We start from the raw sequence: 72089 nt of genomic DNA on the forward strand, positions 1-72089 counted from the left end.
ACCATATTATGGACTTGAGTAAATATCTACCAGAAAGAAACAGTGAAACTTGCTATAGTCACATTTTCTCTTTCAAAACAAGTTGTCCTCAGTTCATTTATGACAACATCCTTAGCTTACTTTATAACATTAGATAACTGGTTTGTAGCGCTTTAAATGTTTTATCATAATTTAGCTCATAATTTCATCATCTACCTTTTTTCATTTTCTCTATTTTTTTTTTAATGTACATGCACATAACACATCACAGAAAGGACATAATGCTAAGTGTTGATTGGCACTGTGAACTTGCTATTGATGTAAAGGTGGCTTGGCTCTTTCAAAAATCTAAGGCTTTTAAAAAATACAATGCAGTGTAATCAGTTCAGTTAAGATTTATTGTTATGTGTACAAAGTACAATTAATCTCTTATCTGCACACTTTACCATCACGCACCATCCTGCCACCTGGCATGAATTTCGCCCCATAGTCTATCTACAATAACATCACAGAATATCTTCTTCTTCTTCCTCTTTTTGCCAATTTTATGTGGGGTCGATGTTCCAAATTAGCCTTCTCCATGCAGCTCACTCCTACATTTCCTTGCCAGTTAAGCCCTTTTGCTTCAAATATTCCGTCCATCCATCCATTTTCCAACCCGTTGAATCCGAACACAGGGTCACAGGGGTCTGCTGGAGCCAATCCTAGCCAACACAGGGCGCAAGGCAGGAACCAATACCGGGCAGGGCGCCAGCCAACCCACCGCAGGACACACACACCCACTAGGGACAATTCAGAATCGCCAATCCACCTAACCTGCGTGTCTTTGGACTGTGGGAGGAAACCGGAGTACCCAGAGGAAACCCACACAGACAAGGGGAGAACATGCAAACTTCACACAGAGAGGACCCGGGAAGCAAACCTAACTGCGAGGCAGCAGTGCTACCACTGCGCCACTGTGCCGCCCGCTTCAAATATTCTTTTACTTAATCATTCTCCTTTGCTTTGGCCTCCTTCGCTTTCTCTTCTCCTGTACTTCTATTCCTATCAGTCTTTTGACAATATATTCATTGTCTCTCTTTACCAAATTTGCATACCACTTCAACCTACTTTCTTAGCTATGTCTCACACTTTTTTGTAGCTCTAATTGTCTCTTTTCTTATTCTCATCCTTTTTTGTAACCCCACATATCCATCTCAACATTCTCATTTTTACCACATCCAATTTCTCTCCCTTGACTGCCCATGTCTCAGCTCCATACATCTTTTCTGGTCTTACTACTTTCTTAAAAACCTCACCTTTAATCATCACATTAATTCTTTGATCACACAATACTCCTGATATCTTCTATTGTTCTATCAGCAATGCACTCTGTGGGTTATCTCTGCATCTAATTCTCCATCTTGGGCTACCACTGATCCTAGATATTTAAAAGAATCTACATCTTTCAGTGCCTCTCCCTGAAAGCTAAATTCTGAATGCTGATCATCATCAAACCTCATATAGTCTGTCTACTTCCTATTTATCTTCAGTCCTCTATGATTTAAAAGCCTTTGTCTATTCTTCCAACTTCCTCTCTGCTTCATCCTTTTCTGGAGATAAACAACACAATGCCATCAGCAAAAAACAGGCACCAAGTGGGGTTGTCTTTTATTCCCATGACTCAATGCATCCATATCCAGATCGAAGAGGTAAGGACTTAAAGAAGACCCGTGGTGCAGACCTGTTCAAACTGGGATCTTGTCTGTTATCCCAACACTGCTTCTAACCTAGGTCATCACTCCCTCATACATGTTTCACAATTTTCACATAGTTCTCCATTACTCATTCCTCTCTCATTCAACTCCAAACCTCTTGACATGGCACTCTATCATAAGCATTCTCCAAATCAATAAACATGATATGCAATTCTTTCTGTTTTTCAGTCCAAGGCATTAAAACAAACTGTTTCTCCCCTATGGTGGTCTCTTCCCTAAGACTTCTCTCTGTAACCTATTCCCAAATTTTTATTGTGTGTGACATCAACTTTATCCCTCTATAATTTTGACAATCCTGAATATCTCCCTTGTACTTATAAATGGGTACCAAACTAGTACCAAGATCCTATGGTAAAATGTATTACTCACAGTTTACTTTTGCTGTCACAAACTCTGTTGTGAGCCACTTGGGTCCCTTGTAGTTTGATGTTTATCACTCAGAACCGATCATTAATTCTTTGGGCCCATGAACTCATTTTCCTCATCAGATTCGTTACTCCAATGGATGTTATTCAAATAGAATTTGTAACAATGTAGCATTCATATGTGTGTTTTCTGAAACTAGTATTACCTTCAGGTGCCATTACATGAAAGTGAACTAAATGCAAAAAATAACCTGCTATAAAATTGCATGTAACTGAAATAATTTATTGTACCTAATAATTTAAACACTTGCTGAGTGTTTAAGGGGACAATTTATGAGTACGTTAGAGATGGGGTACAATAAATGGGTACTAGTTGGACTGCATAAGTATGGTGCCCAAGATTTACTTCTGTAAGTGACTTTGCAGAATTTCACTATATGTTTTTGAAACATTTCATATATTAATATTATTATTATTATTGTTTTTTGATTAAACATTTTTTATTATTTTTGGACAGGAGGATACAAATGACCTTTACCCACAAAGTATTGTTCTTTTCATCCAGTGTGTCTAGGGAGAGTACATCAAGTTTTTTTATATAATGGCACCCTAGATTGCAAGCTAATAGATCATATTTTTCATATTAGTAGATAGTCAGTTCTTGAACTTTGCCAGTATTATATGCCTCTGAAAGTTTGAAAAATATCTGACTGGTGCAAAAGATTCTTGTTGAAAGAAGTATCCCCACCTCTGCCTATCGGCATTGGGACAAAGTCCACAGCGGCCTGCGATTGCCATCAGGCATCAAGGACACCATAATACTGTGTTTGCACGCAGGTTGCAGAATCCAAGCCTAGTCAGTCAGTTTCAGGATTGCAACATTTGTCTTTTTTTTTTTTTTTACCAGTACTTAACCATGCCAAGGTTGTCCACATGAGGTGGTCTAAAATCTGGATTAATTTTCAACCCAGACCCTTCATACAGCAGACCCAGGTAAACCTGCTGTGTGGATTCTTGAAAAGACAAATAGGGCCACAATTTCCCGCGATTCAACTCAGTCACTCCATGTGTTACTTGTTGCCATATAGTTAAAGATTATACAGCTGTTGGCACATATCCTAGACATCTGAGGGTAGCATCAAAGGTGAAAAAAGAGTCAGGGTTGCCTGGCAGGAATCTAATGGCAGTGTAGGAGCTGAATGACATTTTATCAGATGGCTCTTATTTACCAAACTATTCATTCAGTCATTTTGTGAGAACAAATAGAGTAAAATAGTGGGGTATATTCCCCATTTATAAACCAACAAAAATGCTGTACCACAAATGTCATGGACTCTTCCACTCTATTTCCTATTCTCTATGTCCACTCTCTCTCTTAACTTACCTCCCTGTCAGGAGTACAAGTCTTCCTTGATTCCAGACTTGGTCATGTGCACTAGCAGAGAGGAGCCTTCAAATATGATTACACCCCTAAAGGGCCAGGAGCGCCCTCTGGGCCCACATCTGCAGGTCTTCTGCTAGAGACTGAAGGTATTCCTGCATTTCTTAGTGACAATTTCTGATAGAAAACTCAACCACCATTTGTGGCTCTGTGCCATCTGACCACCAAAATATAGCTGTCACAGTTTGACAAGGGCTCCTTCCTTGGCTTTAGTTTTCTTCTGTTTTGGTTTTGGATTATTTTTTTACTTTTTTTTGTTATTGAAAATGTTTTTGTTTTCTATCTTTTTACATTGTTTTGTATTCTAAGTAACATTGTCTTGTTTCTTCGTTATTTTATGTTGTCTTCTGCTTTTAAATTTGTTAGTTGTCCTTGACTTTTGCATGTTGACCCCCAAGGGGATGGGCCATTGAGGCAGTAGTTGTTGGGCCCACCCTATACCTATATAAAGGATTGAGATGCTCCTGCTCAAGCTGTTTGGCTCCCATTGTTGGAGTATTTTTGAGCATTTTATAAGTGATTTTTTGATATTATGCTTAATGGACTTTTTTTATTTTGGATTTGATTTAGGTTTACGGATTTGGATTTTGTTCATTTTTGAGTTTCCTCTTGGTGACATGATCTAATGATTCGATCTTATGATTTAAATTTTTCCCAACTATTCTTTGGACTCTAAAAACAATTTGACTATGTTTTTTAGGGTTTCCGAGGCCAAGGAATCTAGTGGTTATATGCATTATTTGTTTTCCTTGTGGTTAAACTATGTTAAATATGATTCACATTCTCTCACAGTGCTGTTTTGTTTTACTTATGGATGCCACCATGTTGGGGACTGGTTGCAAGGGGGCTACATTGCTGGGAAACAGATCTTAAAGGGTATGCAGCATGACATCATTAGCACCATGTTTTAGAAGCAACACATTCTTGGGGAGAAAAATTTTTTGCTTTGTATTGTGTTTTAGGCATTAGTTTTCACTTCCTATTTGATATTTTTTGTTCTTTCAAGCCTTGTCTCCTTCCTCCCAACTCCGGCTCAGCTTCTGGAGGGATGCGGTCCCTTTTATACTGTCCCAGATGGGCTCCAGGTATCTGACCAGGATTGAAAAGGTCCTGGCTTGTTGTTTTGGGACTTTTAGCACTTCCTGGCACCTGTTTGTGACTCCAACTTACGGAAATGTCAACAGAGCACCTGGAAGCAGTACCAATAGGTGTCCCTCTAAATTACTTCTGGCATCACTTCCTGGTGTGGCGGAAATGCTGCCCTCCAAGCTTCCAACCACATCCAGTCGTTTCTCTTTCCCTTCTTCACAATGCTCCCCTCTTGGCGGTGACTCCATCTTTGCAGAGGGTTATACTGCTTCTCAGCCACTTCCTGGCGTGGCGGAAGTGTCAACAGAGCACCTGGACCCCATGCATTCCAGGGAGGCTGCCCACCAGGCACCCCTTGGCGCTTCCAGGAAAATATTGTCCCATTTCCGTCCCCTGCTTCAGGAAAATATTGTCCCATTTCCGGTCCCCTGCTTCTTCTGGCGTCCCAGCGGGGCAACGTCCCTGGGCATCTATGACAATTGATATTAAAAGAAATGGTTTTGTTCTATGTGCCAGGGATGTGTGTAGTTCCCCTTTCTCTTTTCAGGGTCTATTTTTGTGTGCAGGCCAAAACCAAGAGTTTAAGTTTCAGAGGCAAGCTTACTTTCTACTTTGAGACATACTTGAAGTTTTAAAATTAATCTTTTTTTTTTTTTTAGTTTTGTGGGTCAGATATCTCAATATTGACAAAGGGTCTCCCCTCTCCCAGACATGACATTTCTGTGAATACCGTCTCCTCCAGGGGACAATTAACTCTTTTAACCCAAATAGTACTTTTTGCACATTATTAAAAGAATATGTGTGGTATTTTTCAAGTTGGAGTTATTTCTTCAGAAACATAGTATATATGCATTTGCCAGGCAAAATTGTGCTCTAAAGTTAAACATTCTCTAGAAATTAAAAAAAATATTTTGTCTTCACTGGGCACAATAGAGGCAAATGGGGCATGGGGCACCACCATAAAATAAAAGTCTAAAATCTTACCGGTGAAGTGGCGAAAGTTTCAATATAAGAAAACATGCTTTCCCTGTTTCTGACACATGCTTGTGAAAACAAAAGGGATCTAGAAATAATTATTTCATCACATATTCCTGGTACTCTTTTTGTCATGGCAAAGACACGCTTTCAATTTGCTTGTGTGAATTCTCATATATTAACTTTTTCTTTGAATACAGTATGATGGTATGCCACTCATGCTTAATATCAAGTTGGTACATTACTTGGCCTCAGAACAACTTGAATTGTCAAGGCAAGGTCTCCAAAAGCTGTTAATGCACAGTGTTGTTTAAGGTACCTTTTCTTTATTTATTGTACTGCTGGGGATTTCAGCTTACTGTCTATTGTTAAGTTCAGGAGCAAAATCAACATTTTAAATATTATTTCATCTTTTTTCAATTTCTTTTATGTCTAACATTGACCATTGTTATTACTGCATGTGACATGATATCAGTTAATTCTTCAGCTATATTGTCACATGTTAACCTGAAATGCAGAGTTTTCTCTTTATTATGCCAGTTCATTACACAGTGAAATGCATTTTATTTCATCAGTGTCTGAATTATTTCTGGGGGTATTACTCATGTTTTAGTGCTAATGACTAACAACAAAGATGCAGTCTGTACAGTTAATCAGCAGCTCTAGTCAGGATATGCTAAATTGAAGTAGTGAGCCTTCAGCCAGGATTTAAAAGCTGAGACCGAAGGGGCATCTCTTATAGTAGCAGGCAGACCATTCCACAGTTATGTGGCCTGTAACTAAAATTATGACCTCCCACTGTTACTTTATTAATTCTTGGAATCATAAGCAGACCAGCATCTTGGGATCTTAATGTGTGTTCTGGTTTGTAAGTCATGATAAGCACAGATAAGTAAGCCAGACCTTGGTCATTTAGGGCTTTATATGTTAAAAAGAGGATTTTGAAATCTGCCCTAAACTTAACTGGGAGCCAGTGTAAGGATTTAAGAACCAGAGTTATGTGTTTTCTTGTTCTTGTAATATTTCTTGCAGTAGCATTTTGGATTAACTGGAAGCTGTATAAAGAACAATCTGAACATCCAGTGAACACCGCAGATAGACAGGGACACTACAGACCTCCAAACACCAGACACAACTAAACCACATAAGTCTTTGTTTAAAAAAAATGGTTTCATTAAGCAGAAATACCTTAACAGAAGTTTCTTCCACCATTTGGAGGTATAATTTATATACTTTCCTTTCCTTTTTTCCTGTCTTTTTCTCTGCCATTCCTTCCCATGTAAGCTTTGTCCATTTTCCAGACCCAACTTCAACTTGCGTGGGTGAGGCAGAGTGCCTGCTTTATAGCTTGAACCCAGGGTTACATCTGGTATAACAAGATTAGAACCCCTTCTGGGTAAGCCAGACTTTCTTGGTGACAGGGTAGCCTGCCTTTAGCAGCTCCCCTTAGCAGCAACCAAGGACTGTAACAAGACTGCTCACCAAAGAGGAACTATAACAGAGGGATACTGAAACCCAAAATTCTGGGTAAACACAAGACCCCGGAAGGCAGCCTCCCTCTGTCCTTCCCTAATAATTGCCTCCTGACTGGAACAGATATCAATAACCAGCCCAGGTGGGACACCCATCCATTCATATCCTTCCTTTATAAAGGCTCACCTGGCTAGGTTAGGACCTATTTGTCCTGGCCAGGATGCCAGCCAGCCTGTGTTGTTTATGACACTGTCTTGCCGCCATGAGAACTATAAAATAGACTTTTGTATGGGAATGCCTACCTGATTTCACAATGACAAATATAATTATGAAAATAATAGTCAAAAAATCAAACAGAATTTTTTTCCTTGTGACTTGCCTATGACCATTGGAACCCATATTAAGGAGACTCACAATACCAAATAAATATCTTACAAAGTTTAATCCCATGATCATTGCCACACTGAACTCTCTGTTTGTGTTCTCTCAGTTTGTGTTCTTTCACAGGGATTCAAAGACACTTTTCAAAGAAATAGAGAAGAACCTGAGATTATTGTCAGTCTGGGATGGCATATATTTCCAGGTTTTAATGACCAACCAACTTTTTAATTTCTCCCTTTATCATCTCATTAACACCAGCTCTCAAATTTTCTCCTTTATTTATACCCTACCTTTGTTTCCTCCTTCCCTTCATAAACATGTTGCCTGCTTTTACCTTTTTATTTGCTCACCTGATGAAGAAAAATAGAACTGAGGCATAGTCTGCTACAGATAATTAAACCAATCAATAAAAATTATAGTCCAATAATGATTTATATTACAGAATTGTGTTTCCTCTCTGATTCCAGTGCATCTTTATCCTTCGTTTTGCCAGGTCGTCCCTTCAGATCTTCTCTGCTGGTGGAGGTGGCAGCAGCTGCAGCCCGTTTCTCCAGCTGTCTTCCCAACCACCTGCTCTCATCTCTAGTAGTCCACTCAGTCGTTTCCCACTTCTCCATGATGCTCAATGGATGACAATCTACACTGCAAAAAAATGTAAATACAAAAGCCAGACAAAAAAACAAAAAATTTTAAATGGGGATTGTTTTGCCAATGGGGTAAGCAAATTTTAATTTCAAGATGCCTTAAAGTATGCTACATAATTGTAAATGCAAGTCAATAAATCTTAAGGAAAACATGAATTCATAAGGAAAACAAGATTTAATGTTATGATATAAATACTTTTTGCTTGGCTTAGATTTAATTTTTTGCAGTGTACCCCCAGAGCAGCATTCTCCTCACTCCTTCACAGGGCAAATAACAGTCTGCCTCCTCAACGCTGCATTCTTTCTTTCTTTCTTTCTTTCTTTCTTTCTTTCTTTCTTTCTTTCTTTCTTTCTAACCTACTCAGGCTGTTTTTATAGTATTGTTGGTGCAGGTGACTTATTTACACCACATAGAATGCCACTGTGAAAATTGGCTCAACCAATCTCATCCTCACGTGCAAAAATGATTTAGCCACTCGCCTCATTAACCACTCCTGGGCCGCTCAGGTCGCCACACACACCTACACCCATGGGCCATGAGTGCACTGCTTTCATTCTTTTTTTTTTTCATTCTTAAAACCTCCCAAAGCCATGGACTCCTAGCATGCTGTACCAAAAAGGCTCTCCATGAGTTCTTTGGAAATCCTTCCTATTAAAGTTCTTCTATAAGAAATAACCCCATCATATAGTCTAAGTATATCTCTTTCAATTTGTCTTTGGCTCACTTTAACACATACAAATATGAGCCATGCACTGATGTCTTTCTTACTGTTGGTAAGAAAGAAAATATCCAAGTGGGAATAAGGGTCTTAGGCAATACTATTTATTCTTTCTATGTGTGAATAGGTATACATTTACTGTATTTATTTCAGATTAAACTTTGTTTGAAATTTAACAAAGTTTAAGAGGAGCCAAGGATGTATAGAAATTAATATGCCCTCAGTATATAACCACAAATAGGTTTTTATAGCTCAGGGATAAAGCCACCTTTTATTTTCACATCTGGGAAACACAACACATTTAATATAATTGTGTTTAAAACTAATTAGCTCTAATAGCACTCCTGACATTGTAAGAAGGGCCAGTGCAATTAATTCCATACTTGTTCGTGCACGTGGCTATGACAATGTACATTTACAGTTTAGTTTCAAACATTCGAGCCAAAGCAGGTAATCCTTTACTCAGTACAGATGCCTCCCTTTCATTTGAGGGGGAGAAGGAGAGACTTTTCTGTCAAATATTAAAGTTAGAGCACCTCTTTTTGTTGTCAATAAAAGCCAGATGCCCAGCAGAAAAATGAACCCAGAGACCTTAACAACAAACTGCTCCAAGCACTAAGGGTATAGCTTGGCTTCAAACACGTCTGACTTGCACTCTTGAACTTTCAGTGTCACTGAGTTCATGCCACAGGCACTACTGCATTACCTAGTTTTACATACTTTTATAATCAGAGTCCTGTTAGATCTTGATGAGCCATGATGAATCACCTCTCTGGACTCTTTGGGCAAAGTGGAAAGAAGAGTATTCAATAAACATTTATACAGTACACAATAAAAGCCATGCACTCTGGTAACCAGGAAATTCTGCTCGGAGCTCTTCCCATTTCATCCTAGTCAGACAAAGATCCTGCGGGAAACTCCAGAAAGAAAGGAGGCTGCTGGCAGCTTTTTCAGCTCACTTATCTAAAGCTCCTGTTTTGGACTTCTCAGAAGCAGTTCACACTGCAGATGACAGTCTGTTTACTGGCCTCTACTGGTTTTAACAGAAAACTACATGAAACATTACAAATGAAACAATAATGTATCCTGTAAATGCAATGTGAGCTATGAGGAAAGTGAGAACATTCATCCTGAAGACACAGAATGTGAGAACTGGATGGATAGATTGTGATTTAGTTTAGAATCGGTCTATTATTTAATATTGTGTGCATTCCAATCTATTCCCAAAGACCACACTCTAATGTATTATTTAATTTGGATACTGTATTCAAAATATGCTTAAAGAGGTAAATAAATTTGACCCAATAAGTATTTTCAAAACGTAAACCTCAGCTATAATGGTCATCAAGGTGCCTGGACACCTACTTTCACAATGGGAGTTAGCAATTAAACTATTTTATATAGTGCTTTTTATGGAGCATATCATTACAAAGAATTTTGCAAAACATTTAAGGGTACAATTCACTGCCAATGAATATGGGACCCACGCAAGAAAATAACTGCAGGTACTGGTGCTCCACAAAGGATAGTTCTTCATCATTCCTTTTCACCTTGCACACAACAGATTTTAGCTTCAGAGGCTTACCATCTACAGAAATTCTCTGATGATTCTGCAATCAGACATGGTGATGAGATGGAGTATAGGGTGAAGTGAACAGTTTTGTGGACTGGTGTAAGCTGAATCAGCTGTAGGTCAACACCAGTTAAACTAAAGAACTGGTGGTGGATTTAAGAATATCAGAATCTTCAGTTACTCCCCTGTCTTTTAGGGGTGTGGATGTGGAGAACCTTCTGAACTACAAGTATCTTGGGGTGTACATGAACAGTAAGTTAGACTGGTCTAAGAGCTCACAGGCCATAAATAAGAAGGGTCAAAGAAAGCTGTATTTCCTACGAAGACTCCAATGTTTTAGGGTCTGCGACACTATGCTGCGGATATTCAATGAGCATGTGGTTGCCAGTGCTGTTTTGTTCACTGTGGCATGTTGGGGGTGCAGCATGATGGTGGCAAACATTAAGAAGCTTAATAAACTAATTCAGAAGACTGACTCTGTGGTAGAAGAAAAATTGGATATTTTAGAAACTATGGTAGATCAGAGGATGTTGTCTAGACTTCAGTCTATTATTGAAAATGCTAATCACCCAATTCATTGTGATTTGATTGGACAGAAGAACATTTTTAGTAGTAGACTGAGTAGCATAATGTGCTCCACTGAACATTATAGGAAATCCTTCCTCCCAACAGCCATCACACTCTATAACTCCTTTTCCGGTCACTCATCCACACAATAGGCTGTTCCTTCTTTCCTTAATGGATCTCCCAGAACATTTTTCAACTACTTGGATGTGCAATAACTTTTCTGTTGCTTTTCACATGAATAACTTTTTTTTGGTTCTCAGAAATACTGTGCAATACTTCACTTATATGTGCTGTGGAAGAGAGAATTGTGTTTATTATTATTGTAATTTGTGATTTAATTGCCTGTTTATTGTAGCTGGGGTGCTTGAAGGCACTATTTAGAAAAGAAAGAAGATGAAAAACACTTCTTATTGCTTTTACTTGGTGTCCTGAGCATCTGTCTGTTGGGATTAAAGTGACAATAGTGACCCCTAGCATCCACACATTTACATTGGTGTAGTCAGTATTTTCTCACCTGGGCCTTGAAGGTTTGGAATTCTTTTTTCATCATTGAGTCGTCAAAAATCCTGCCAACTACGCCACTGTAAAATGATCCACACAACACAGGAAAGAGGTTTGGGGGGCAGCCGCCCATATACTTGAAATTGGCTGCCAAATTGTTGCAAGGAGATGGTTCAAATTGGTACAGAACAGTCCATAACAAAGAAAATTCATTATAGAAAAACACAGCGTTTATATACAGTACATGACAGACGGGAAATGATGTCATCAGGTAGGAACTGGAAGTGACGTCCTCAGCGGCGGAAGTGATGTCCTTGAAGCTGGAACTAGAAGTGGCATCTTGATATAGGACCCGGAAGTGATGTCAACGGACCCAAGCGGAATTTCCTGTGATCAGTCTGCTAATGGAAAAGAGGAAGGACTAATGCGCTCTGCCATCCCCTGGTTTGGCAAGGAATTACCGTCTTTTGAGCCTTTTAGCTGTCTCCCATGCACACGTGCATGACAGTGCAGTATTATTATGTGAAATGCTACCAGCTCAGTGTGCTAGTACCATTTAGTAAACTAGGGTTTTGTAAGAGACTCAGATGTACAGTATTTAGTATATTTAATTTACTGTGTACCAGTAGAGTAAAGTGAACAAGGATTTATTGTAGTTTATTTTGCTATTTATTTTCTATTTTATATGCTTATTTATTATATTTTTCTTGTTTGTGTTACTTATACTTTTGTCTTTTTGAACTGTTGTAACAGAATTCATTTCCTTGAGGATTAATAAAGTTTTTCTGATTGTGATTTTCTGATTCTGATTAAAGCTGGTATAGGACTGTGGCGAAGGTTTACATGAGCCACACAACATGTGCATGGGCAATGGAAACAGTACAATTGCAGCCTCCAAGGGATTGGAAGTGCTGCATTTATCCTGATAGTGCAAGACACTGGTATGACAGGGTGGAAATGATAAAGATAGTAACACCTCCTGGCAGCTATAGGGCACACGGTCCCAGACGGGAAGACACGGGCCATAATGTTACTCCAATCCCAGAAGCACTTCATTGTCAGGAGGATAGGAGGCCTGAATCTAGAGTGAGGGAAAGATCTGTGTGGTACTTTGGTGGCCAATTGGACAAACCATCCCAGGAAGCAGTTAGACTGTAATTTTCTCTGTTTTATTTGTGCTTCATTGACTCCCTGTTTTCATCTCATTGTGTCTTTTTTCTTTCAATCTGATACCCTTTTTTGTGTTACACCTTGGGTGTCACATGGGGATGGTTCAAAAAGGGCCCCATATTATTGCCACTGTGAGACATGCCCGGACACCATCAGACAGACACCGCATCTTTATATAAAAAGCACGTTTATTTGCCTTCCAATCAACACAACATTGTCCTGCACAGCACACTGGGCTCCTCGTCCCAATCACCTTTTCTCCAGGCTTCTCTCTCTCTGTCCATGGGCTGCCTTTCCTCTCTCCACAGGAGCTTCATCCTGCTCCTACTCCCGACTCTGGCTCCCAGACTGTAGGAAGGTGGGCCCTTTTATTCTCACCCAAATGTGCTCCAGCTGTTCCCTCTGACGACACTTCCTGGTGTAGCAGAAGTGTCAGAAGAGCACTTGGAAACACTCCGGGCGTCCCTGGAAGGATGCTCCTCCATCTTTCCGGTTGTGGCGGAAGTAGACAATTCCCGGGCCCTCTGAGACTTGGGGTGCTCCCTGGCAGTGGCCACTGGACCCAGTGGGCTTGAATCTCCTTGCTCTTCTCCCGTGGTTCTTCTCTGATCCAGGGCGGTTGCCCCCTCGTGGCGCGGAGGACGTACATGCCGCCTCCCAGTCCTTTAAGGCGTCCCGGCTGGGTCTGGCCCCAAGCTGGTTGCGACACCACATTTGAAGGTAATTAAAATGTAGTAAACACAGGGGACATTTTACAAACCCAAATTGACATGGTTTTGTTGTGCATAAGCAGCACAGCTGAGACTGTATCAGTATAGTGGAGACAAAAGAGCCAGCTGCATAATTTGAGGCAGGAGATATCCAATGTAATATCCATGAGACAAAAGGTACACTAGCATTGATGGGGCCTTACGGACAGTCCTAGACAAAGGTCAATGGAGCTGATCTGATCTGACTTTCCATTTTCTAACCTGCTTATTCAGCTCAGAGTCACAGAGAGTTGACGTATTTCTTACTGTTTTGGCACACAGAGTGTTAAAGATCATTGTGAGCACAAAAAATAGGCAAGGGTTTGAATACCAGAGAAGCCAAAATAAGAATGAATAACCAGAATCAAAGCAAAAAACAAAATTCTGAAACTAGGGTGCATTTAGAAATATCACTAAGAAGACAAAAGATCTTTTCATTCCTGAAGGATTACATTTTTCTTGGCTTTTCTCTACATTCGTAATGGCTAACACGGTACAACACCCTAGTACTACATTCCTGAAGGATAAATTAAGGGGTGAATGCCACATTACATAAATTGTAACTTCTGTTACATCATCAACACAACAATACCAATCATACTGTATGACCATCAACAAGGTTATGTAAATAAAGAACACTAAAATGTTAATGAAAAGTATTGTGGGTATGGCCTCAGTTGTAACTATTCAGCAGAGTACACAAAAACATGTCAATTTCAACCGATAGCTTGTTTTAAGTGAATCTAATCATAGAGCAATTGGGCCTACTGAATGAGTAATTTTAAGCTGTAAACAACACTAAAAACACTTTTTCTAAGATATCCAAAGTGATTCCCAAATTCACTTATTTTTAATTGGTGGCTTATATGACTTGAGGATGTCAAGTACTAAATGAGATTCAGCACTAGCAGCTGATGGTGCAGTTGAACTCCACCATTATAGCTCAGCTCTGAAAAAGTCACAAGACCTGTCTGGGCTTCAGACTGTAATGGTAAACTCGCACTGCATGCTGCACGTGGTGTTCAGTGTGAAAGGTGCCATAGAAAGCAAAGAGTGATAGTCTGAGGAAAAAACAAGGGGACATTGTGTAAATTTTTTTGAGGATATTTCAGGTGCACACTAGACAGTTTCAAATGCACACCAGATAGTATCAAGCGCACACCAGATAGTAACAAGTGCTCACCAGATAGTATACAAGATGCAAGTTATCAGATAGTTACAAGTGCTTATCAGATAGTATCAAGCGCACACCAGATACTTTCAACTGCACATTAACTGAAAAGGGGCTCCATACCTATACATAATTTCTGATGCATATTAGTTCTGTTTTATAGTTACAGTTAGGAAAATGTGCAAATGGACCCATATATGGATGTGAACTTGTAATTACTTGGTATTCCTCATCAGGTCTGCAATGCCCACTGAAGCTCGGAAAGACTTTGGTGCTCCAAAGAAAACTCATGTGAGAAATCTATAGATGGATGAGTGGTATTTGGTTCCCTCTAGTGGACACAAATCATATAGAGCTAATTGTACAGAAATAACAATGTCTGTAGAAATTATATTTCTGAAATTACACCTCATTACTGTAATTTAATATACAGTAATATGAAAAAGTTTGGGAACCCCTCTTAATTCTTTGGATTTTTGTTTATGCTGAGCTTTTAAAGTAGCAACTTCCTTTTAATATATGACATGCCGTATAGAAACAGAAGTATTTCAGCAGTGACATTAAGTTTATTGGATTAACAGAAAATATGCAATATACATCATAACAAAATTAGACAGGTGCATAAATCTGAGTACCCCAACAGAGATATTACATCAATACTTAGCTGAGCTTTCTTTTGCAAATAAAACAGTCTCTAGATGCCTCCTGTAGCCTTTGATGAGTGTCTGGATTCTGGATGGAGGTATTTTTGTCCATTCTTCCATACAAAATCTCTCCAGTTAAGTTAAATTTGATGGCTGCCAAGCATGGACAGCCTGCTTCAAATCATCCCATAGATTTTGATGATATTCAAGTCAGGGGACTGTGATGGCCATTCCAGAACATTGTACTTCTCCCTCTGCATGAATGCCTTTGTAGATTTCGAACTGTGTTTTGGGTCATTGTCTTGTTGGAATATCCAACCCTGCGTAACTTCAACTTTGTGACTGATGCTTGAACATTATCCTGAAGAATTTGTTGATATTGGGTTGAATTCATCTGACCCACGACTTTAACAAGGGCCCCAGTCCCTGAACTAGCCGCACAGCCCCACAGCATGATAAAACCTTCACCAGATTTGACATTAGGTAGCAGGGGTTTTTCTTGGAATGCGGTGTTCTTCTTCCCCATGCAAAGCACTTTTTGTTATGACCAAATAACTAAATTTTTGTCTCATCAGTCCAAAGCACTTCATTCCAAAATGAATCTGGCTTGTCTAAATGAGCATTTGCATACAACAAGTGACTCTGTTTGTGACGTGAGTGAAGAAAGGGCTTCTTTCTCATCAAACTGCCATACAGATGTTCTTTGTACAAATTGCGCTGAATTGTAGAACGATGTACAGATACACCATCTGCAGCAAGATGTTCTTGCAAGTCTTTGGAGGTGATCTGTGGGTTGTCTGTAACTATTCTCACAATCCTGCACGTATGCCGCTCCTGTATTTTTCTTGGCCTGCCAGACCTGCTGGGTTTAACAGCAACTGTGCCTGTGGCCTTCCATTCCTTACAGTTGAAACTGACAGTTTAAACCTCTGAGATAGCTTTTTGTAGCTTTCCCCTAAACCATGACACTGAATAATCTTTGTTTCCAGATCTTTTGAGAGTTGCTTTGAGGATCCCATGATGTCTGTCACTCTTCAGAGGAGAGTCAAAGGGAAGCACAACTTACAATTGGCCACCTTAAATACCTTTTCTCATGATTGGACACACCTGTCTGTGAAGTTCAAGGCTTAATGAGCAAATCTAACCAAGTGGTGTTGCAAGTAATCAGTATTGAGCAGTGACATGCATTCAAATCAGCAAAATTACAAGGGGGCCCACATTTTTGCACAGCCAGTTTTTCACATTTGATTTAATTTCCATCCATTATCCAACCCACTATATCCTAACACAGGGTCACGGGGATCTGCTGGAGCCAATCCCAGCCAACATAGAGCGCAAGGCAAGAAACAAACCCTGGGCAGGGCGCCAGCCAACCGCAGGTCACACACACACACACCCACCCACACCAAGCACACACTAGGGACAATTTAGGATCACCAATGCACCTAACCTGCATGTCTTTGGACTGTGGGAGGAAACCAGAGCACCCGGAGGAAACCCACGCAGACATAGGGAGAACATGCAAACTCCACACAGGAAGGACTGGGAAGTGAACCTGGTTCTCCTAACTGTGATGCAGCAGCGCTACCCACTTCGCCACCGTGCAGCCCTGATTTAATTTCATACAACTAAATACTGCTTCACTAAAAATCTTTGTTCGGAAAACACCCCAGTACTCAGATGTTCCTATTAAATGAAAGACATACCACTGTTATCTTTTTTGTTGAAAGTAGAGTAAATTATTTTGCAGGCTGAGAGGGGTTCCCAAACATTTTCATATGACTATATCAGCAGTGCTTTTATTTATTTTTTTGGATTATATTGATTTTAACAATGCGGTGGGCTGGTGCCCTGCCCAGGGTTTGTTTCCTGCCTTGCGCCCTGTGTTGGCTGGGATTGGCTCCAGCAGAACCCCGTGACCCTGTAGTTAGGATGTTGTGGGTTGGATAATGGATGGTTGGATGGATGATTTTATTAACAAATAACATACCTACAAATAAGTCAAGTTTTACAAGACTTGGTTCAAAACAAATGAACCCTTACCCCTGATTAAGAGAGATAGGCCAGCAAAGTAAAACTTTATGCTAGTAAAAATAAGTAAATAGATAAATTAATAAATGAATAAAGTTAAATGGAGTAAAAGACGGGAGAGAATCTGCTTACTCAATTTAAATGTGTATTCTAAAATCTAATTGATTTGATCCTGCCAGGTTTTGAAAAAGTTTTGCACAGATCCTGTAAGTGCAAATTTGATTTTTTTCTAATTTCAAATAGTATATAACATCAGTTATCTACTGACTTAAAATAGGAGAGTTAGGATTCTTCCAGTTGAGGAAGATAAGTTAATTTGCTGTGGCAAACAGCCTTTGACATTGGATCCGGGGGAGCAGCCATGGGATGCACACTACGTCCCCCGGAACACTTGGTGGCAGCACCCCTGGGTTGCTCTGTGGCCACCGGCAGGGGGAGCTGCACAGCTTCCTGAGTCGTCTGGGCTGTGATGCAGCTATTCCCGGAAGTGCAGCCTAATTTAGCTCAATTATCACCTGGAGCGCTTCCGGGTGGGCTATAAGAGAAGCCGACACTCCCCACTCAAAACGCCAAAGAGAGTCGGGAGGAGGGAAACAAAGCTGCCGAGGGGAGAGGAGGAAAGACGAGTGTGTTGCTTTGGTTTTTCTGTTTGTGCTTTTAGGACTGTGTTGTGTATGTGGGTTCGTGGAAGACATAGCCCACAGACAAAGAAAATAAAACATTTATTTGTTATTATTAATGTGCCTCCCGTGTCTGTCTGTGTCAGGTCAGGCACCAATATAGCGCCTTGTCACAGTGCCAATAATGAAGTAAAGGCAATTACAGTTTGTCCTTCTCCAATTTAAGCCCATCTGGGAGCCCACCAAACACAGCTGTTAGTGGATTAGGATGGATTGTGACACCAAGGCTGCATCATTCTTCCTCGGTGTGCTCTCGGGGAGTAAATGCTGCTAATCTTCGCACACTCACCCATGCTCGTCCTGCAGGAAGCTCTTCTACTTCTATCAAAGCTGCTCTCTTGAACGTGAGATCAGTGTCTAATAAAACTTTAATTCTGCAAGATTTTATCATCTCAAATAAACTGGATTTCTTTATGATCACTGAGACCTGGATTTTAAATGGTGACTCTTCATGTTTTGCTGACTTGGTACCATCAGGTAATTCATTTTTAAACTCTCCTCAGCTAACTCGTTGTGGTAGGGGCATTGCCACTGTTTTTAAAAGTATGTTCTTGTGTCGGAGCCTTACAAAGCGTCCGTTTAGTAGCTTCGAACTTCAACTTTTCAAAGTATGCAGCTCCCCTTCTTTGTTGTTGGTTGTGGTTTATAGACCTCCTGTAATTAATGATATCTTCATTTCTGAATTCTCTGATCTCCTGGCTGATATTACCCTCTCCCATGACAGAGTATTTATTCATGGTGATTTTAACATTCACGTTTGTTGTCAATCGAAACCTTTGGTAAATTACTTTTTATCACTATTGGACTCATTTGATTTTATCCAGCATATTAATACACCTCACCTCACCTTATACTCACTCTCTCGGACACACACTTGATCTCGTTCTTACATGTGATAATTCAGTTAATAATATTGATTTATGTGATGTTGATTTTAATGATCACTTTTCTATAATGATGGATTTGAATATTGCTGTTGATTATGTTTCACGCTGCTCTCGCTTTTTAAATTCTTCTATTATATCCAAATTTAAAACCATATTCTCTAGTCTTGATGCACATATCCAATATGATAGTATCGATGATTCTGTTTTAGAATTTTATTCTTCTTGTAAAACACTTTTAAACTCAATTGCTCCGCTAAAGATATGCTGTAATAAGGGAAAGCCTACTCCCTGGCTAAATGAAACTACGCAATCGCTGCGCTGCGGCTGTCAAACTGCGGAACAGCATTGGAAAAAAGATGGACTGATTGTTTCTAAACAGATTTTTAGGACTTCTCTATTCAACTTCCAGGTTGCAGTTAAGAAAGCTAAACATGATTTCTTTGCTGTTTTAGTATCCCATCATTCTAAGATTTCTAGAGTCTTATTTAATTCAATTAATGTGGCCATTCACCCTCATTTTGTGATGGGATTAAATTGCACTGTTCTTTCATGTGAGCAGTTTCTTTCATTCTTTATCAGTAAAATTGATTTAATCCGCTTTGGTATTGTTCCAACTGGCGATGAACTTCCTACTGTTAATCATGGTATTGTCTTGGAATCTTTTGATCTTGTCTCACTTTCACAGTTAAAAAGTACTATTGACACCCTTAAACCAGCTCTCAGTGTTCTGATATTGTACCACAATGCCTCTTAGTGGAAGCCTTTGATGTTTGGGTCCATCTTTACTATCCATTATCAATGGTTCTATTAGTGAGGGAGTTGTGCCCTCATTTTTTAAACATGCTGCGTTGCGTCCCTGTCTAAAATAGGCAGAGTTACATCCTGGAGTTTTAGCCAATTTTCACCCAATTTCCCATTTGCCATTTCGGCTTAAAATAGCAGAAAGAACTATTTATAATCAATTGGTTGATCACCTTAACTCCGATAATTTATTTGAGATCTACCAATCTGGCTTTAAGCATTATCATGGTGTTGAGACAACCCTCCTGAAAATGTTCAATGACATCTCTATTATTACTGACTCAGATGGCGCTGCAGTCCTTGTCCTCCTTGACCTGTCCGCTGCCTTTGACACTATTGACCATGAGATATTACTGTTGAGGCTTGAACATCTTGTTGGGCTTAAAGGGGCTGCTCTTAACTGGTTCAGGTCATATCTAAATGTGGTGTTCCTCAGGGATCCATTTTGGGTCCTATTTTGTTCTCTATATAACTTCACCCTATTGGAGCTATTTTTAGGAAATTTAAAATTTCTTTTCACTGCTATGCTGATGATACTCGGGTTTATACTCCTGTCTGCAACTCTGCAATGAACCAACTGCACAACTGTCTTTTTGAACTAAGACCCTGGATGGCTTATAATTTTCTTGATCTGAATCAAAATAAAATGGAGGTGCTTATAGTGGGTCCATCAGCTAAAGCCCAAATTGGTCCTGGACTTCTTGGCTTTCTGTCTTTTGCAAACCTCAAGTCCGCAATCTTGGTGTTATCTTTGACAGTAACCTCTCTTTTGAGAAACATATTAATACTGTAGTCAAGAGTTGCCTTTTCCAGCTTTGTCTTTTAGCTAAGACCAAGTCTTTTCTATCTTCTTGGGATCTTGAGAAAGCTATTCATGCTTTTATCTTTTCTCGCCTTGATTACTGCAACTCACTATATTCTGGGATTTGCAAATCCCTGACACGCAGGTTACAGTTGGTCCAGAATGCTGCCGCTTGTTTTCTGGTTGGGGCAAGAAAGTCTGATTCTGTTTCTCCAATATTAGCTTCTTTACACTTGCTGCCTTTCAGTTTTCAAATTCATTTTAAAATCTTGTTGCTAGTTTTTAAAGCTTTACATGGGCTTGCTCCTGACTATTTATCTGAATTGTGTGTTTTACACAAGCCATCTAGAGTGCTTAGGTCTTCTGGTCAGTTGTCTCTTGTTGTCCCTCGTACCGAGTGTAAAACTAAGGGAGACAGGGCTTTGGCAGCTGCTGCTCCTCGCCTGTGGAACTCTTTACCTCATCACATAAAGGAGTTGTCTACAATTGAACTGTTCAAAACAAGATTAAAGACTCATTTCTATTCACTTGCTTTCCATGACCTTCAGTAATACTGATGGTTTCCTCATTGTGATTATGTAATCTGACTTCTATTTATTTTATTTATGTTTCATTTATTTTATTTCTATTTATGTTATTCATGTTAATTGTATGTTTTTTTTTCTTTTTTTATTGTAAACCACTTTTGCCACAGCATTTCTATGTTGTTTTGAATGTGCTATATAAATAAATTGACATTGACAACAAGGCTGTCTGAAAGGCACTTAAAAATTTTTGTCCAGAATGATGTTAACTTGGTGCAGGCTCAAAACATGTGGCCCAGTGAGGCTGGAACCTGAATGCAGTGTTCGTAGGTTGGATCTTGCCCTGGAAACAATTTGGACAATGTTAAATGAGACAGATGTGCTCGATATATCATTTTAAATTGAATAATTGCATGCCTTACACATACGGAGCTCGAGTGAATTCTCTACATTGCTGCCTTCCTTTTCTGAGATGTTGAGTGCTTTTATCAAAATGGTTGACTGGTTGTCATTGCTGTTGCCTCTCAGTTCTTATGAAGTAAAGGAGCTCATTTCTGACTTGAAAACCCCCACTCCATTTACGATTCTGTTTATTTTTCCCATGCTCACAACTAAATTCTCATTGGATTAAACCTAATTTGTCAGACACAAGCCTAATTTTAATTAGCCAGGAGAATCTGTACTAAAAAAATGTCTCTATTAGTCCACTAAGTTTTGTACCATCACGGAACTTCAGTTCCAAATGAAGAAGATTTCTAATTGTTAAAAAACTCAGAATCGGTATGCTACAAGTATTAAAGAACATCAACCCTTAATTTTCTGAATAATATGAATATAATTATATTTCAGGATAATGATGAAGCCATTATAGAAACCTTGGCTTATTTGTCTCTTTTTGAGAATCAAAAGCCACAACTTAGCAGAATTTTCGACTTAAATAGCAAAGCAACTCAGAAGGTAATTTTAACAAACTTGTACCTTCATACAAAATAGAGCTAAACTAAACTAAGTCATGGATTTTTTTCACTGAAATTCTTTAATTCAGTGAAACTCTGCCAAATATTTTCATTATAATTATTTTGTGTTGTAAAAATGTTTTTATTAAAAAGATTGTTACATCCACCATTCAGTGCAGCAAAGGAAGGGGTTTGCAACTGTTGTGGAGAAATCTTTAGAAAAAACAAGCAGAGTCTTTAGAAAGGCAGTCAGAATTTGAGACTTTATTCCACAGCATAGAAAACAATTGCAAAGCACATAAAGCCTGTCTCATTTCATGAACTGAGCCCCAAGTGTCCAGAGAGCTCTGAATATATTATAATTCTTATCTCAAAATGCCCCCCTTCCAGACTAGTTTCGCAACATCTACTGTATAGAGTTTCCCATGACGTTGTCCCCACTCAGCACCTCTACCTATAACAATCACCTGATGTTCCATACCTTCTCATAGCAATATTCCTGCCCCTGAAGACATCCCCATAACAGTCTTCTTCCCAATAAACCTTCCCACAATAATATTATTTTTGGCAGGTTAAGCAACACCTTATTACCCCTCCCTTCATTCTCACAGCCTAATCCTGAGCTATTAAGATCGATGGCCTTTCAGTTGTTAATCAATTCTTACCAATTCAATACTTAACAATTAAGTTGAATTTAGAAGGACCCATATATGAAAACCGGACTGCCTAATTATAATTCAATACTAGGGGGTTCTGCCCCGTGCTCGCTTCGCTCGCCAACCACCATGTGGGCCCTTCGCACTAGTCATTTCCCGGATCTGCCACTTGCGACAAGTCATGCTTTGCTTTTGGATAAACACAAATATCAACTCTGTCTTTAATATCTCCGGCTTTCAAAACTATTATCGCTGACAATTTGTTACATGTTGGTTTATTATATATGCGGGTATGATCTTTCAGATTCATATAGAAATCCAAGAAAATTTCTTTGTCCGTGTTTTTCAGATAAATTTTGTGTAAAGTGCGATACTTTTGGGCGTATGGATTTGTATCCATTATTGGCTGTAGAATTTCTAATACGTCTGATCGATTCTAGGTTGCATTGTTTCTTCATGATCATAAATATAAACCTGACAGAATTAGATAGATAGATAGATAGATAGATAGATAGATAGATAGATAGATAGATATGGTTTCTTTGAAATTAAATTTATAGTAGCTCTGTCATATCACCTATGTCTATATATTCAATCTCTTTTTGCTATTCCGTTATTTCATTGAGTAATAATTTCCATGTGTTAGCACTAATGCGATCTTTACTATCAGTTTTTTGAGACATTCAAATTTTAGTTCTTTCATAATCTCTAACCTGCTCTACATGTGTATCCCGCCAACGTTTTTGAACGTCTTTACGAAGTTCTACTTTGTCTTCTACTCTGTCTTTTCTTCTTCTACTGTTTGTCTTTTATTTCCGCCCCCGCTTGGACCTGTTAGGCTTTCAATTCATCTCCTGGCACAAAGACTCGTCTCGTGGGATGTGAAATTATCTCTCTGAAAATGTCTCATCTCGTCTCTCGGAAAAAGTTGTGTCTCGGCCCGAGATTTTTTTATATCATAGAGAGAAGTAATTACTGGTTGCACTAGCATTCTGTAAGGCTAAGGCTATGCCAGTGAATCGCAGCGCACAGCTTCACTGATAAGGGCAAAACTGCAAACAACTGTGACATAGTGCTTCATGCTTGAGAGAAAGAAAGAAAAAGACAAGCCTTTAACAATTGCTTCTTTAAGCTAACAAATATGTGCTACTGCATCTTTTTCATAATACATTGTATTTTAATTTTATTGCCTAAGGTATTGATGAGCCCTAATACTTCTAAATATCGTTTAATTGCTTATATGCTTTATGCGCTAGCTTGAGAACTCACCCTTTACTCACACAGGCAAAGGCCTTGCATACAGTTTGTTTAGTCTTCTGTCCGTAAAAAGCTCTGTACCTGCATTTCTCAAATTGAAGTTTGCCTGCTTGCTTCCTCAGACAGCATGATGACCTTGTCTCATAGCTTGACTTGCAGAAACTCAAAACAAAGCAAGTAAGAAAGACAGGCAAGAGGCCTCTCTAACAAAATAAATGGTGTTTCAGGCCTAGACTTTTCATAGCAAAGAGCACAAAAACTGATAATTGATCTTGATCAAAATTCTCAACACAACTCAACAGTAACTCAAAACACTACTGTCACTTGGGAAGGACTGAGGCAGGATGGATTCTTCCCCAAACTCACATATACATAGAAACTGTCACCCTGTTCTTTCAACATTTTAAACTGCATTCAGTCTGATGGAAGTATAATTCTGAAACCAATGATGTGTTCAGGGTAAGTGGCAAGCTTATTAGATCAGCGTTCTTTTCAAGCATTCTAGCTTGACTTTAGGTACTTAAAGGCCACTCTCATATGACATACATTCATTACACTCACCTCCATCAATGAACCATGTGAGTTTTCTCTTTTTAGGTTTCAACACTATGTTTTGTGTTTACAGTGCAATCCTTATATATTGTAATCATTATATAGTGTGGTAGGCTCATAAGTTTAAGAGTGCTTAATAATAGTAATTTGAATTGAGTTATTTTCTCCACAGCCACACTAAGGAAGTGTTCCTAAGCTGCTCAATTAAGAGATACAAAGTAAGGCAAACTATACAATGACTCAGTGGAGTGAGCAGAATCATTTATTTTACATGGTATTGCCATCCAGTATCTGACTTGCCAGTGTCACTCCTGTTTCCATATAGTGTCACTCCTGTTTCCATATAGGCCTACTCAAAGAAATTCCCACAAATGAATAAAATGCTTTGCAAAGAAACTGGTAAGAATTGTCAATTTATATAGCAATAAAGAAAAAGAAAGCATGAACCTGAAATTTACAAATAAGTCCTTAAGTTATTGTCAGAGACAGCTGGGGAGGCAACCCGGCTGGGACGCCCAGGAGGACCGGAGGAGGGCTTGCGCCTTCCCCAGACCATGTGGGGGCGACTGTCCTGGTTGCTTTGGGGACCACGGGTAGGGAGCTTGGAAGCTCAACACTGTAGGGACTCGTGGTCACTGCCAGGGGGCGCCCCACTACCTTCGGAGCCCTGGACTCTGGGAAAGAAGACTGGGGACACCCGGAGTGCTTCCAGGTACACAGCCGGCACTTCCGCCACACAGGGGAGCGTCCGCAGAGGAGTGTTGGGAAGCACCTGGAGCCCATCCGGGCTTTCATAAAAGGAGCCGCCTCCCTACATTCGATCGCTTGAGTTGGGTGGAAGAGGATAGAGCTCGGAGGAGAGGAGTGGAGACGGACCAGAGACAGGAAAAGCATTGTGTGAAGGCCTGGACTTGAAGGGGTGATTGGTGCTGTGGCACTGGGTTTGTGCACTTTCTTGTGTATATATAGTGTGAATAAATGTGTGTGTGGTGATCACATCATGTCTACCTGTCTGTGTCCGGGCTGTACCCCACAGTTATATATCTCCTTTTATAGTGTGCACCTTGCAACATGGCTGGGAAACAGATTGTCACAGGCAGGCAAAAAGTTATAACAAAAATACAGTCGTGCGGCAGCAGAAATGAAACAAAAAATGAGGCTCTTAAGAGCTTTGTCTTTGTAAAGCACATGATTAGCTGTGGATTTGGACCTCTATCCCCCTCTGTAGTGGGTCAAAGTCTGACAACCCATTCCTTGGTCAGCTCGTTTTTATATTGTTGGCACAAGAATGGGTGGAGTCTACTAAGAAGCATGAGGGCGGAGCTAGGCATAAACAGGAATTTCAATGCTACGGGGGAAATAGAACTGTTAGCATCATCCCAGGGCAGAACTGCTTACTTCCCCAGAGCCAGGAAGGTGGTCCCCAGACGCACATGCATGACAACGTACAATAATGCTCTTTTACACCTTTCCTTTGAAAAGTATTGAGACCCCATGAAAGGTGTCAGATGTTTCTGGACTACATCTTTGCACATATATTTTAACAGACTGCATTTTTAAAATGGCAAAAGGCAAAGACTCAAGAAGGAAAGAATAAAGGCAAACTTAATTTTCAAAGGCATTTTCAAGTAAAAAACTTTAATGTTTAAAGGGCTTGGAAACTTTTTGCTACTTTGTATGGAATGCCACTTCTTCACCCAAAGGTGGAGTTAAGCATACAAGTTTTAGCACTTCTTGTGGTGTTTGGGAGGTGGTAAATGATGTGAGGAAATTACATTTTTCTTTTCATTGCCTTTAAAGCACTTGTAGTTTGGTTTTATTAGTCCTGGTTCAGGATGGCCAGAGTGGTGCAGTAGCTATATGTACTACTGAAAAGAAAGTTAGAAATGCAACATTAAAGCCATGCTGAAGTGGCAATGCTGGAGATCTCTGCAGTTATTTCATTACCAATACACAGGCCACATTTACACTGGAGAAGATGAATCAAAGGAGGTTTTGTCTAAGCTATACTGGTCATAACAGCACATCCTGCTGTCCATGGAACGAAGGCTCTAATACTAGATGTGGGGACAGTGCTCATGCCTGCTAGTGAGGATGAAGGATGAGAAAATAGATAAATGATTTGTACATTTGTGTGCTTCTATGTATAATTAACAGAACATAGTGATTTGTATAGTTTCCAAAATAGTTAGGGTGCCAGCCGAGTCACCCTGTTTAAATGCCAAGTTACTGAAAAGTTTGAGTGTCAAGAAAATAAATGGACACACGGTGGAGCCAAAACACAAAACATCACTTGTAGAGAAAAGGAGGGATCTAACTCTGAGCTCCATTCTGCAGGGAGATATTGGGAAACAATGTGGCAGAGAACCTTTTGGGGATGGAAAGTTTTATATGCTCCAGAATGGAAGGGGTGGGGCTTGCAGAGATAATGGGGCATAGTCAGTTTGTTCCCTGGGGTATCTTCTTAGAACTGCAGAGGAAAGAGACAAGACAGTTATCAACAGCACCCTCTCTCATGCTTGCGTGACAACATATAATGTGTATGCTTAAATGCTTATTGTATAAATACAGTACTTGTATGCTTCTGTAAAACCTTGTTGAATTAAATAGCCTATTTAAGCAGAAAATACTTCCTGATACACAATATTTTGAGTAAACACATTTTCTTAACAAGGAACTAGTTTTCTTTGATTTTCTTCATGACGAACATTAACATTTGCTTCCAAAGTTACTCTAAATCAAGTATCATATGCTTAGTCATGTGTAAAAAATGGTGATGATAAATAAATACCAAAAATATTTTACATTTGATAAATGAAGGAAGTGGAGGAAATGGCACACATGGTTGTGCACTGAAATGTAACACTAAAATGAATACAGTAATCTAGTTAAAATCTGTTTCCATAACATGAGTGGTCCTAAATGGAGTTTGTAGCGTGTGTTTATTACTGCCTCTCTGATTTGACAAGTGCTAGCCTGCGAAATGTGCAGATTTTCATACAAAAGGAAAAAAGTAATGCAAATGTGAGGCAATGTTTGTAACACAATGCATTTTATAATGAGTAACTACAGACATGGATGAATTTGTTGATACCCCTCCATGAAAAAAGAAGAGCCCACAATTGTTTCTGAAATAACTTGAAACTGAGAAAAGTAATTGGCACCCATCAGTTTATTTCATATTTAAGAAAAATCAGACATTGCTTTAGAGCTTTGACTCAATAGAATATTACAAATAATAAGACAAATGAAATTGGCATGGAGAAATCTAAATGGACCCTTACCTTAATATTTTGTATGACACACAACTGTATTTATCAATAGCGTCTGATGACCCTGACTCTCTTGTCTCACTGACACAATGTGTTACTTGTGTTTCTGAAAGGATGAGTAGTAATTCTCTCAAACTAAATAAGGAGGTAACAGAAATTTTAGTTGTTGGCAAAATGGAATTAGTGAGGGTATTCGAAATAAACTTGATCCATTAGGCTTAAAAGTCAAGATGGAGGTAAAGAATTTAGGGGTAATTATTGACTCTGACCTAAATCTGAAAATCACATATTAAATCAGATTACTAGGACAGTATTTTTTCACTTAAGAAATATAGCAAAATTTAGATTCCCTATAACTTTGCAAGATGCTGAAAAATTAGTTCATGCTTTTGTTTTCAGCCGGCTATATTACTATAATGCACTCCTCTCAGGACTACCCAAAGAAAAACATCAATCAATTTCAAGTAGTGCAGAATGCAGCTGCTAGAATCTTAACTAGGAAAAGAAAAGCCGAGCACATCTCTCCAGTTCTGATGTCATTACATTGGTTACCTGTGTCATTTAGAATTGACTTTAAAATGCTGCTTATGGTTTACTAAGCTTTAAATAATCTCGCTCCATCCTATATTTCAGAATGCCTTTCACCTTACACTCCAAATCATGACCTTAGATCAGGGGTGTCGAACTCCGGGCCTGGTGGGCCGCAGTGGCTGCAGGTTTTCATTCTAACCATTTTCCTATCAGTGACCAGTTTTTACTGCTAGTTAACTTCTTTTCCCTTCATTTTAACAGCCCTGTTGTTAAGGATTCAGCCCTCTGAATTGATTCTTCATTTCATTAAATGAGCCAATCAGAAATGAGACGTGAAACGAGCCAACAGATGACCAGCTAAACTGGGATTTCAAACTCAACCAATCTCTTAATGAGAAGCCCAATCGTGCTGTTAATTAAACCCATTATTTAATTCCATGGCTTGTTGCTGCTCTCATTCTGCAGCAGCACAACAGACATTTTCAAAACTGTTGATATTCTGTTTTTTCTAAGTACTTCGTCAAAATGTTTTGGTAAGCTGAGAGAACTTCATCTTTCTTTATTTTCAGATATCGTGTGATGGGTACAGGTGAGCTGGTCATATGGCAGCTCGTTTTGTGTCTCATTATTATTTGATTGCTAAGCTAAGCTAACAACTAAGGGTCCTGAATCAAGTTAATTAAAACTATGGCAAAAGAAGTTAATTAGCAGCTAAACTGGTCACTAATGAAGAAGATGGTTAGAATGAAAACCTGTAGCCCTCCAGGACTGGAGTTTGACACCCCGCCTTAGATCTTCAGATGAGGGTCCACTTATAAAAAGCTAAACTTAAAAGAAGTGGTGAGGCAGCCTTCTGCTGTTATGCACCTAAAATCTGGAATAGCTTACCAACAGAAATCCGCCAGACTAATACGGTGGAGCATTTTCAAAAATTGCAAAAAAATGAATTATTTTAGCATGGCTTTCTCGTAGCTACATTTTAGTGTAACCCTGATGAACTATATATGCATTTAATTATCATTTTTTCATGGCTCCACAATCCACACTAACCCCTACTTTCTCTGCTGTTCTTTTTCCGGTCTTCTGTGGTGGCAATCTGTGCTGCCACCACCACTTGATCAAAGCACCATGCTGTCCCTGCATTAATGGATTGAAGGCCAGAAGTCCACATGAGGACTAATTGAGATCATTTATGTTAGGTAGAATGCCTAGTGGGGGCTGAATGGTCTTGTGGCCTTAGAATCCCTGCAGATTGTATTTTCTTTTCTCCAGTCCATCTGGAGATAGATAGATAGATAGATAGATAGATAGATAGATAGATAGATAGATAGATAGATAGATAGATAGATAGATAGATAGATAGATAGATAGATAGATAGATAGATAGATAGATAGATACTTTACTTGTCCTAAGAGGGAGAATGGGCTTTTTATAGCAGCTCAATAAATATAATTCCCCCATCAAAATGCACACAAGAATTCCAAAAAAAAGAAATCTTCTGACTTGGCTAATGCTAAGGTTTCATTCACAGTGAAAGATTCTAAAGACATATTGCTGTAAAGGAGATTTCTTGATAAGCTTCTAATGAATAATTAATTGACTGAATGTACTCAGTGTCTCAGAGAGAAGATATGCAGCATTGTTGTTAATGGCACTCAGTTTTGTCTTTATTCTCTCCTATAAAACTATCTCAAGAGGCTCTGCACATGTCCCTTTCAATTAATTTGCTGATTTTGTGGGTGTCTCAAGGTGTAGAAAATCACACAGGCCATCACAGAGTTATAGAAGATGTAAAGGATGTCAGTACCCACATTAAAGGAACACAGTCTCCAAAGAAAAACAAGCCCGCTCTGCCCTTTTCGTGTTATGAGATGAGTCCAATCTGTCATTGATGAAGACCCCCGAGTATTTTTAGGAGTGCAACACCTCTATATCCACTGTCTGAATATGGACTGGCCACAGGGGATCTTTGGTGCAGCTAAAGTCAATAACCAGTTCCTTGGTTTTGCTGAATGTTCAATTGCAGACAATTCTCCTTGCACACACAAAAAAATTCTCTACCTGTTATACTCTGTGTGATCCCCCTTATCAATATACCCCATAAGTGCAGAATCATCTCAGACTTACTGCAAGTGACATGACCTGGTCATGGTGTACAGAGTAAAGAGACAAGGAGACAGGACAGTTCCTTGTGGTGCTCCAGTGTTGCTCACATCCATATCAGAGACACAGTCCTTGAGTCTCACAAACTGTGGTTGGCCTGACAGATAGTCTATTACCCAGGATTCCATAAGTTCATGAACCTGCATACTGCATCTCTGAGTTTACCCATTAACAGGGATGGTTTTGAAGGCACTGGAGAAATAAAAAAAATCCTCACATTGCTGGCTAGTTTTGTCAAAAAATATAATTTCAGAAATGTATTTTCTCCTAGATTTTTACTTTTAGTTGATACTTATTCACCACTTCCTGTTATTAAATAATACTATCCCTACTTGGTAATTTAGCCTCCTTGCCATTCTTCTAGGTTTGGTTCACACATATTTGAAGTTAATGTGGCTACTGTGCTGAAGAATACACTTTCTTTTACATCCATAAGAAGTTTATAGAACGTTTATAGAAATGTGTGTATGTTCTAAATGAGGCTACTGACATTTGGTTGCACTAACTGGACTATTCCCCTCATGAGAACCAACAATAGATCTCAAAAGCCATTGCAGCAGTGTTTATTAACACTTGAATTGGAAAAAAAATAAGCATTATACTTACTGGGCTTTATGATGAATGAATTAATACCATATCCATAACAAAAAAGTCAGTCTGCAAACACATGTATTTAATATTTGCTTAATGGGAGTAGGAGTGGTGCACACCCACAGTCACAATTTACAGTCTCCAATTAACGTAGCAGTTATGTCTTTGAGATATGGGGATAAATGGGAGTACATGGATAAACACTGACACAAACACAAGGAATTCAAGTGACTTCCAATAAACAAGTATCTGGCTAGGGTTCAATCCGAACAGCCCAAATGCATTGGCAAGCAGCACCTGAGTCAAAATAGCAGTCTCTGTCTAACATTAAGTCATGGGGATCTTTCAAGGCAGCAACCAACCAGTCCAGTGTGGGATCACCCACATACGCACATACACAAGGTTAATTTCCAGGCAACATAATTTGCATGTCTTTGGAGGAAAACTCCAAAGACAGACAAAAAACCCACATGAACACAAGGCAATCATGCAAACTCCATATGGCAGATGAGTTGGACTTTAAACTCAGATTTCTGGATTTGTGAGACAGCACTGCTTACCACTATACTACCAACTTACTGTTGACTTAAATTGAAAGATTATGTTGTCAAAACATGTTCAATGATCTCAAAAAAGGTCAAAGTGCAAACTGATGTAAAAGTATATAAATATAACCTTGAATGTTTCTTCTAAAATATACCACTAGGGGGAATCAAAGAGTGTCTAGGTAATAGAAGGGGCAAAAAACCACTGTATATATATATATATATATATATATATATATATATATATATATATATATATATATATATATATATATATATATATACTAATGAAAGGCAAAGCCCTCACTGACTCACTGACTGACTCATCACTAATTCTCCAACTCCCCGTGTAGGTAGAAGACTGAAGTTTGGCAGGCTCATTCCTTACAGCTTACTTACAAAAGTTAAGCAGGTTTCATTTAGAAATTCTATGCGTAATGGTCATAACTGAATTCTACTTACGTACATATATACTTCCATAGCCTGCAGCTCGGTTGCCGTGTGAGGTGGCGTTGCGTCCCCCATCACCATGCCTCCCACGTAGTTGGCTGCCTGCCTATTTTGTGTCCCCCATCCCCACACCTCCCACGTAATTGAATGCCTGCCCATATAAGGTTGTCCATCGCTCTGGTCTCTTCATTCCCTTCCTTGCTTCACCATGATATTCATGTCTCCCTGCTGATAACTGCAGCCTTTTAATTTAATTCATGGCTTCTCCGCTGTTTTATTGTTTGTTTATTACGATTATAGTTATTGTGTAGGTATTTTAGACTTAGTTTACTGTTCATGTACCCATTTCCTTGCGGCGTTGCATCCCCCTTCCCCACGCCTCCCGCATAATTGACTGCCTGCCCATATAAGGTCGTCCTTCGCTCCGGTCTCTTCATTCCCTTTCTTGGTTCGGCATGGTATTCACGTCTCCCTGCTGATAACTGCAGCCTTTTAATTTAATTCATGGCTTCTCCGCTGTTTTATTGTTCGTTTATTACGATTATAGTTATTGTGTAAGTATTTTAGACTAAGTTTACTGTTCAGGTAACTATTTCCTTTATTGTTCCAACTATACTCCCATTAACATGTCTATCGAGGTGATCACCATCGATCAAAGAACTGTCACTTACCAAGTGGTTTCCATGCCCGGAGATGCCGCCTGCCTTTTACATTCTCTGTGTTACATATTGCACGGCCATATCAGGCTCAATCTTGATATCCAGAGGAACATTGTGTCTTATGTATTGAATGACTGGGACAGGTTCAAGGTGTGGACTGATGACGGTACAGGAGAAAATTATACTACACAGGTGCACTATAAGAGTGAAATGCTTAAGCCCTTCACCTATGGTTCTGCATGTGAGTTGATGGCTGCTGCTGAATTGTTCGGTTGTTGCTTTCAAGTGTACTGAAATGGCCAAATATTTTACACCTTTGGAGAACCGCCAATGCCTCTTAAACATCTTAGATTCACAGGTGACGATTTGAGTAGTGGACAATAAAATGTTTATGAATGTTTCAACTCTCAAAAGCTGGATACAAAGTCATTGATGAAGCCGGTTGTATGCTTACAACGCTTGACAGATGCCGAATGTCACTTCAATACAAGTCCTGCAAATACTAACGTAATTGAAACAAACGATGTAACTCAAAATCGATTATGACAGCAGCAATCCAAGCTGTGAGAAAACAGTAAAAAGGAGGCATGTCAGACGTCGTGGTACATTTTCTGATGCAGCTAGATGGAAACAACTTTGTGACAATGCCGCCAAATACTCGCAGAAAAATCCACAAGTTAATGGACACACTGTCACTAAATACTCGCAGGCAAATCCACAAGTTCATAGAGACACTGCCGCTACATACTCGCAGGCAATTCCACAAGTTCATAGACACCCTGCCGCTAAATATTCGCAGGCATATCCACAAGTTAATACCGGGAATGCCTTTTAAACATCTTAGATTCACGAGTAGCGATTTGGGTAGTGAACACTTCGATGAATGAAACCTGTTATCTTTACAACGGTTGACAAAATGTAACTTGAACACAACACGTAATACGAACCTGATTGAAAGAAATAATGATAATCAAATCCTTGATGAAAGCAGCACTCATAACAGTGACAAAACAATTACATTGACAATCATGTTGTTATTTTTAAAATGTTTCCTTTTCTTTTTCATAACTTCTTTAACACACTACTTCTCCGCTGCTAGTATATATAAATACAGCATATTGTGACAGAAAGAGGACACTATCGCTCCCTTGAACCCTTGTCCAAGACGTCAGACACCAGATAACAGTCCAAAAGTATGACTTGTTATTAATCAACAGTGCACAAAGCACCCTCTCCTCCACAATACTCATTAAATAAATCACTACCAATACAATAAACAATTCCATCACTCCCAGACGCATTGCCACCCTTCCACCCAGCTCAACTCGCCGTCTGGGAGCTCCCACAATCCTTTTATAGTCCCTGACCCGGAAGTGTTCCAATCCCCAGTCCATGTGATCTTCTATCACTTCTGGGTCAGATCAAAAGTCCTTTTCTTTACCCCGGAAGCATGTCATTCCCCTTGTCCATGTGACTTGGATGTACTTCTGGGGCGTAAGGCAAGTAAACGTCGTTCCTCCCTGCAGTGTCATCTAGTGGCTCCCATGGTATCCAGCAGGGCTGTGTATAAAGACTCCAATGTCCATGATGCCCTGGTGGTCTTCAGGCCACTTCCATGCTGCAGGGGGAGCTCCACCTGGTGGCTTGGGGGTATTGGCCGGGAAGAACGGCCGGCCATACACCACAGTACTCCTCCCCCAGTGATGAATTATAATTCGGAGCGGCCTGCCCTGACAGGGAAGTCTTTCTCCAAGAGGAGTTTCCGGTTGAGCCTTGGCTGATCCATGTTTCTCGCTCCCTGCAGAATCTAGGGGGAATATTAGTCCAAACTGACACCTGGTCCCCCGCTCTCCAAGGACAGTTCCACCAAATGTGGCCCAACCTTTGGCATCCGTAACAGTGCCTCCGTCCTCCTGTTATTCTCCCCTGTGGGACTGAAAACAAATTGGGAAAAGTTAGGTCCGCCTCTTTTCTTGCTGAGGAGAAGACCCCCGCCGCCTCTAACTGTACTCTCTCGCATTTCTCTAACTTATCAGGTGACCCCCGTTTTATTTTTGGGATCTCCTGTTTGCTTTGGGGGTTTTCCACAGTCTGAGTCTCTTTATTAAATAAAAAGAGCCCCTTTCCTGCCTGCACCCCTCTAGACTTATATTTTAAACAGTTCGGGGTCTTCAGAACCGAATCATTCTGAAAGACAGCACCAACTCGCTGCTCCGGATCAATCGGCCCTTCCCCCAACCACTCGGTCAACGTTCCGGCCTCTCTTGTAGGGCACTCAGTGATTTGGCACCCGCTACTTATTAAAAGCAGGCCCGAATCACACTGTTTTCCTATTTCATTATTAACGGTACCGGTATTACTTACCTGTACCGCCACATCATGTAATATGGGAGGCTCTCGGCCTAATCGCCGCAGGTACTCACACGCTTTCCTTAAAGGCGCTTCAACCGCTTCTCCCATCTCCCCAACGATCTTCTCTATGTTCGTTAGGACCTGGAAGAAACTCTGCACGGGCTCGATTAGTTTTTCGAGCTCTCATACGACCATAAAGTTATTTAATTCGGCCGGAGGCAGACTCAAATCATCAGTTGCCTTACCTTCCGGCCGGGAGCCAATGAGCACTTCTGCTGTCGGCACGTGCTCTGGCGGGGTTTGTGGAGGCTCTTGGGAATTAGAGTTTCGATTAGCAGAGGTCTGGGGTGCCGCCACCAGCCGACTGCGATCCACCTTTTCTAATTTAACGGCGGACTGTTCAATCATATCCCATTCCTCTTTACCTTTACTTACGGCTGGCACTAATTCATTTGCCTTCCCTTTCCCTTTCAGGGCGCTCAGTTCTGTCGGGGAAACAGTGACCTCAACTACAGAATAACGTTGACCTTCTCCTTCCCACAATCCTTCGGGAGATATCACGTGTCCTGTTTTAGCGAATGGAAGGAAACCGTCACAGTCATGTGTTTGTTTATAGTCCTTTAGGTTTCCCCGCCTGCTCCAGGATAGTCCACGTGACTATTCTTGTCGAATAGGTTTCCAAATTTCAGACTCCTTGTCTAGATTGCTCAGGTGGGAAGTATGTTTCCAACTCCTTGTCAGAATCAAGAAGACAGGCCTCTGAAAAACAATTAAAATAAGGTCCCAGCGCATCGGACGTTTTTTCGGCACATACCTCCGGACTCCAATGGTGTCCTCTTAGTACATAGAGGTTGTCCTGTGTGTCCAAAGTTATAATGTATGTCAAAGTATGTCGTAATGCTCGGGTCCTCTCGAAGTCAATCGTACCCCTGTCTTCCTCGCTTCCTGTCAGGTATGTCCAAAGACGTGCAGTATCATCTAGGGTCTGCTCCTTTTTGGTATGCCCATTCTTTTTCCCGGATTTCTTCTCCATCGCGGACCGATGTTCAGCGAGGCTTTCCTGTATTGCAGCGCTTCCTGTCGAGTTTGCGTTAGCGTTGATTTTTTCTGTGTGTCGTGGTGCTGTCTTCTTCGGGTTCTCTGTCCACAGAAATTTGTTATACAGGTCCTCTGCCAAACCAATCCTGCCGACTACTCCACTGTGACAGATAGGGGGCTCTATTGCTCCCTTGAACCCTTTTCCAAGACGCTAGACATCAGATAAAAGTCCAAAAGTATGACTTTTTATTAATCAACAGTGCACAAAGCACCCTCTCCTCCACAATACTCATTAAATAAATCACTACCAATACAATAAACAATTCCACCACTCCCAGACGCATTGCCACCCTTCCACCCAGCTCAGCTCGCCATCTGGGAACTCCCATAATCCTTTTATAGTCCCTGACACGGATATGTTCCAATCTCCAGTCCATGTGATCTTCTATCACTTCTGGGTCAGATCAAAAGTCCTTTTCTTTACCCCGAAGCACATCATTCCCCTTGTCCATGTGACTCGGACGTACTTCCGGGGCGTAAGGCAAGTAAACGTCGTTCCTCCCTGCAGCGTCATCTAGTGGCCCCCACGGTATCCAGCAGGGCTGTGCATAAAAACTCCAATGTCCATGATGCCCTGCTGGTCTTCGGGTCACTTTCATGTTGCAGGGAGAGCTCCACCTGGTGGCTTGGGGGTATATATATATGTACTGCTCAAAAAAATTAAAGGAACACTTTTAGTGTCAAGTCAATGAAACTTCTGGGCTATTTATCTGGTCAGAGCTCAGAGCAGAGGAGGTTGTTAATCAGTTTCAGCTGCTTTGGTGTTAATGAAATTGACAGGTGCACTAGAGGGACAACAATGAGACGACCCCCAAAACAGGACTAGTCTAACAGGCCACTGACATTTTTCCCTCCTCATCTTTGAATGTTTCTTCATTAGTTTTGCACTTGGCTATGGTCAGTGTCACTACTGGTTAGCATTAGGCACAGGTAGTCCAACTTCTCCAGGACGGTACATCAATACGTGCCATTGCCAGAAGGTTTGCTGTGTCTCCCAGCACAGGCTCGAGGGCATGGAGGAGATTCCAGGGATCATGCAGTTACATTGGATAGGGCTGTAGAGGGTCCTTAACCCATCAGCAGGACCAGTATCTGCTCCTTTTGGCAAGGAGGAACAGGATGAGCACTGCCAGAGCCCTACAAAATGACCTCCAGCAGGCCACTGGTGTGAATGTCTCTGACCAAACAATCAGAAACATACAGAGAGTGACCTGGGTCCTGGGTTCCTCCTGGTGCAAGACAATGCCCGGCCTCATGTGCCGAGAGTATGCAGGCAGTTCCTGGAGGATGAAGAAATTGATATCATTGACTGGCCACCATGCTCACTCGCCTGACCTCAATCCAATAGAACACGTCTGGGACATTATGTTTCGGTCCATCCGATGCCGCCAGGTTGCACCTCAGACTGTCCAGGAGCTCAGTACTGGTCTAGTCCAGATCTTGGAGGAGATTCCCCAGGACACCATCCATTGTCTCATTAGGAGAAGCATGTGGGGACCATACAAACTACTGAGTACAATTTGGAGTTGCTGCAATTAAATTTCGGCAAAATGGACTAGCCTGCCTGCCGCATCATTTTTTCACTTTGATTTTCAGGGTGTCTTTGAATTCAGCCCTCTGTAGGTTGATAATTTTCATTTCCATCAAATAATGTGTCATTCTTTCATTCCTAACATATTACCCAGTTCATATCAGTAGAGATATCCAGCAGGATTTTTTCCCATTGACATCTGATGTGTTTTTAAAGTGTTCATTTAATTTTTTTGAGCAGTTTATGTATATTGTGATGGACGACCGGCAGCTCAATCCGGCCGGGATTCCCACAGAATGGAAGGATGGGGGAAGGAAGCTTCTTTGGGAGACTGCCTTCCCCAAAATATTAGATGGTGACTTCCCTGCAGCATAGCGGTGCCCCATATTCCCGCAGGATACCATAGGATCTGGAGTTCGGCTTCACAACCCCGCTGGGTACCATGGATGCCACCAGGAAATGCTGCAGGATGACCTTGGAGTTTTTTACTGTCTGCATAGCCCGTAAGTATTCCAAAGTCATGGGGACTGGAGGACAGAAGCACCTCCGGGTTAAAGACTATATAAAGGACTGCTGTGAACCCAGCAAGCAAGCCGGAGTCGGGAGGTGTAGGAGAGAGCTTTCTGGGAGTTGTGGAGGAGAGAATTGTGATTATTAATGAGAATTGTGTTTGCTGAATTGCCTGTTTATTGTGGCTGGGGTGCTTGAAGGCATTATTTCTGGAAGAAAAATAATTAAATATTTTCTTGGTAATTTTAATCTGTGTCCTGTGCATCTGTCTGTTGGGTTTAAAAGGGCAACAGTGACCTTTAGCATCCACAATATATAATGCATTATGGAGTAAGGCTAATCCTGCATTTCAAGAATTCAAATAAATAAATATGTCCATCGTTAGTTTGATTTATTACAATGAAATGTATATTCAGTTAACTTACAACAAATGATTTTCTTGAAAATAAAGAAACACATATCTGCTAAACTGCGGTGGGCTGGTGCCCCGCCCGGGGTTTGTTTGCTGCCTTGTGCTCCGTGTTGGCTGGGATTGGCTCCAGCAGACCCCCGTGACCCTGTAGTTAGGATATAGTGGATTGGATAATGGATGGATGGATATCTGATAAACAGATACATTAAGAAAATCTAAAGGTGACAGAGAGTAAAACATCACAATTGCTATTATCTGCTCTATTGCTCAGTATTGTGTGCCTTTATTTTAAAACGTAATATGTAATTGTAGGGACACTTCATGGCAGCCCTTCATATCCAGAACAGCATATAAGAGGAAAAACAAAATAAAAAATATATGACAATTTTTTAAGTAAATGACTCCATTCTGTGCATTGGTATCTGTGACATTGTCAATGCAAACTGACTAAAAATACATCTATGACCTTCTCCAGCAAAAAGATTACATAGCAAGGCTCAGCCAGCAATGTCCAGAGGTGGACAAAGTATACAAAAAATTGTTTCTAGTAGAAGTATTACTATGTTTGTTCTTTGTTGTCTCGGAAATAATCCACAAGATTTTAAGTAACTTCCATCTTGGCCGGATACGACCACTTTAGCAAGTGCCTGTATTCTTATACAGAAAATTACTGCTGAATATTATAAACTTACCAATGAAATCTATTCATGTTTAGGAAATAATGTACTGTACTGTATACGCTAAACACACCTCACATGTGTATTACACACTGAATAGGACCACCTTTTTAAAAGGATGCTGCCTATTATCCTCTCCTACCCCTTTGGACAAATAGAGACTGCTTTGTTTGCAAAAATGAATGACTATCATAAATTTATTGTAGTATTTTTTGTTACAATTAACTATGACTTTCATCATACATGCTATATTTAAAAAAGACACACTAATTTAAAAATTATGTACTTCCAATTTTACTTTTGTAAATTTGATGAACAGTTCTTGTATGAAGATATCTCCATCATTTTTGGTATACAGTTAGGCCTGGCTCTACCATTTAGGAAAACTAGGAGGCAACCTATGGTAGCAAAATTTTGGGTTGGCATTATTTTAAACAACAAATATATTGACATGTGAGCACTCCAATAATACTACTGTCCAACTTCCACTAACCCAATTATAACATATTGTGACAGTGAACCCTCAGGTACCACACCAAACACCAGGTAAAAGTGCTAAAATTATTTGTTTTATTATAATAATGTGCACTAAGCACCCTCCATTCCACACTACTCATAAACCAAATACAATTCTCCAATAATAATAACAATAACCAATCCTCCAACTCCCAGACGCGTTGCCCTCCTACCACCCAGCTCAGCTCACCGTCTGGGAGCTCCCACAGTCCTTTGTACTCCCTGACCCGGAGGTGTTCCTGCCCAACAGTCCACAATTCCTTATTCCTTCCGGGTCAGGGTAAATAGTCCTTATCTTCACCCCGGAAGCACGTCATTTCTTCTTGTCACGGGATTATGACGTACTTCCGGGTTATAGGGCATATACGAGTTCATGAGCCTCTCTACAGCTACTCCTTGTGGTCCCCAAGGTATACTTCAGCCCACCTGGAGGTCCTCCTCACGCAGGTTGCTCTTTGTTTTCACCTTCTTGAAATGAACCTTCTGACCCCCACGACACTCCTGTTTAAATAAACTATGCCAAGGAGTGCTTAATAGTTCCTTAGACAGCTGTGGAATAGATGGGATGTTTCCTAGGACTTTGCTGTTCTCACACACATGTACTTGGCAGACAACTTCAGGGTTAGTCAGCTAGTAATTGTACTTCAAGGCACTGTCGCTTAATGCTTTTTCAGTTTCTCCCACTGCAGAATGGATGAATGACGAACTTCTGGTTTTTAACCTCCTGAACCTGCCTCATCCTTCCTACACACCTGAAAACCATCTCCCCTACCATCTTGGGACCGGATGATGACAGATTTGGATCTGAAGAAGATGTTATCACATTTACTAGTTGCGTCTTCTGCAGTTTATATCAATTACACAATGATCACTTTCAGGTGCTCCAACCCTTCCTAATCTCTTGTGTTATTCATTTGACACTGTCAGTCAGTAGCTGGCTCCACATTGGATGTAAGTGCTGTCTCCCTGCAGTAAACCTTCATCCTACATGATTCATAATTGCTTCAGTCTTCTCATTTCAATAATATTGCTTCATATTTCACATACTAGTGATGCTAACTTTTAACATCTGACAACCTACACAAGTCCTTTACAGATCGTTATATTTATGTTTACACATTTTTATAATAAAATATACTCAGTTCTAAAATGCTAAGATAAATTAACATTAATTTACTTTATTTGTATTGTAAATTGCTTCTTTTCTTTGACATCACTTGAAAAGAATTTTAAACTTTATTAAAACAAATGTACACCTTTACTCCAAATAAAATGCATGCATTGGAATATACATTGGAATCAGTTCTTAACCCATTGAAATTGCCAGAAAACTAACAAAATGTTATCTAGGTAAAACTATATCAAAGAGTAAAATAAAAATAATCTTACATTTATGAAACTCTTCCTGTGGCATCCTGTGGGCTGAATACGACCATCTCAACAATTTGCATTTTATCTGCAAGATGTAACTGGTGCTACAAGGCGCAATCACCTGGCTCGAAAATGAATGGTGGCTTGATGGCCTACAACTAAATAATGAGAATCACAAACATTATGGAAAGATCAAATCACCAAGGTATACATCACAGCTGGAGGAAAGTAAGTTGATGAGGTGGCCGGGTTCACCTATCTGGGCAGCACCAGACAGTTGAAGAAACTGATGCATATGGAACGGTACGAGTGAACCACCGTGATATGCTTGGTCACATCAGTCACATAAAGCTCCAGCAGGGTGCAGTATCTACATAGCAAAAAGGCAAAATGATTGTGATCAAGTGGAAGACAAGAAAGACATCAGCATCCTAAGCACTGTTCAAAAAAGTACTAACTGTTGTTTTTGTCGGGGGGGAAAAGTGGAATTCACTTAGCCTTACACTGTGGAAGCTGAAAATAACACAATGGACACATTGATTGTGTGGATCAGGCACTGACATTCTCTCGTGTGCAGGCAGCAAAAAAAATCTTGTAAGAAAAGTGCACAAAGAAACACACTCTTACTGTCCTAATTATAAAGTCACGCTTTGCATTGGTGACTGTTTAAAAGCTTAAAACACGCCAAGGATAAGTACTAAATCTGCATCAATACAGCAGTGGACACTTATGTATTTATGCTGACATTTTGGTGTTACATTTGTCTGTTACACATAATTATATTTTTTCTTGTTGAAAGAAATTCAATGCTTTTGGCTCATTTTTCCAGGGATAAGGAGGTCTAAAAAGACTGAATTGAATTGAGAGGTGTATGAAAGTTAAGTGCTGACATGAAGGATCACGTTTGTAGATATAATTAAACTAACACACTGAGATCGCACTGTGGTATGGTATGGCTGACTTAATGTTAACTTGCAACTTAGCAACACCATGCAAATGCTCAAGAAACAAAAGCAAAGCATATATGAAGACAAAAATAAGCCAATATACTAAAGGCTGTGAATAAATCAAATCAAATGCATTTAGTTAGGAAAAACTCTTTCATTACAGCTTATTTAATGATCTTTGAATTAACACAAACCATTTTGCAAGATTTTTATGCTTTCCTATTTGTGTGCCCCAGAAGATGCAGTAAATATATGTTTGAAATACATAGAAAGGTGGATATGTCCATAAAATGCATGCAATTATTGACACAATTGAAAATACTCTGGATTTTCACTCTTCAAAATTAATTTCCATGTAGTTTGTTGTGTATTCAATCACTAGAACTCTTGCTTGTGTCAATAAAGTATATGATGGATTGATAATTAGTGCAGAGGCTACTAAGGAATTTTTCATTGGTGTGATGCTCTGTAAGTCTTTTCAAGAAATATGTTTGATCGTCACCAATGCAGAAACATAAGACAAACAACATTGTCCAAGATTGATAGATAGATCTTTGTTCCCAGAGGGAAATGTGGCTTTTAACAGAAGTTCATTAAATAAACACACACACACACACATACACCATGCTCTAAACACATACAGGAATGATTGAAAGGAAAGAAAACTTAAGGCATTATGCATTTGTATTGTTGTTGGTATAAAGGAGCCCCAGTAACGTTTCTTGACACACTTCTGCTGAATAATTAATTGGCTGAAAGTCCTCAGTGTTAGTGTATCAGAGAGAGGATGTGCATCATTGTTCTCAATGGCACTCAGATTTGTTTTAACTCTCTCCTTCGCTACGACCTCCAGGGGGTCCAGAATGTGTCCTATAACTGAGCCTAGCCTTTTAATTAGTTTGTTGATTGGGTGGGCCTATCGTGAAGTGATGTTACCAGCCCACCCCATCACAGTGTAGAATGTAACACTGGCCATCACAGAGTTATAGAAGATGTGAAAGATGTCACTTCCCACATTAAAGGAACACAGTCTCCTATAGAAAAAGAGCCTGCTCTTCCCTTCATATGTAGTTACTCTGTGTTCTGAGACCAGTCTAACCTGCCATTAATGTGGATTTCCATGTACTTGTAGGAGTGCACCACCTTTACATCTACTCCTTGACTTGTGACGAACACAGAGGCTCTTTGGTGCAGCAAAAGTCAATAACCAATTCTCTTTGCACCATAAAGTTGTCCACCTGACTCCTATAATCTGCCTTAAGAGTCAAATACACCCCATTAGTAAAGAATCATCTTAGAATTTCTGTTGGTGACATGACCTGGTATTATAGTTATAGTCTGAGGAATACAGAGTGAAGAGAAAAGGAGAGAGGACTAGTCCTTGTGGTGCCCCAGTGTTGCTCACATCCAAATCAGAGACACAGTCCTTGAGTCTCACAAACTGCCATCTGCCCAACAGCTAGTCCATTATATTAACATTAGCTGACATTGACATGTATGCTTATACAGTATGAAAATGTCAGTTATTCAGGCTTTGAATGAAATTTAAAGCTGAGAAATATTTCTTTGTAGAAAGACATTAGATTTAATCACATTTTCTAAAATAAAGGCCAATTTCCAGAGTTCCAAAGGGATAAATACTGTGCAAACATCAATGTCTACCCTGAATCCAGCGATAGATGTGAGTATTGCTTCTAATTTTTTTTTTGTGTGCATGTATCTGAGTATCATAAGCTTAAAAATAAAACCTCAGGTTATGCTCTAGAATCTCATGAGTGGATAAGGATTGAAAATAAATGAAAATGGACCTCAAACAGATCCTTATAGCACATCGAACAGAGAGGCACAAGATCTGTGGCCATTAACCGACATGTTCAGCTCTCTCTTCTGCTGCTGTAGAGTTATTGATAAAAGGTCAGAAGAGTTTCTTCATCATTTTAATATAATGATGATTTATTTGTTTGCATGTGACTCAAACTTTGTAAGGAAATCGATCAACTGATTGGTTCTCACTGCAGCACTGTGAGGTCCCTTGACAAAACAGACCAGCACATTTCTGGCTTCCTGTTATTGATTATTCCCTGCTGGTGGCCTTTCACAGGCATAACTGATAATGTTTTTAAAAGCATTTATCAAAGTCAGGATTGTGAAGGGACGGTGACAGGATTTCTAAATGAAAAGCTTCAGCCTTCTTTAGTGCCTGTTTACTGTGTTATGAAGCAGACTCACCTGAAACTGAATTACTGCTTCATTGACACACTCTGGTGCAGGCCAGACATTATGGTGCTGCCAGAGTTTGCTCCTTTGGGTTGTTTCCACAGTTCCAACTCTTTGATATTTTTTTTATGCCTCTAAAAAAAATAACCAGAAATTACCATTAACCTAAAAAAGGGCAAAATGCAGGTTATTTTCTGATTTAATTAGTAAGACATTCCAAACAGTAAAATGTCAAGAATATAAAACGATTATTGCATTGCATTACCTTGGGAGGTTGCCTGTTCCTTTAATGCTGAGCTGGAACTGAGACTGGCAAAGAAATTTCTACGAGAATGGCCAATGACTGTGTCTGACACCAGAAGAAATTAGGGAAGCCATCCTGTATAGAAAGGCCCAAAGCAATAGAGCCTCTTGTTTGTCTTTTAAAATGTTTACTGTCCCTCCCCTGTCTGATCTCATTCATAAAAAGACTCACCCTTTCTTGTAAATTTGCCCCCTGCAGGTTTTATTATGGATTACAGCAATGCTTCCTAATCTTAGTGTCACAATTTAGTGTAAGTAGGGTTACCCAATGATGGTGGGCTTGATTTTTTGGAAATGTGGTTGCACTGCAAAACAGACAGAAAACCACTGGGTTTGGGGATTGTTCAGGAATGTCCCATTCTATTCACAACTCTTTATTGAATTGAAGTGTGAATTGAAGGCAAGTTTTACTTCTAGAGTATTAAGCCTAAGTTAAAACTTGTATTGTGTTATGGAAAATATTCTGTAAATAAAACATAGTCACGAGTTTCCTCTAACAAAAAATTCAAGATGGATGATCTTTATTACAGCAAGCCAAAAGAAGCCTGCCACGTGCACTGTCTATTATAACAATTTAGATTTATTTGCATAACACAGTCAAAAAATTGGTATATTCTTGTAACAAACCCATGTCTTAGTATCATCTAAAGGTCCCAAAATAGTTAAACAGATTAAAAGTCTTTAGCAAATATCTGATTGGTTGAATAGGACTTAAATACTGCTTAAAATATTAAAGGAACACTTTTTAAAAATAGCATCGTCAATGAAACATCTGGGCTATTGATCTGGTCAGTTAAGTAGCAGAGGGGGTTTTAATCATTTTCAGCTGCTTTGGTGTTAATGAAATTAACAACAGGGGCACTAGAGGGGCAACAATGAGATGACCCCCCCAAAACAGGACTGGTTTAGCAGATGGAGGCCACTGACATTTTTCCCTCCTCATCTTTGACTGTTTTTAAACTAGTTTTGTATTTGGCTACGGTCAGTGGCACTACTGGTAGCATGAGGCGATACCTGGACCCTACAGAGCTGGCACAGGTAGTCCAACTTCTCCAGGCTGGCACATCAATATCCACCATTACCAGAAGGTTTGCTGTGTCTCCCAGCACAGTCTCAAGGGCATGGAGGAGATTCCAGGAGACAGGCAGTTAATCTAGGAGAGATGGACAGGACCATAGAAGGTCCTTAACCCATCAGGAGGACCAGTATCTGCTCCTTTAGGCAAGAAGGAACAGGATGAACACTGCCGGAGCCCTACAAAATGACCTCCAGCAGGCCACTAGTGTGAATGTCACTGACCAAACAATCAGAAACAGACTTCATGAGGGTGGCTTGAGGGCCCGACATTCTCTAATGGGTCCTGTGTTCACTGCCCAGCACCTTGGAGCTCGGTTGGCATTTGCCAAAGAATACCAGAATTAGCAGGTCCACCACTGGCACCCTATGCCTAAGCAGGTTCGCCTTGAGGACATGTGACAGACGTTAAAGGGTCTGGAGAAGCCGTGGAGAACATTATGCTGCCTGTAACATCGTTCAGTATGACTGGTTTGGTGGTGGGTCAGTGATGGTCTGGGGAGGCATATCTATGGAGGGACATACAGACCTCTACAGGCTAGACAACAACACCTTGACTGCCATTAGGTTTCAGAATGAAATCCTTGGACCCATTGTCAGACCCTATGCTAGTGCAATGGGTTCTGGGTTCCTCCCGATGCACAACAATGCCCAGGCTCATGTGGCGAGAGTATGCAGGCAGTTCCTGGACGATGAAGGAATTGATACCATTGACTGGCCCCCATGCTCGCCTGACCTAAATCCAATAGAACACCACTGGGACATTATAAAACACCACCAGGTTGCACCTCAGACTGTCCTGGAGTGATGCCCTGTTTCTTAATCATTTGTACAAAAATCTAACTAATTATAAACAGTTATTAGCTGTTTCTGTTCCTGGTGCCCTGCTGTGGCATTTGGCGCCACTTCTCTACTGCCAAGGTATTTTCTTGGTGATGGGAAAGACAATTGAGATACTTGGAGTTTTGGAATCAATAGATGGCAAGATTCTGTTGTCATATTAGATGGCTCAGCGCAGACATTACTATAGAATGCTTAGGATGGGGTGTGCAGTCAGTTGGCCGAGATCTTCAGAGCTCTGACTGTTTCTGACTTTGCTGTTATAGTTGACCATGCACAAACCCCTGACGGTTGGCTGGAATTTTTGTTTTCCTCTGCTCTGTTGTCAACTGGCTATACTGTAGTTCAACAACAACAATAGTAATAATAATAATTCTTTACATTTATGTAGTGCTTTTCTCACCACTCAAAGCGCTATCCATGAGGGAGGACCCAGGATATGAACCTATGATCTCCTTATTGCAAGGCAGCAGCACAGATATTGTTAGATTCCATTTTTGTTAATAAGTTTCCTACAACTTTGTCTTTCTGGATATTTAAATAAATCTGCATCTTTGTACATGCATTATTTAATTTGTAGTTTATAAAATGTTAATTGCATTTTACCCATGAAATTGTTACAGCTTTCTGAGCTTGCAATCAATAAAGAGTGCTATAAAAAATTAATTAATTAAATTGAATATCAACAATGGTTACTGGTAGATTCCCTTCACAGTGATAGAAATTAGAATTGCATTGAACATAAACAGTGGAAATATGATGTTCTCCCATTTGAGATTACAAGATACACCAGAAACATCTGAACAATTCCATTGACTGGAGTAATAAAGAAATACTCTTTCTTCTCATTCCCTTATGAAGAGCACTACTGACCATATTTCACATGTTGAATAAATCTTTATTTAACATCAACTTCAATAAATCGTATTTTAAACAAGATTAGGCTATATGTAATTTAGTTTCATTGCTTTATTTGCTACATATGATTAGGAGCGTCAATAAAATGAGATTATAACACATATTGTATATACTTGCCTGTTCAACATACATTTCACTGTGGCGTACAAGATAAGATATGTGATGAGAACACCCTGAGTGAGCTAATAAAGTTTAAAATTCCAGTCCTCAAGAAATGGGCAAAGACTAAAACGTAAGTACAGACCTCTGGGACTAGTTAAATAGTACAAAAGTTTAATTGAACACACCTAAGTTTCATTCATCTCAGGCCACAATTAATTTAATAACTGAAAGTCTTTGCTCGTATACCAATTTGAAATTTCAAAGACAAATTAGATATGGTCAAACACTATAAATTCCTTCTTATCTCCTGCCAGTCCAAAGTGTTTATTTGATCTCTTTCTGCCTTTCTCAGATTAAATGGACATGACTCTTCTTCATAATTGACAAATAATAATCCACGTGGGATTAGGACCCTGCTTAGAATTACCTGGCAAATGGATAACAATTGTGTGGCTGGCGTATAGTTTCATTTATGTGCCATTGCACTTATTTTTATTTCTTTCTAGCACAAAGTGCTGGAACATCACTCACAATCTATCTGACACATGGTACTACATACACACTGAGATGTTAAAGGAGGAGACATTAGACCGTGAATCTGGAATCAGTGAAATTTTGTCTACTTGGATTACATATAAATTTCCTGATGTTCCATTTTATGCCTAAATAAACCTCATTTATCCAGTTTTGTCTCTAGACAGATACCTCTGTGAGGATTATTAAAGGTAATGCAAATGATGAGCCTTAGCATAATTCTGTTACTGAAAGAACAACCGAGCTCTAACACAAGTGACAAACCAGGCCACAGGACAATGAAAAGAGCTTCTTAGCCAAAAGATCCTTGTATTTATCTGCTTACTTTTTTATAGTGAATGGCTGCCAACTGGCAAGTTAGTTCAAGAATGATCTGCTGGTTCTTATCTTTATGAAGTTTCATGCAGCGAGTTTCACACTGGTACTTGGGAATACAGGAGCTTTTTTTCTGGCTTATTGCATCATGTAAGTGATTCTGTGGAATGAGCATGAAGGGAGAGAGAGGGGCATGGCTCAGGCTCACGGCATTTGTGATATAACAACGAAAATATTAAAAATACCATGAAATAACTACATGGAGACTCCTCTATATACAGTATCTGCATTATCTGAAGAGTTAATAAAGTATTATTTTATATCCTTAAAGTACATTAAGCCCTGACTTAGTTTTAAAAGAAGTGAGTTTTGCAAATGTGTTCAGAAAATCTCTTCTACTATTACAATGTGGGATGATGTAAGCATATGAAACTTAATTTCTCGATATCATCTGTACATCAAGGATGTTTATATTCATGATGTGAATTTCACCATAACTTTAAATGTTAGCAGCAATCAGACATGTAAAAGTAAATGTGCTTTCCATGCTATTAGAAAGGACATTAAAGGTATACACTGAGAATAAAAACAGTGTTCTTATTTTTTTATACTGTTTTATAAATGTGTTTTAGGAAATTATGTTATTTTGTACATAAATGCAATATGCCATATTTTCATGAGAAATATGCCTTTAAGTCATGGGTCTGTTTATGAAAAGTAATTTGTTCTTCTCTCACCGTGCAAAAAGTTCTCAGCTGATGCCTGCCTATGACCATAGAAGCTAAATGTGAATCATTAAAAAAATGTTTTAAGTGGTCCTTTCACGTCATTGCAATCAAGTAGTCATAAATATGCCTTGGCAAAGCGCATAAAAACTGTTATCTCTAATTTAGCCAATCAATATTTAAACTGGCGTTTATGTTTTCTTAAGCAACGTGGGAACTCCTTGTTGGTTATATTAACAGGACTGTTACGCCTTAGTAAACAGTGTTACTGTTTCTTCAGTGCTAAGTTTTATTGTATTTCTTTTTTTTACTCCCACTCCTGTAACAGTGTCGGTCATTCTGATGGCTCATGAGAGACTCTATAGTAAAAGAAAATTATAAAACAGATCCATTTAATCCATTTATTGGCGTACTACCACACCACCTGTTCACTGGATAGTATGAACACTGTCTTATATACCTGTCTATTGTGTCTAATAGAAGAAGTATTTACTGTAATCTGTAAATCAGGTATTTTTTTCAAAGGTAAAGTACCAGTTGTTACGCCAGTCTTTAAAATGACAAGTCTTGCTCAACACAGTTTTTCAAATTCCAGACTGATTCCCAGTGTTTATTTTGGCTAAGGTGCTGAAGAATACTTCTGCTTATATTTCATTTCTTTTATGGAGAAACATCAGCCATTTAAATCTTATTAACCTTTTGTTAAACCATGTTGTCAGATGACCTGTAACATGCACCTAATATGAAAAGTACCAACCTATGTATAAGGCTTTTTACTAATGAGGGATAGGAAGAAAAATATCAAAACCAGCTATGTGATTGTTATCTGTACCCTTTTGTCTGTCTAGCTGTCCTTATTATAACCTGCATATTCAGTCCTTGGAACCACCATGACAGGCCGCTTGCTGACTGGGGCTGTCTTATATGCACTCTTTCATTTTAACTTAGACAATCACCGATAGAGGATTTCACAAAGCAACCTTCATTCACTGAAAGGACCACAGCTAGACAAGGAATGATCCAGTCCAGTGCCTGGAGAAGCTAGTAGTCAATAATCAAACAGACATTAACTTTAAGCTTTTACTTAAATATTATATTTATTTTCATAATAACCAAGTACATCATATATAATCAAAAGAAAGAATTATACAGCCTAGTTAACATTTCTCAGATAGTCAAATTCCTTAGTTACAGATTATATATATTTAATTGAAACAAAGAAAGGAAAGATTTCTTGTGGGAGACAGAACTTATTGGAAAGTATCCAGCAGCTAAACAGATAAACAGTCTGTGACTCCTTTCAAAGTGTCAGAAAGGCAAAAAAAAAAACAGATAGATAGATAGATAGATAGATAGATAGATAGATAGATAGATAGATAGATAGATAGATAGATAGATAGATAGATACTTTATTAATCCCAAGGGGAAATTCACATACTCCAGCAGAAGCATACTGATAAAAAACAATATTAAATTAAAGAGTGATAAAAATGCAGGTAAAACAGACAACAACTTTGCAAAATGTTAACGTTTACCCCCCTTGGTGGAATTGAAAAGTCGCATAGTGTGGGGGGACGATCTCCTCAGTCTGTCAGTGGAGTATGTTGGTGACAGCAGTCTGTCGCTGAAGCTGCTCCTCTGTCTGGAGATGATCCTGTTCAGTGGATGCAGTGGATTCTCCATAATTGACAGGAGCCTGCTCAGCACCCCTCGCTTTGCCATTAATGTCAAACTGTCCAGCTCCATGCCTACAACAGAGCCTGCCTTCCTTACCAGTTTGTCCAGGCGTGAAGTGTCCTTCTTTTTTATGGTGCCTCCCCAGCACACGACTGCGTAGAAGAGGGCACTCGCCACAACTGTCTGATAGAACATCTGCAGCATCTTATTGCAGATGTTGAAGGATGCCAGCCTTCTAAGGAAGTATATAGTCTGCTCTGTCCTTTCTAGTACAGAGCATCAGTATTGGCAGTCCAGTCCAATTTATCATCCAGCTGCACTCCCAGGTATTTATAGATCTGAAACACAGTCACCTCTTATGATCAAGGGGTCCATGAGGGGCCTGGGCCTCCTAAAATCCACTACCAACTCCTTGGTCTTGCTGATGTTCAGGTGAAAGTCATTTGAGTCACACCATTTAACAGTCCTTGATTAGGTTCCTATACTTCTCCTCCTGCCCACTCCGGATGCATTCCACAATAGCAGTGTCGTCAGTGAACTTTTGCATGTGGCAGGACTCTGAGTTGTATTGGAAGTCTGATGTATATAGACTGAACAGGACCGGAGAAAGTACAGGCCTCTGCAGGGCTCCTGTATTGCTGACCACAATGTCAGACCTGCAGTTCCTGAGATACACATACTGAGGTCTGTCTTTAAGATAGTCCACGATCCATGCCACCAAGTATGAATCTACTCCTATCTCTGTCAGCTTGTTCCTAAGGAGCAGAGGTTGGATGGTGTTGAAGGCGTTAGAGTAGTCCAGAAACATAATTCTTACAGCACCACTGCCTCTGTCCAAGTGGGAGAGGGATCGGTGTAGCATATAGATGATGGCATCCTCCGCTCCCACCTTCTCCTGGTATGCGAACTGCAGATGGTCGAGGGCGTGGCGGACCTGTGGCCTCAGGTGGTGAAGCATCAGCTGCTCAATGGTTATCATCACATGTGACATCAGAGTGACAGGCCGGAAGTCATTCAATTAACCAAAACATGATATCTTTGGAACTGGGGTGATGCAAGATGTTTTCCAAAGCCTCGGGACTCTCCCCTGTTCCAGGCTCAGGTTGAAGATGCGCTGTAGAGGACTCCCCAGCTCCAACGCACAGGCCTTCAGCAGTCGTGGCAATACTCCATCTGGACCCCCTGCTTTGCTGGCACGAAGTCTCCTCCGCTCTCTGCTTACCTGAGCTGCTGTAATTGTGGGTGAGGGGAAGCTCTCTCCTATGCTGGTATCAGCAGAAGGATGGGTGGAGGATGCAGTACTCTGAGGTGAGAGTGGGTTAGGGAGGTCAAACCTGTTAAAGAAGTTGTTCTTCAGGTTTGCTTTCTCCACATCTCTCTCGATGGAGGCACCCCACTTCGAGCTGCAGCCAGTGATGATCTTTATCCCATCCCACACTTCCTTCATGCTGTTTTGCAACTTCTGCTCCAGCTTTCTCCTGTACTGCTCCTTCGCCTCCCTGAGCTGGACTCGGAGTTCCTTCTGCACGCACTTGAGCTCATGCTGATCACTGCCTTTAAAAGCCCCTTTCTTCTGGTTCAAAAGGCTCTTGATGTCACTTGTAATCCATGGCTTGTTGTTAGCATAGCAGCATACTGTTCTTACTGGAACTACAATGTCCATACAGAAGTTGATGTAGTCAGTAGTGCAGTCAGTAAAACTAAACTAAAAAATGAAGAGAAAACTAAACTGAAACTCTTGTTGAAAGAAAGTTCTAATAAATGGCAGCCATTCTTTCCCTCTTTTTTGGCCAAGATGAGCATCTAGTATTCTTATGCTAGAAGACCAGGCAGATTTTCAAAACAAAAAAATGTTACTAAGACATTATCACAGTCATGACTATTTTTCCATGGGAAACAAAAACTGAACTAATCTGTAAACAGGCTGGCTATGCAAAAGATTCTAAGGTCCTTCTTTACCTTTCACTTTTCCCAGAATACACTTCACTTTTGTTCAATATGACAATTGTTTCAGGTATTGGATATATACCTGAAATATGTCAATCCAAACGGTTAAAGCATCTGGACCTAGTTTAATATAACTAAGCCTAGTACGGAGACTGCTGTGATGAAGGCTATAATGGCATTCATTTTGTTCTTCTTCTTCTGGATCTTTCATCAGCTTTTTATATAGAGTGCCATTCTGTGCCAATTGGACATCTTACTGAGGCCTTACACACAAATTCTGTCAATCGCTTCAGCCTACTGGCAACCGCAAATCCTGAAATATCCCTCTTATACAAGGTTTTCCAAAGGTCTTTTATTTATCCCTCTGGTTGAGATATGAATTGAACTTTCATTGTTATTGTGATAACTGTCAGATTTACATTTACTCTAAACATGCCTATGACCTTCCACCAGATTTAGTGGCTCACATTATTTTGTGGTTTTGTCATAAATGTTTAAAACTAAGGTGTGGCCTGTAGTGGGTGCTCTTGAGTAGACTGTGAATCCAGAATAACACAAAGGAACCCCAAGTACTTGTCTACTTCATACTCAAAATTCACTGACACTCCATTTTACCTTCCTCTCCTTCTTCACAAACTGCACTGGCCTCTGTTCCTCCCTGCCTGGTGAGCCCTTGCAATCACTACATTTTTAACTCCAAAATTATTTTGAACAATGACCAAAAGGGGCTTTTAAGCAAGTCCTAAAACACTTCTGGATTCAGGAATGCCTGAAAGAACTGCTGTGACTCTTTTTTCAGAGCTTCCCATGGTCATCCCTGGTGTCCCCACAATCCCTGAGTAAAAAAGGGACAGGGTGTAACATTATTAAACTGTGCCTCCATGCTACCAAACACCACCACCTGAAAAGTAATTTTTGGGTATCGTTCACTTATTTACAGTGCTGCCAACCCTGCCAGGATGTATTAATTCAGCAAAGTGCCTAAAAGATTGTAATGAAGTCCTATTCATCCCTTCCTTGACAATGGAGACAAGACACAGGTATTGCTTATATGTTCTAAAACTCTTTGCAAAGTGATTTCAACCTTAGTTTTGAAACCAATATTTGCACCAGATGTTAGGAATCAAGGTGTTAATTTGAATTTAGATGTGTTGTTTGTGACTTTTTTAAAAGAAGGTAACCAGTTCTACCTCATTTCAGCCTGAGGAACATTTTTGAGATTCTTACTTTTCTTACTGATCATACTACTGAAACATTTATGCAAGCTTTTGTCAATTATCATCTTGATTATTATATTCCTACTTTAAAGAATTAAACAGATCACAATATGTTCAAAACCCAAAAACTAGAATTATAATGTGTATTAAACCTTAGGAACATAGTACTGCTTCACTTGTATCCGTACACTGGTTGACAATTAAATATTAGATGTACTTTAATTTAAGATTCTTCCACTAACATGTAAAGTACTCCATGACAATGGCCCAGTCTAACACAAACATTATTACACACCATGTTGTAATCTACAGTCATCTAATGTATGTTGCTCTCCATGTTATAATCCAGCCATTTGGTGATTGAGCATTCAGGACTGCTGCTGCTGCATTATCAAAATCCTTAATGTTTTACTAAAAAAAAAAAAAAGATAAATGAACAACACTGTGCACAGTCCTTTATGAGTTGATTGTGTCATTTGTATTTTAACAAGTCTATTTATGTGATTCATTATATGGCACACTGTTTGGGACTTCTACCTCATGAATCAACTATCTCATGTTTGAATTCTGTCACCGAGGAGTTTATATGTTCACTCCATCTCTTTAATGGATTTCCTTCTACATCCACAAATTCCAAATTTGCATTACATGAGTAGGCCTTGTAAACTGTTGCTGTCCAGTCCAGAGCTATTTTCTGACTCAATGTCATGAAGTGGAGGCTCCCATGAAGGCAAAATTGGTGTGAGATCTCAAAAAAACCTTGATCCAGCCAGGCCCCAAATACTACCTGCTGACTAAAGAAATGAGAATGTTCAAAAACATAGCAAACACTTGGCTTGTATTAAAAATGAACAAACACAGGGCAACTACATGGAAGATATATTAACAAAAACAGCAAAAAGTCCAAAATGCTAACCAGAGCCCAAAAAAGGCAAACAGGATTTGGCTAAAAGGCAATCTGTTGCAAACAAGTCCAATAAAACAATCGAGAAATCAGAATGTTTAAAACAGAGCAAAAAAGTAACAAAAAAAAAAAAGTAAATTCAAGCCTCCTCATCAGAGTTACAGGGCCAGAGGGAGGGTTCAGAAATGGTGATGTCAGGGTGACACAAATCGCAAGGAACATAAGCACATTTTAAAGGACAGTACAACTACATTATTACACCTGAAATCAGCAGCAATAAGATAAAGACATGAAAACTAATAACTCAAATTTTAAAAAACAACAACAAAATATAATGTACACATACTGTAAATTCACAGTGATACTGTACTTAGCACCAGCACCCAGTGCTGCTGGGACAAGCTCTGGCTCCCCACTACCCTAAGTTGAATTCATTTACACTGGAATAGTCTAAACCTAACATCTTTGGGATCTGGGAAGAAAACCAGAGTAGCTAGTTAAAATGAAAAGCATTTAAAAACATAGAGAATGTGCAAATTCCATATAAGACTCACAGCCTCACAGCTATAGGTGACTGGTTTCGAATTTAAACACTGTACATCCAAGAAAAGAAAAAGTGGCCCTTGAAATGAGATTACCTTTATACTAGGGGCACACACAGTTAAGAATAATAAATAGAATTTAGCATAGATGTGTTCATAAGCCTGAATTTAATGTAATTTACCAGAACACATCAAGTTTGTTGTGTACTGCTAGCAGTGCCCAACTTTACTCTGAGCATGTCCATTTATCTTAAGCACATACACTTACGTCAGTGTCCTGCTACATCATGAAGTTGTAAATTCAACCATTCATCCATTATCCAACCCGTTATATCCTATACAGGGTCACGGTGGTCTGCTGGAGCCATTGCCAGCCAACGAAGGGCACAAAGCAGGAAACAAACCCCGGGCAGGGTGCCAGCCCACTGTAGAAGTTGTAAATGCATATCATAAATTCTTGATACACCCACAGAGGCTGGAAACTTACAATGCACATCTCAGTGCTCTCTCTCTACATGCCTTGTACCACGAAGGAGAATCTGACTAGCAAATACTTTGTTGCATTGTCATGAGGTCATTGGTGGAACTCGGGGGCTCTGAATAGGGTGACACCCTAGAGTAGGTGTAAGAATAATAGGCCCCTGATACACACAGATCGACTTGTAGGAAAACTGGCTGAGGGGTGTCCTACAAGTAGCCTACGCTTAGTGGATAAGAAAGTGTGCCTGACCAAATCTTAGTCCAAATAAGAAGTTGCATATCCACTGGCTTTGCACACTTGTATGAACACACCAGAGGTTGTCTCAGAATTCAGTTGCTGGTTCTCAGTGGCTCTCACCAGGCAAATAAATTTTGTTCCTTTACAAAAATTGAATACATATAAAAATACATTTTCAAAAAATAGGCTGCTACCAATATTAATATACTTATATATTATTTTATGTATTACTGTTTTTCAAGTATACTGTAAATTAATTACAATGCTATGCAGCATATTGAAATGTATTATAAAATATATAAACAGTTTTGGTGTATTACAGCATTATTTTCCCCAGCTCATCTTCTCATTTCATCTTCTCAACCACTTTTCCTGGTGAGGGTCAAGGCTGCAGCAGGCCAAACAGGTCAACAAAGATTTCCCTGTCTCCAGCTACTGATTCCAGCTCTTCCTGGGGAATTACCAGGCGTTCCTAAGCCAGCTGAGAAATAAAATCTTTCCACCCCTGCCACCCTGCTAGGAAACCTCATTTCTGCTGCTTGTAGTTGTGATCTTATTTTTTCATTCATCTACCATGATCATAGATGAGGACAGGGATGTAGATCTACCAGTAAACTGAGAGTTTTGTCTTTGGACTCATTTCCCACTTCACCACCATGGACCAGTGTTTTCAGAAGAGCTGCTGTAGCTCCAATCCACTTGTCGATCTCATGCTTCTTTTTTCCCTCACTTGTGATCCTGAGATAATTAAACTCCTCCACTAAGGGCAGATGTCCCCACTCACCTAGAGAGAGAAGTTCACTCTCTTCTGAGAGTGAAGCACGACCTTAGACTTGGAGGTGCTTATCCTCATCCCTGCTGCTTTACACTCAGCAATCAAGTTTGTGGTGAAGGTCACAGTCAGATGGGGTAATGAGGACAATATCATCTGCATAAGGCAACAATGCTACCCCTAGTCTTGCCAACAGGACATCCTTACATATTTGACTGCACCTTGATATCTTAACCATGAACACCAAAGAGTCCAACACCCAAAGTGAAAGAATTCAGTTTATTGCCAAGTATTCAGATACAGTTCTCAATGCGTTCATATAAGGAGTAAATAGCACGCTAGAGCGTCCATGTTATTCCACATTCTTGCAGTACCTCCCAAAGCACATGCTGAAGGACACAGAGGACCGGCACCTACAGTAGATGTGGTGGTGGTACTTGTACACTTTACTGATTCTCAAAGCTAGGCTGTCTGGAGCTTTGTGCTCCTGGTAGAGTCTCACTTGCTAAACAGGTTGAGCTGAAAGAACAATTCACAATGACCCTCATGGAGGTAAGAAATATAAAACAGTGTACCCTACCCAGATTAGGGTTACCAGGACCCAGGTCTGGAGCTAAGCCAGTAGATGTTGTCTGCCAGTAAGCACATGGTGATCAGGCAACCCACATAACCCAGCTGGGCACAGCCCAAAATGACAATGTAGACCCATCTTGTGGGCTCACTACCTGCAAGTTAAAGGATGTGATGCCAGTTTAGTGGCGGGCATCGGTTGAAAAGGCCTATAATTTTTTCAAAGAACATAAAAGTATATTTCTGAATATATTTTTAAAATGCAACAAATAATATACTGTACTGTCAAATACAGTTCATAAAAGATATTACAATATCTTTTTAGGATATTATAATTGCTAGTTATACTGTACAATATATTGCATTTAAATATGTATGCATTTAAATATCCTATAATGTATATAGTTATTATTTTTGTAGCATATTTTTAAAACATATCAAACTGGTATTGAAGATATCATCCAATAAATATCTGTTTTTAATACTGAGATATGTCACAGATATAACACAGAAAGCTATCAGCCCAGCAAAAGCCTTATATACGTAAACAGTAAGATTATAACCTGCAGTGTTTGGTTATTAATCTGTAAATAGAAACAAAAAGTAGATGATTACAAATAAATTGTATCTAAAGAGTTTTTCCATTTTTTAATATCTTTATTTATGATATGCTACATGAGAATGCATAACTTTTCACTATTAGTTTGTTTACGAACCAATGCTTTAATATTCCATACCTATTTTTATTTAGAATTGCATGTCTGAAAATAAGGGCGTCATGGTGGCGCAGTTAGGAGACCCTGGTTCGCTTCCCGGGTCCTCCCTGCGTGGAGTTTGTATGTTCTCCCCGTGTCTGCGAGGGTTTCCTCCGGGTGCTCCAGTTTCCTCCCAAAGTCCAAAGACATGCAGGATAGGTGCATTGGTAGTTCTAAATTGTCCCTAGTGTGTGGTTGGTGTGTGGGTGTGTGTGCCCCACAGTGGGCTGGCGCCCTGCCCGGGGTTTGTTTCCTGCCTTGCACCCTGTGTTGGCTGGGATTGGGTCCAGCAGACACCCATAACTCTGTAGTTAGGATATAGCGGGTTGGATAATTGATGGATGGATGTCTGAAAATAGATTTATTCATATCCAAAAAAGAATATTAAAAAGATATACACTAAACATATTGTATGATAAATCTGCATGTACACATGTGTAAGTTATATAATCAATTGAAAGACTTGATCTTTTAGAGGTTTGATAGACCCCAAAATAAGTCCTAAAGGGAACAAAATAAAGGAAAATGCTGTATTTCATGGCAGAAATAGAAAGAAGAGCATGTTCTTTTACCAAAGGCTAATTACTACTGCCACACTGGGCCTACCTGTATTCTGTATGTAGTTATCACTATCTGTCAACCTTGCAGCAACTCATCTGTTCAATTCAACTGCAATCCTTCCTGTCCTTCCTTGTTTCCCTTCCTCTAGCTTAAGTAAATACTTGTCTCCAGGTTCCCACCTGACTCCCGACCTGGCAGAAGAGGTGGAGAATCCTAACAGCCTGATACAGGAGTATTTCCAGTGTCAGGGAGTGTCTCCAAAGAAGCATTTTCAGGATAGATCCTACTTTATTAAACTCTGCAGGCATCACTGCAGACTTGCATATTCATTTTGCATTAAAAGAACAGGCATCCATGCAGGAGTCGGAGTAACATCAGTAGTTCCTGCCCTCTACTGATATGGGGAATGAAATATTAATCTGCTTCACCCATAATCTACTGTTAAAATGCTCCAGTTAAGATTTGGTTAGATTTGTAGCCTTGGGTATTATGTGTTTTATGTTGTGTTTTGTGAGAATAAGCCCAGAAGCTGAGGCCACCCTGAAGTCATGGCTGAAGGACCTCTCTCTGCCTAAATCTGGTGAGGTTCAGAGACCCTTCATTGATGTTTAAAGAGTGTGCATTATTGTTGTAAGTATTGAGCTTCTGGTTGTAGTATTTATTGATTCTGTCTTTAAGTTTTTAATTCTTAGATTATGGAGTTGTGCCTGTTTGCGCTCGGTTGCCTTTTTGCCATTTCTGGTTTTTTTTTTTTTTTCATTAAATATAAAATAAATATTTCATTTATGAATATTCCTTGTTGGATTGGTCTCTCTAGTCAGAGGTTTATGGTTTCTTTTCATTAGAGAGGTATTTTGTATAGTTTGGGAATGTTTAAGTATATTTTGAGTACTCTGAACTTTAAAAGCCAGTTACTCTTTTGAGGTCTATGTAGGGCCTATGATATATAGACAAAAAATAAGAAGCACTAGATGGATAGACAGTGCAACCAAAACCATAAACTGATTGAAAACATGAAGACAACTTCCATCCATACTAGATCTGAGGCTTAAAAGCAATTACTGTCAAGTCTGACAGGTTTGGCAGCTCAGTCCATATCTCTCTCCAACGGGAACTCGTATGCCTGTATCACCTTGACCCATAAACCTTGGCTGGAGAACACTTGTCTTCCTACAGTCTATTTCTATGGACTGTACTTTGGTTTTATTAATGTTAAGCTGCACACACTAGAGACTAAACCAAACAAATTAGAAATAAAAGTTTCATATTATCTTCACAAAAGTTCTGGTAGGTGCATTGTGTGGCAAAGTCGTGGTGTCTGTCTGTGGTCCGGACTTCTGTTACACAAGACAATAACAAAATGAAAGAACAGATGTTATGTGTACCACTGATACATCATGTGAACCTGTTTTAGTCTACTCCAGCTACACTGGTTACAAGTTAGAAAGCAAGAAATGTGCCTGACACATTTCAACTCACACACACTAATCAACCCACTCTGTAAATCTTTGGGTTGAAAATAATACTATCTAGAAAAAACTGACATGAGAACACAGAGAATATACACTGCCTCTTCACCTGTGGATTGACCAGGATTTGATTGCAGGAGACTTACATTGGAAATGTAAATCTATAATGTTAATTACTATGCCACTCTTAAGGCATGACTCTAAAGATTTAAGTTACATCTTTTAGACAATGTGCCCTGCCTGGTTCTTGGCATAAATGATGTAGGCAATTGCTTTGGATGTGCCACTATATGTCATCTGTGTGACTTTGAATGAGTGGGGGAGTGCTCACTACAATGTTTTTGTGCTTCAGATTGCTTATTTCTACTGTACTATTTTCCTAGCTCATTCTTTGATAATGTGACAAAAATAAAATGGAAGTAAAAAATCAAATGTCTTTAATTTTAGCCTGCAGCAAAACTACATGTTAACATTAACTAACCATTTGTACACACTCTCTGTGTTTGCATGATTTTCCTTTGGGTCTTCCAGTTTTCCTCACAGATCCTAAAGATGTACACAAAAGTTAATAGGTGATTGTCAATTGATGTGCTGGGAATGTGGGTGACCGGCAACACACCGGTACCTAACATCTAAGATTAGATCATGAATTGTACCCAACAATTCCAGAATTGCCATACTCTTGTTTATGTGACCCTGAGCAGGTCACTTCGCTTACCTGTGCACCAATTGGAAAAACTAAAGAAATGTAACAAATATACTGCATCTGAAAAGTTGTAAGCTGCTTTGGATAAAGGTGTCAGCCAAATAATAAATAATAACAATAAATAATAGTAATGATTAAGTGGGTTGGACTGATAGATAAGTAAACATTTGAATTTTCAAACAATTGGATTTCAAGCTATATTGCTACCTTTTTCCCCCTTATTGAGTCTACTGATATGTAAGAAATTAAACTGTCATCATTGTTAGCCAAGGTGACCAAGTGTCTTGAATATCTGAACAAATAAAGTAGACCAGAAAATGATAATCAAGCAGCTGATGGTTAATGACAGATCTTGCACTATTAATACTAAAATATAAAATTTTCACTTCTTAGCTCCAAAATTATTAGCAACATATATAGAAGCTGGAGACAACAAAATTCTACCTTAAACTTTTCGACAAGCAATAATGAACTCTTTTTCCAAATAAAAATAAGGACTTACTGTAATGTGCATCATACAGACTAATTTCATTTTTGTGAAAGTTCTTCCTTCTGTAATGTCCCAAGACCAAACCAGATTTATTAAAAGCAGACACTTAGCTTCAAACCTATGTTATCTGTTTATTGTAATATTCTCACAAATAAAGTCTAAAATACCAGAGATCTCATTAGCTTTGGACACAGAAAAGGCTTTGACAAAGTCCTATTCATCACATTGCACAAATTAGTTTGTTTATTTTTTCCCTATATGTATTTAGCTGGATAAAACTACAACATGATCTCAAACTACTTCAAAACAGAATGTGGTACTCATCAAGTGTGCCCTCTATCACCTTTCATTTTTGCAATCACCATTGAGCCATTGGACATTCATTTTCAAAATGCATTAGAGATAAATCAGAGGGGATTATGAGAGAAGGACTTGAACAGAAACTATCATTATGTGCAAATGATATGGTACTGTGTATATCAGACCCACAAACATCTTTACTAGTAGTCCTTAATGCACTAGCAGAATTTCAAAAGATATCTGGTGTCACACATGTGCTCTTGGGAGAAGGTTGATAGGCTCAAATAATGTTGTTTCTTGGCCACATTGAAGGTTGGCACTGTCATTTAACCATCTCTCCTTTTGTCCCTCTGCAGACCAGCAGAAGAACCAACCAAATAGAGATGTCACCACCAACCTCTAGGACACCATACTAGACTGGATATCAATCCATTCATTATATCTAGGGGTAAACACCACAAATAAATATAAAGATCTTATTCAATACAGTTTTGCTATAAGCATGGAAAAAATCAAAGAAGATGACGAGGTGGTCCCTCTATGTCACATTAGCAGTGAGAATCAGTACTGTCAAGATGAGCAACCTTCCCAAGCTTCTTTTTATTTTCAGAGCATTCCTATATACATTAACAAGTCATTCTTTAAGAAACTACACTCAATCATGGCCTCATTTACTGTATATGATGTTCAAGACATCCACACACTAAAAAGGCTACTCAACAAAGACCTAAAGCAAAAGGTGGCATGGTACAAACTAACTTTCAGTTTTATTACTGGGTGGCAAATGCACAAGCTATAAATATGTGGAAATTAACCCAAATTAAAGAATTTCCACAAGACTGTTCTGCAACTGTCCATAAATCACTCAAAATATGGAACCAATGCCAGATGCAATTCAAGATGGAGAGGTTTTTATCTGTGGCATCTCTACATGATAATCACCTTTTTCAAGCCCTCTAAAACCTTCATAGTATGCAATCTCTAGAAAACTCTCAGGATTTAGACATTTTGAGAAATGCATATAGATGATGTTTTTGCACATTATGATCAATTACGCTTCAATTTCCCAGCAATACAATTTTTCCACTACTTTCAAATTAGAAATTTTGCTAAAAAGAACCTACCCAATTTTCTAACCTCCCAATTCTGACCAGTCTTGAAGGCTCAGATAGCATCTCAACAATATATAAAACATCTTAATGTCTTTTCCTTTCAGAGATCCTAGGGTACAGTGGGAAAAGGGTCTTTCAATATCTCAGAAAAAGAGTTGAAGGCAGCTGTGAATACAATACACTCTAGCTCCATATGTGCAAAGCAATCAACAATTCAACTTAAAATACTTCATTAATAAGATTTCTCTTGCTTAAAATTGTCCACAATATATCTAGGGCAAGATCCAACCTGTGAACGTTGCAATCAAGTTCCAGTCTCACTGGACCACATGTTTTGGGAGTGAAACAAATTAATTTAATTTTGGAAAGAAATCTTTGCATGCTTATCAGACAGAATTGGTGTCACATTCACTCCTAACCCATTAACAGCTGTGTTTGGTGGACTCCTAGATGGGCTTACAGCGATAAAGGATAAATTGATTGTAATTTCCTACACCACACTACTAGCACATAGGCGTATCCTGCTTAACTGAAGCAACTCCAACCCACCTTTTATAAATCAGTGAGTAACTGATGTTCTATATTATTTGAAACTGGAAAAAATCTAATTCTTGTTTAGATGATCTGTTCAAAACTATTTTTTTAACTATGGCAAGATTTAATTAACCAAACTTTAAAATAGGCATTCATATCGAAAGATAAAGACATTTTCCATTTACTTTTCAACATTTTTTGACCATGCTCTTGCATCTCCTTTCTTTCGTTTGGGTGGGGTTTGAATTCTGTTTTGTTAAGTTTCATGTCTTTTTGTTCCTGCTGTTTTCCAACTTTCTGATGATTTTTTTTTCTTTCCTTGTTTTTTCTAATTTGAGTATTAAGCCATTTGTTCTATAAGTTCAAGTTGATTGTATGCAATGTTATTTTCCTCAAATAAAAGAAAAAAAAATGGAACAAAGTTCAGAAGAAAATTAAAGTTTTTGGTCTGATTTGTGAACAGCTGAGCATATCAGATAAGCCATTATAAGCTGCCAAGACAGATTCATTTGAGTGTCTTAAGGTCTACCAGCTGTAAATCAGACACTGTAAGACAAAAAAGGAGTTGGAGCAATAGGTGGTGTTCCCCTTTTTAATGCCCATGTTTATTTTTTATTTTTTTGACAAAATAAAGAAAAGCAAGAAGAAAAGGTTTTCACATCACACATGAAATGAAATTGGATTCTTGGTCTCAGGCACTTCTGTCTTCAGCAAGTTCCTGGTCAATACTAATGCCAAAACCTAGGGTAAGGTGGTTTTTATAGAGGCAGAGGTGGAAGAGGAGGGATGACCGCTGGCTCCTGCGGAAGTGACACCATTTTTCCATAGATAATTCCTCCTCCACTCTAAGGCAAATGAAAACTCTGTTAGTTACAGATGTTGCACTCAGACTATTGTAGGAGACGGCAGGCAGCTCAACCCTGCCAGGATGCCCCTGAAGTAGAAGGATGGGAGAAGGCAGCTGCTTTGGGACACTGCCTGCCTCAGGACGCTAGTTGTCAGCTTCCGTGCAGCATAGAAGTGCCCCGGATCCCTGCAGGGCACCATGGCATCTGGAGTTCGGCTTCAAGCCCTGCTGGGTACCGTGGGTGCTGCCAGAAGACGCTGCAGTGAGACTGGGCAGTCCCTACTGTTTTTATAGCCCAGAAGTACTCCAAAGTCATGGTGACGGAAGCACAGAGCTATTTCCAGGCTGAATAAATTACAAGTTCTTCATCTGACCCGGAAGTACTGACGAGTCACGTGGATGGAAGGACAGAAGCACTTCTGGGTCAAGGACTATTTAAAGGACTGATGGAAACCCAGCAAGTGAGCCAGAGTCAGGAGGAGTGTGACATAGCTTGCTGGGAGGTGTGGAGGAGAAATTTGTGTTCATTATTCGTGATTATTATTGTGTATTGCCTGTTAATTGTGGCTGCGGTGCTTTGGAGGCACAAAAAGGAAGAATTAAAAATACTTCTGAGGGCTTTTAACCTGTGTCTGTATGTGTCTGTTGGGTTTAACAGGGCGACAGCGACCCCTAGCATTTTTACACTCTCTTCTGTAGTTTTAGTCAGTCCCACACCTTTAAAACACACCCTATGCTTGCATGCATTGACACAAGACATACGTGATTGCTTTCCAGCAAAAGCATTGATGATGTGTATTATGGACTCAAAGTCATCCTTTCCTAAAAGTTTCTTATATATAATTTTTTGTATTTTGGCATTATAATCATGCTGAAAAGGGGTCTGGGGTCTCCAGAAATCTCCAGAATCAACCTACCCAGATAAGGTTTACCAGTAGGCAGTCAGCCATCAGCTACCACCTGCAGGTTTCAGCCTACACAGATCCATCCTTCTCTCTGGGTTCAGTATAAAGGCAGAGGAAGGACTCAGCAGCCATGAAGTCAAGGTGGTCCACCCACAAAACACAAAACAAACAATACTAACTTAAATTCCATAAAACATAAGGAGAAATAATTCAAAATTAACCTGAATAGCAGGAAAAAAGAAAATGCACATAAACCAGTAAAGAAAACTGGCTGAAACATGACACAATGTAGATATCAAGTCAAAACATCCCAAAGACAGCAACCTTATTCCAAAAAATGTTGAAAGGCAGTCTCCCTCTAACAAGCATGTTTCCTTAAAAGAAACTTGTTATTGGCTTATCAAGTGGCAGAGGTTTTAAATCGATACACCAGAAATCAGAACCTTTGAACAACATAAGGGTCAACTACACTGGGAAAGAGTCTGGTTCTGGGTTTCATTTAATTACGGCTTTGACTTTGTTCTACCTGAATATTATTCCAGATGATACAGTATAAGTATAAGGAACTTCACAAGTTAGACATTAGAACATTCAGTTCATTGAATTAATCTGGTTAGTAGCTACACCATTTTGAAACATCAGGAACTTCATATCTCAAAATACTGAAGTCCTTCTACCTTTTCCTTGGTAATGTGTGAGTCAAGTCAACAAGAAAATACATTTAATTTCTGTATCATTCTAATAGGATTTAGGGAGCAAAATCTGTAAAGGCAGAGAGCTTTGTAAAGTGATTTGTGAGAAAAGATAAAGTACCTCTAATTGTTATTTGAAATGTGCACCAGGTTATAAGCCCAGAATTCATATTGATAGAGACAGCAACAAAGGTAACATCTGGATGCAACCAGTCTGGCACTGATGATAACCACAGTTCAACGTTACCATGGAAAAGGACCTGGCAGGCTGGACAACAGGATGGAGTTAAGCGGAGACTCAGAGGTCTGTTCACACATGAGCCACTGACAGCTTCACGAAGTGTAATTATGAACAAATATGAGGGACAAACCCAGCATTGCCTTCTGGGCTATGCTTCAGCATCATTCCTAACAACCAGTGGCTAGGAACAGCCATCTGTATGTACACAGTTCAAAATGTAACCCATGTCTTTATTGTGCCTGTCACGTCTACTTCCCAGGCTCAAGGGAACTTTAAAATTGTATGAAAAACAAATATTTATTCTTTTAATTTTAAAAATAAAGCTGTCACATTGAGTAATATATTCAGTGTTCCATTAGCTTTGTGTAACATTAAACACTGCATTTTATAATTTACTGAATCTGCTTTTTTCCAGGACAGAGATAGGAGATACCCTGGTTGGGACAGCAGTTCATAACAAATTCTAAAATGTATACACCCACACTGAGTCACAAAGAGCCAGCTTTAGAGAACATGGAAATGGCACATATTCTAGGAATTCAATGGTTCCAAATACATACTGTGAGGGGGCAGCAATAACAGCTGTGAGTCAGTGTTGACAATATTTAATATTTTCACTTAAGAATAGGAGCTTTAAGGCCTTGCAATAGTGCACATATTAGTCACTTATTTCTTGTAACACACAGCCTTAGTGCTCTCCCTGCACAGCAGTAAGTGACTAACAGTTAACCCTAAGGCCTACATTGTAAAGTATCAGTTGTGCGTTTTGTGGCAGGTGGCCAGAATCCTTACCCGGCCAGGATGCCCAAAGTGTGGAAGGACTGGGGGAGAGAGTATTTGTGGGACACGTTATCTCCTGGGCCGATAGAGGGCAGCCCCTTGGTTTCCAGTGGGGTCACAGGTTATGAGCATGGGAACTCAACCCTGTTGGAACCTGTGGCCACCGCTTGGGGCACATGGACCTTTTCTGGGCCTTATTTGGCAGATTTTCACCACACCCGGAAGAAGATTGTTAGGTACCTGGAGTCCTTCCGGGTGCCCTATAAAAAAGGGGCCACTCTCACCATTCAGGAGCAAGAGTCGGGAGGAAGGAGTGGACAAAGCCTGAGGAGGACTGGCAGCAAGGAAGGGAATGGACTGTGTAATGCAGTGTTGGTGAATGGTGCACAAACTGTAAATAAACACGGGTGTTGAGTTGATCTTAGAGTCAAATCGCAAATCCATACATTGTCAGCCTGAATTTTGCGCTTTCTCCCCATTTCTGTGAGGGATTTTTCTCTGGTTTAGGGAATCCATTCTGACGTGCAGGATTGCCGAATTCCCAGGAATGGATAAACCCATCCGGAAATGGATTCCCTGCTCTGGTTTTCTTCTTATTACCCAAAATAAATACATGTTAGTTAGACTGGATGTGCACAAAAGAGGTCTCTGTGATGAACTGAAGCCCCAATTGAGTTTTTTTTCCCCTCAATATCTTTAGGCCACAGTTAATGCAAATATGTTAATCAACAAATTAGGCTCACTGTGACGCAGCAGTAGTGCTACTGCCTCGTAGTAAGGAGCCCGGGAGTCACAATCTGGGTGCCTCCTGCATGGAGTTTGCAAATGGGCCTAAATTGCTTTGTTTCAGTTTCTTTCCACAATACAAAGACAAGTAGGTTGAATAAATTAGTGATGATAAATCATTACCTTGTGTGTGTAGTCACATTGTGATAGACTGGGCACCCTGTAAAGGAGTTCTTCCTTTCTGCGCCCATAGCTTGTCAGGAAAGCTCCAGTTGCCAACTGCCCTCTATAAGCAGGTTTACAGTATGCATGGATCCGTCTTGCTTAAAGCAACTCTGTCTTGCATGTCAACTATCCTTGAAACAGAGCGAGAATACCGAGTACAATTTGAATTACAGATATGTTTGGCTTGAGAGAGGTTTTTTCAACTTGTATATTTAGTTTACAATATTTTCCTCTTTTTACACATCTGATAGCCACTCCTGTCAGCAACACAGATCCTCAGTAGTCAGCAAAAGCAACTGAAATGGAAGTGCGAATGCCCAACACTTATGCCTGTGGCTCTCTGAGCAAATTTGTATTACACGTCACACATATAATACTGTGACAGAATATTGATATTGAAAAAATACCAATGTTGTATCAGTCTCTTGATGAAGGAAATGCATATCAGAAAATGCTCCAAAGCACTTAACAAAGTCACACCTGAATGTTACGGTATGTGAATATTTTCTAACTTGTAAAAATAAGGAAAGGCTTATTTGGTTACAATTAAATTTCAAAGACAAACAAGCTTTAAAAAATGTTATATCATTAACAGTAATTTGTGTACTTTTTCATACTTTTGAAGTTTTAAATGTGTTAATTTAAGTTAAACTTACTTAATACTGTAAAGATATATTACAAATAATTTACCTTATTTGACATGTGATTTAAACATAGCAGTGCAGTTGAGAATCTAGAAAATGAAGTTTTTTTTGATGATTCATCTGCCCCCGGCAGCCTAATTGTCAAAATCCGCCCATTTGCACCCTTATAGCCTCTAGATCTACGTAACCATGAACCATGAATGCAACCATGACAATTCAACGTCAAATGTCTATGTTAAAAAATGTTACAGTACTATAATGACCCCCTAATCTTATAATGGCCTGATAAAATAAATATCTTCTTGATTAAAAAATAAATTATTATGTTATAATAATATCCATCCATTATCCAACCCGCTATATCCTAACTACAGGGTCACGGGGGTCTGCTGGAGCCAATCCCAGCCAACACAGGGTGCAAGGCAAGAAACAAACCCCGGGCGGGGCGCCATCCCACTGCAGGTCGTGCACACACACACACCAAGCACACACTAGGGACAATTTAGGATCACCAATGCACCTAACCTGCATGTCTTTGGACTGTGGGAGGAAACCGGAGCACCTGGAGTAAATCCACGCAGACACGGGGAGAACATGCAAACTCCACATAGGGAGGACCCAGGAAGCGAACCCGGGTCTCCTAACTGAGAGGCAGCAGCGCTACCCACTGCACCACCGTGCTGCCCTGTGTATACTGTATAATAATATACTCAATAATAATAATAATAAAAATATAATATACTCAAATACAATTTATTTTAACCTCCTTGGCATTAACCACAAGCAGGACTCAGTCGCAATTACAGTTAAACCTGAGTCGGTCACAGGGTGGCGTGTAATAATACACTTTATAGTGTTGAACCAGAATACCAGTTGGGGCAGCATTCTGCTGCCATCTAGTGGATGAAACAACATTATGTTTCAGAAAAAAAAAAACATTACTATTTCTATGGTTTCTGCCAGTTTATGGCAACTTTGAGATAACGCATCAATACTTATGAGTGGGGCGGAACTCCAATGAAAAACACATTGGCAAACGAAAAGCCATAAGGGCAGCTTTAGAATGAACTGAAACCGATGTGATGGACGGCCGGGATGCCCCAAGAAGGAAAAGATGGGGGAAGGCAGCAACTTTTGGACACTGCCTCCCCCAAGATGGTAGATGGCAGCTGCCCTGGAGTATAGCAGTGCCCTGGATTCCCACAAGGCATCCCGGGACTTGGAATGCAGTTTCACAGCCCTGTTGGGTGCTGTGGGTGCCGCCAAGGTGAGCTGTTGAAGGACCGGGGGAGTCGTACTTTGCCTAAACCCCGGAAGTACTAATGGATCACGTGGACAGGAGCTCCAAAGTATTTCCGGGCTGACTAAAGAATTGGAGTTCTCCATCTGACCTGGAAGTGCTGGAAAGTCATGAGGAAGGAAGAAAAGAAGCACTTCCTGGTCGGGCACTATATAAAGACTGCTGAAGACCCAGCTGGCGAGCCGGAGTCTGGAGGAGTAGGACAGAGCTTGCTGGGAGATGTGGAGGAGAAGATTATTGTGTTTATTGATTGTGTGTTAGTGGTAGAGGTGCTTTGGGCACGGTTATTAAGAAAAAATGTTTTAAATACTTCTTGTTGCTTTTGCCTTGTGTCCTGACCGTCTGTCTGTTGGGGTTAAAGGGGCAACAGTGACCCCTGGCGTTCACACTGAACTGTTGCTTGAATCGAGAGATAGTCATGGTGATGTGAGTTGGTCATCAGGTGTTGATACTGAAAGTGAAACTGTATGACTGAACCACCATTATATGTCCATTGAACTCGGTCACATGAAGCTTCACCATGGTGCGACGGTAGCTGCATGACAAAAAGCAAAAAACTGCAGTCAAGTGCAAGGACATGCAATAAGTTAATCCCCTTTAGAGCTGTTTATAGTTCAGCAAATGTTAATGTTTGTGTCAGAGGAAATGTGGAAATCACTAAGCCTTGCACTATGGTAGCCTGCAATAACACAAGGGGTGCTTTGATTGTGTAGGTCAGGCACTGGAATTCTATCCTCTCACGGGCAAACAGCAGAAAAAAATATACGAGAAGTGCAACATCTGGCTGTACATTGGTAACTATTTCCAAACATATCTCACAAAGGACTGTGGTAAAGTGGGGTCCGTGGCTGAGAAAGGTGGCAATAATGAATAAATAGTTTTAATTGCTGCACTGGCGTCTTTGTGTTGGGGCATTGTAGCGTGGCAAGAGAGGTTGCCCTGTGCAAGGTGGGAGCGGGGAGGGAGCCCTGCACTTAGTACACAAGTGGAGGATCGCCCGCAACCCTAACTGGCACCAGGAGCTGCTGTTTGCTGCAGCTGTGCCATGTCCCTGTTTTGAAAGGGAAGCAAGTGTATGAGAGTGGAGTAAAAAAAGCAGATTGGAGGGTCGAGAGGAAAACAGACTGGCCAGTGACTGGGAGAGGTAGAGACGAAGGAGGTTAAAATGAAATGGAAGACAGAAAGGCAGAGACGGAGAGCGAGAGTTCCTGAGCTGAATGGAGTGAGGCAGGTGGTTGGAAGTGAGCCTCAGGGTCAAGGGAGCCAGAGGCTGTGAAAGGGAGGGTCCTACTGAGTGCTTTTTTGGGTGTAGGAGCAGATAAGATTGACAGTGTCTCCCCGCAAGGGCCGAAGGTGAGCAGTGGAAGAGGCATGTGGGGCTTGAAGGGCATCGGGGATCTTTTCCCTGATATGAAGGATGACTTCACCTGTCAGTAGGTGTCACTTCCTTCTGCAAGGTCCGGATAAGATAAGGGGAGGAGATGCCAGGTTTAAAGGGAAGCATTGGGGATCAATGTTTTTATGGACTGTCGTTGGTGTTTAACCTCGTCATTTTTAATGGATTATTTACTGTTTTTAACCTCCACCAGCAATTTTTAGTTTTGGATGCACTGCACTTTGGGACACTGTTTATTTGATTGTTTTTAATAAAAGGCCAGTTTACTTTTGCACCTAGAAATTGCAAAAAGTTGTTGTGTTTTATCCTCTTCTGCTGGCTCATCCCGTCATGACTATCGACAGTGTCGGGCTCAAGTGGCTCCCGGAAGGGAGTGGTAGCATGGACCATCACAAGGCCATGTACTATATCAGCACCACCGCAGCAGTGGAAACTAGGCATGCCTATTTTTTATATGTTTCTGTTACACGTAATAACATTTTTCTTGGGGTAAACATAACACTAACTCTACAGTGTAATGAGTCAAATGCATGAATAAGACATTAAAACTACATTCTATAAGAGAAATTCTTACAAAGCTATAGATTAGCACTTTATTCTCCCTTCAAACATCATAAAGGTTAAGTATCAGGGTATGCAGAGCTAGTTTTGATACTTGTCCTGAGTTAAAATCTAAGTAATCAACGTAGACCTCTATGTTATATGCCGTTGATGATGTGCCATCTGTTGGAGTGATAGATGCAATGAATGTTATTACTAAAAATACTTGTGATTGATTATCTTTTGGAATGACAGAGACATAGAAACCAGACAGACATACAGACACTTATCATTTTATTAAGATGGTTAAAATAAAAAAATTGTTAAATAAATGGAAGTTATCCAACAACACTTGCTTGTTCCTTCAGAAAGTCTTTCATTTTTCTGAGTTCTAACTACAGAACTCAGTCACTTACCAGATATTCTGGAACTGTCAAATGGTGTTTCTGAATCTCCTGTAAAAGTGATTTTCTAGGTCCTTGTCAAACTCATCCACAGCCTGACACTGACAATCTTCAAAT

The sequence above is a fragment of the Polypterus senegalus genome, chromosome 14 (genome assembly GCF_016835505.1).
Source record: "Polypterus senegalus isolate Bchr_013 chromosome 14, ASM1683550v1, whole genome shotgun sequence".
NCBI classification, from domain to species: Eukaryota; Metazoa; Chordata; class Cladistia; order Polypteriformes; family Polypteridae; genus Polypterus; species Polypterus senegalus.